General features: G+C 43.4%; 2 protein-coding genes across 4 annotated transcripts; one reads left to right on the plus strand and one right to left on the minus strand.

Moving 5' to 3' along the window:
* The first annotated feature begins 15,231 nt into the window (after nucleotides 1-15,231).
* On the plus strand, nucleotides 15,232-45,322 carry SMAD5 (SMAD family member 5). 3 transcript variants are annotated; one of them, XM_057409441.1, is made up of 7 exons: nucleotides 15,232-15,506; nucleotides 36,951-37,537; nucleotides 38,858-39,109; nucleotides 40,230-40,349; nucleotides 40,966-41,187; nucleotides 43,660-43,916; nucleotides 44,811-45,322. In XM_057409441.1, exons 2-7 carry the CDS (start codon nucleotides 37,135-37,137, stop codon nucleotides 44,952-44,954), a joined length of 1,398 nt encoding a protein of 465 aa, XP_057265424.1. In that variant the 5' UTR covers nucleotides 15,232-15,506; nucleotides 36,951-37,134; the 3' UTR covers nucleotides 44,955-45,322. The 3 variants fall into 3 exon arrangements, with proteins under 3 accessions (XP_057265424.1, XP_057265423.1, XP_057265425.1); XM_057409440.1 differs by lacking the exon at nucleotides 15,232-15,506 and adding an exon at nucleotides 27,417-27,607; XM_057409442.1 differs by lacking the exon at nucleotides 15,232-15,506 and adding an exon at nucleotides 27,775-28,045.
* Nucleotides 45,323-54,376: 9,054 nt separating this feature from the next.
* SMIM32 (small integral membrane protein 32) lies at nucleotides 54,377-56,605 on the minus strand. The gene has a single exon (XM_057409443.1). The coding sequence runs from the start codon at nucleotides 55,466-55,468 to the stop codon at nucleotides 55,151-55,153; it is 318 nt and encodes a 105-aa protein (XP_057265426.1). The 5' UTR covers nucleotides 55,469-56,605; the 3' UTR covers nucleotides 54,377-55,150.
* Nucleotides 56,606-60,948: the final 4,343 nt, after the last annotated feature.

The raw sequence follows: 60,948 nt of genomic DNA on the forward strand, positions 1-60,948 counted from the left end.
TCCCATGACTGAGCACCAGCTGAAGTTTCCTGCTTCTTGTTGGGGATAATGGTGTCTCTTAAGAGGAAAAGCTGCAGAACTGTTCCTATGGTTTTCAGTAGCTCTTGACCTTAAGCCAGGCCTCATTTCTGTAGCTGGCTCCTGTCTCTACAAGAAGCTGAATACAAGGGCAAACTCAGCTGAATGAGCTTATGGATCCTGGTATGAATTCTGCCTCTTGAGTCTCCCTGCCATTTGGTTCATCAGTTCTAGCTGGCAATAAGCTTGCAATGAGCTCTTCTCTGCTCACATGAAAGCGCTCTGATTTCCTGATGTGTGTTGTGCATGTTAAACTTCTCAAGCAGATTCTGCTTTGGGCAGCATCTGCTTTTCCCAGCTTCAGCCCTGCTGCAGCCCTGGTATTGTTTTACACGGATCTGAAGGCCATGTGTGTTTGTCTCTTCCATGGATAATGTAGCTTCTGTTAAGAACCATCACGTGCTTTTTGTTTTGATCCTTTTCCCATGTGCTTGGGATGTGCTTGGGGTCATCTTTGCTGCAAGCTGCAGATCACGTACAGGGCAGTGAATATTTATGTGCTGGATTTACAAGTAAGGTGTTGACTGCAGTTGCAATGAGTTGTTATTACTCCGTGTCAGTGGATTTGACAATAATCTGTTTTCTTTGCTAACTCTTATCGCTGTGAATTTGCTTTGTCCATAGCAGTAGGATGTCCAGAAATAAATACAGGGCTTCTGTTTCATTTAGGCAGGTCTGAAAATCGCATTCCCACATGTCCATAGACTGGCCTGTTGTTGTGGAGCTTTGTTTTGATTTTTTTTAACTTGAGTTTCGGCATCTGAAGGTTTCTCTTTGCTCATGTTTCATTTACCAGCATGGATTTGAGACCCTGCACGGCACTGCCAATAATGCCCCTTTGCCATGGAAATGTCCTCAAGGATAAGGTTTCAGTGTATATTCTTGACTGTGCATAGATGGGGAGGCAAAGACTAAATCTACCTGAAACATTGACATGGGCCGGTTATAGGGAGATGCTTGTGGGGAAATGATGCTTCCCCCTTCCCAGCCATGCACATAATTTCTGTCAATGTGTAAAAACCTCCAGTGACAGGTCACAGATGAGCAGAGATTTCACTGGTGGTGGCTGATCTCTTTCAGCAGAAGCCAGAAATGTGATCAGTCTGTCGCAAGTAGTGAGATGCTCAACTCAAATGTTCTTTATTGGAGTTTCTGATAGGGACTGGTACAGTGACTTTGAACACATTGCTGTGTGGGGCATAGGGGAGGCAACCCCAGGGTGACACCTTCCATATGTGTTACTGAAAATCCCCCCAGGCCCCATCTCTTGCTACTGATGCCTTTAAACCCCTTAAAATTAAGCTGTAGAAACCCAGCTCTTGCTGTTGTCTGATCTGTTTTGTCCTTTTGAAAACCTTCCTGTGTATCTTGGAGCCAAATGCTCCGGCAGAGTGTGAATCTGTTCAGGATTTAGTTCAAAGGGGCTGGAAGGAATTCCTGGTATTGCAAAACAGGCAGTGCTGGAGGCCAATCGCTGCCCCGCCAGCCAAGGCAGGCTGCACGGGACTGGCTGGAGCCCAGGGATGGCAAATGGGTGACTCAAAGCATTGGGTTAGTCACTGCTTGATGGGGAATCGAGTAAGATGTCTTGGAGGACTGCACTAGATAGGATGTTCTCCAAACATGGCAAGGAAAGAGTAGCTAAAACAACGGAGAAGTCAATGCATGCCTTAATTTAAGCATGCCTTAATCTTCCTCGCAATGTATTACCATGACAACTCCATCCATATTTCGAGAACAATCACTTCCAGCCATTCAACTATCAACTGTGTACTCAGTGTAACAAAATAATTCATAAACCAATGGACTAAGTGCCAGGAAAAGATGTGATCAAGCAGTCTTATGATACTCAAGAGAAATACTGCACTGCTCCAGTGCACATTTGAGTTTATTTTTCTGTTAAAAATAGATGGAGATGAATGTAAACTGAACACAGAGAATGTCTGAGATAACTTAGAATAAATGCTGGGGGGTGTTGAAATTGCAGCACCAAAGGAAAAACATTGCAGGGTTTGATAATAAAATAGTCCTTTATGTGTGGGTCGCTGAGCTCTTGAAGGTTAAACTTGAGCATTATTCTAGGCTTTAGGAAAATGTAGATTCCCTTTACTCTATGTATTTCAATGACTTATGGCCAAGTGAGAGCCAACAGGATGAGCTCTCCATCCCCTCCTCTCACAGGAGGACACTGCATGGTCTTGATACTTGCAGTTTCAGCACCCTTGCAATGTTTTTGCCTTACTAGAGGGGAATAAAGCAGCAATGTTGGTGGCCCCTTATGGAAGGGTCTAGAAGTGGTAAGGTGGTTTGCAGATGGCTCTTTGAAACACATACTTGTTATTTGTATTTACAAGGACATGTAATGATAGGACATGGGGGAATGGCTTTAAACTGACAGAGGGTACATTTAGATTAGATATCAGGAAGAAGCTCTTCACAGAGCTGCTATGTCTACGCCAGAGAAGCTGTGGCTGCCCCATCCCTGGCAGTGTTCAAGGCCAGGTTGGACACAGGGGCTTGGAGCAAGCTGCTCTAGTGGAAGGGGCCCCTGCCTGTGGCAGGGGTTGGAGCTGGGTGAGCTTTAAGGTCCCTTCCAACCCAAATCAGTCTGGGATTCTATGAATATCTGACAGTCTATGCCTAGAAAGTTTGTGACCACTGAGTGTGGGCATGCAGGTCTCTGTGATATCTGATAGTTGGGTTTATCATGATTTATGAGGATGGATGCAATAGGATTCCTCAGAGTTTTCCTAAATATTTCCCTGATAGTCATTATCCAGATTAACCTCCAAATTTTTCTCAGATCATGCTTTTCTCCTCCTAATAGAATCATAGAATGGTTTGGGTTGGAAAGGACCTTAAGATCAAGTTCCAACCTCCCTGCCATGGGCAGGGACACCTCACACTAAACCATGGCACCCAAGGCCTCGTCCAACCTGGCCTTGAACACTGCCAGGGATGGAGCATTCACAACCTCCCTGGGCAACCCATTCCAGTGCTTCAGCACCCTCACAGGAAAGAATTTCATTGTTATATCTAACCTGGACTTTCCCTTTTTAAGCTTAAACCCATTACAGTCCTTGTTGTTCATTCCCTGAGAGCATCTGTGCAGAATGAGTCCGCTCTGTGCTCTGCACCCCCGAACACAAGAGGTCTCATACAAACAGGGGGGCACAATGGGGGACCCCAAATCCCATTGGCCACAAAAGCCTTTGCCTCATGGCCAGCCGAGCCCCACCTCTGTGGCCGTGCATTCCTGCCTGTAATCCAGAGTGAGACTAAGCACCAGATGTCTGACCTTCTCACCCTCCTGGCAACATGAAATGTCCTTTCCTGTAAAGTTCTGCAGGGTTTTATTTTCCTTTCTTTTCCCAGTCTCCAACTGCTGGTTATTATCGTTATTAAGCATAAATGGCCTCTTTCACACTCGGCAAGGGGAGTGCTCCGCTGAATCAAGCCTAACTACTGTGAAAGGGCTCGCTCGCATGATGATGCTGTGAGTGATTCAGAGAGTGACTTGCAACTAAATCAATAAGAGGAAGGGACATTATGAACCCATGTCACTTTGCAGGCGAGGGGGTATTTCCACATGCTTGGTTCAAGAATGTATCCCATAATTTACTCTTGCAAAGGAATAAAAGACCAAGGAGAAGGTCTTTCCTTAGCTTCCTTACCCTATTGGAAGCCCAGCTTGGAAGGAGATACCAAAAACTGAGCAGTGGGAAAGTATTAAGATCATAGTTTGACTCACAGGCCAAATGGGCACTTGTTTTTCAGCAGTGAATGCAATTGCCTAAAAAGAGCATCCATCTACAGAAGCCAGTAAGGGAAGAAATCATATATATTTGACATGGAACAGATGGGTATTGGCCTTACGCTGCGCTTTTAATTTATCACCCAGCACATCTCCGCACTAAGGGCAATGTGAATGCAAATGTTGCTTCTCCCTGCATGAAGGGCTGAAAATAGCCGAATGCAGGTTACAGTTACGGGCACGCAGCTATCAGAAAGCCTCTAACCGCATCCTGTTACAATTAATGGCCTGCGTTCAGAGCGCCTCACGCTGCGATGCCCTCAAATATCACAAACTAAGCAGGGGCGGGCAGGATCGTGACGAGGTGAGGAGAGCTCGGAAGAATCCCCCTGTCTTGGCAGCTGGGGCTGTTCCGAGCTGGTGCTGTGCTCATTCCCAGCACGGCCCGGGACAGGCTGCTGTGCAGGGGCAAACTGGAAAACTGAGCCTGAGATACAGGGTTAGGGGTTGTTTGCTTTGGTTTCGTTCTTTTTTTTTTTTTTTTTCCTTGGTATTTTGAGTTTTTTTTTGGTGTTTTTTTTTTTTTTTTTAAGTTATTTTGTGCTTTTATTTTTTTGTGGGTTTTTTTGTGTTTTTTTCTTTTTTCTTTTTTTTCTTTTGTTTCCTTTTTTCTCTTTTTTTCTTTTTCCTTTTTCTTTCCTTTTTTTCCTCTTTTTTTCCTTTTTCCTTTTTCCTTTTTTCCTCTTTTCTTCTTCTTTTTTCTTTTTTTCTTTCTTTTCTTTCTTTTTTCCTGTTTTTTTTTTTTATCTTTATTTTTTGTCTTTGTCGGTTTGTTTTTTTTTTCCCTTTCCCTTTTCTCCCCTTCCTTTCTATTTTTTCCTATTTTTTTTTGCCCCCGAGGTTTTTTGTGTGTGGTTTTGGGTTTGTGTTTTTTTTTTTGTTGTTGGTTGGTTGATTTTGAGGAGAAAGGGAAGGCATTCTTGTCTGTTCCCTTTATCATGATTTGGTGCCCAGCTCCTGCATCCTGGTATTTCCCCCAAAAGCCCAGGCTGAGACGTTCCTACCCCAAAACCATGGGGAGACCCTGGTAGGAAAGAGCTGCTTTGCTCCTCTGTAGAAGGAGCTCCTTCTAGACTTAAACACAACCATCTCTTCCCCTTCAACTGATGCGGGAGCTGAGACACCCACAGGTGAAGCACAAGGAGCACGCAAGCGTTGTATGATGGGCAACCATTTTCCAAGAGGGATTGTGAATATTGTGAATGGTTTGGAAAATGCATCCCATAGAAATGTCAAGAACAGCATTCAGTAATCAGGAGGAGGTTCAATCCAGCTTCACAGATCTTTAACACCCTCAAAATCCCTGCCCAGAAAGACCCTGCCCCAGTAGGAACACTTGCACCTTGTGGAGTCCAGTGATTTCCTAATGGTTCCCAAAAGTCCCAGTTTCTGAGCGTGTTTTTACCCTGTTTCAAAACTATTTTGCAGAGGTATCGGGACATGCCTAATACTGAAGAAAATGTGAATATCGTGGTCATTTTGCAGGATTCCCCCCCTTTCCCCTTCCTTTTGTTAGGGCAGAATCTGTCTGGATAGACTCTTGTTTACAGTCCCTTACAGTGGGCTCTTTTACTGCCAGTGCCACAAATGATGTCATTTATTTAGTGGGAGCCTGCCTATTAGAAATGCCAAATGTAATTAAGATCTTTACTTTCAACTGCCATTCACAAGCACTGATGGTGAGAAATGGCTCCTGCCTTTTGAACTTTCAGCCTAGCAGTGGGAGCCTCCCCTTGCAAGGTTTCAACACAGAGTGAGCAGAGATCTCACATGGTATCTGCAGTTCTCCCCTGACATTGGAAAGTTCATAAGCTTTCAACAAGGAGGTGACATCACTGCAAATAACTCCTCTCCTGGGTGAAAAATACCATCATTAACCCCTGGAGATTGCGATTCGGAGGCTCTGCCTTGCTTCAGGTCCTCCAAGTCCTGAAGAAATGGGGCTGAGCCTGGCCAGATGCTGCCAGCTGGTTTGGAGCCAGCGTACTGGGATCCTACTCCACCCATGACACTTAGAGAGAAACAAAGGGTGTAAAGGGTGTGTTAGGGACAGGAAGAGGCGTGATGCTTGTGACTGTACTCCAGCTATTCTCCACTGTCAGAAGCCCCCTGAGGGAGGAGGTGGGAGGAGGCAAGGGGAGGAAGGCCAGTAGCAGATGGCATTCATTTAGCACAGCCCAAGGCTGCTGCACAATGTGCTGAAGCCTGGTCCTTGTTTTAAACCAGCCTTAAAACCTACAGCCCTGTGGTTGCAGGCTGGGTTTCTACTCCTCCTGCAAGGAGAAGGAACCTGGGCATCGAAGTTAGTCCTGAAATCCACCCACTAAAGCTCTAGCTAATAGCAGTCAAGATGATGTTAGCATGCAGTGAAGCTCTGGGGGCCCATCCCAGCCTCTGCTGACGTCAATGGAAACCTTTCTGTTGACTTCAATAGATTCTGGATCAGGCCCCTGGGTTGTAATTGCAAGCATACATGGTTCCTCTCCTTCCTTCTTCTGACCAGAGGTGGTTAAAAGTGTGTATGAGATGTGCTCTTTGACAGCTCTAGCTGTTCAAACACCTTTCTCACCCTGATGAAGGGAGCTTGTAACCAGAGTAATGTGTGTAATGTGACCTGTGGTATCTATTTGATCATGATTTAGTTTCAGCAGACAGAACATCACTCTTCATGGCAGCAGGCACTGCTGTGCACTGTGGTGTCCAGTCCTGCCCTCTCCTCTCCCCTTCTTCAGCAAGGGTCTGCTTCTCAATGTGGTGTTGAATTATAAGCTGTAAAATTCATGGCTAAGGAAAACCCAAAGGTGTAGTTTCTTTACCCTGTATTCACCACAACTGTCACACGTGAAACTTACAGGTCTTATCTGCTCTGAGCAAATCAAAGCAGGTCACCCACCGGAGCGCCCAGCCTGACCTGGCAGCTTACTACCGATGTGAAGAACTTTAACCCAGTACCTTCTTGCTGCCTCTGATCCTCTGGCACCAGCTCCATGTCCTCTGCAGACTTCCCTTCATCCTCTGGAGTCCTCCTACCGCCAACTCTTCCAGGGATTTTTGTGCAGGTTACCTGAGGATATAGTACTTGAGTGAAAATAATGATGATGCACCTGTGTTTTGACTCTATGCTGTCTTTTGCTGCTGGTTTTAATGTTCTGTACATTCCCGTGTGATTACTTTTCTGCATTGCATCTCTTTCATTGAGCTTGTGAATGCAAATCACTGCTGGGATCTTATTCATTTTCTTCCAGCTGATAAAATGTCTGTGAGACAGGAGGGAGCATGAAGTCTGGTCTCTGTCCTTTAAGCACAAGCTGCATGCAGCCAGCAATTCTACCCCGCAGTTCACAGTTACTCCCATAACAAATGCACCAGTAAGAGCTGCTGATTTTATTTTTATCTTTTTAGAAGAGTAATGGATCAATCTAAATATTTTTTTCCCCCTCTGCTTTTTACTTTAGGGGCAGAAGACAGGATATGAAACTTGTCATTGCATGTAAGTAACTTGGTATCTACTGTACAGGCCAGACAGGAGTGCATCAGCTGGGAAGCAGAGCTTTGGTTTCGCCCTGGGGACAGATATAAGACCACTGATTTCTGGAGGTGGCATCATGCAAGGGGTACAGCCTGTGACTTCTGGCAAGGCACAAGACAGCACAATGTCTCTGGACTTTGACCTGCTTTTTAGAGCTGTTGGCATCCTGATGCTGTAGATGCCAAGTGAAATGAAGGACCTTGCTCAGGGCGCTCAAACCTGACCAGATTTGCTAAGCAGACCCTTGGACAAGCTCCATCATGCTCCTGATGCTACCATGAGTAGCATCAAAGCCAGCAGCAGGGCAGCTCTGTCCCTTCCCTGTCTGTCAGCAGGAACTGATGGCGCTGTGTGCGCAGTGAACTCCTTTCCTCTGCAGGAGGTTAGTCCGAGATGCTGCGGTGGGGCCACCCTTTGTTCCAGGCAGAAAGCTGGTGCAGGACCCACTTCCTGGAGGCAGTGAGGAAGGAAACCCTAAGGAAGGAAGATTAACACCACTCTGAGTCATGACCTAAGCCTCAGCCTGCCTCCGGGTAGCACGTGTGGTGCTCACCATGAGTGGGGTTCAGGGCAAAGTGACAACAGATGCTCCTGCTTCAACTATTGTGAAGAAATTGCTCTTAGATTTTCAGCTTAACGTTCTAGAATGTAGTGTCTAGGCTGGTTTTAAAGGTGGACGTCTGGGGGGGATATATAATGTCATGGCTTGTTTAAGAAATGTGATGAGCACATGTTAGTGAATAAGGCAGGTAATAAAAGCTGTACTACTGCTAATGCACCATCCTGGTTTGATGTACCATCAGGGTTGGTGGCTTTGGCCACCAAATCCAAAAGGCAGCCAAGCAAATCCAAAAGGGAGCCCAGGTAAATAAGGACACTATCAGACTGAAAAGACTTTGCAGACTTTTTGTGACTTGATTTCATCTTGTGAGTATACAAAATCCCTCAGTCATTGACATTACTTGTTTTAAAGAGCTAAGGAAAAGTCAGGAATGTGCAGTAACTTCTGGCTTGAACTGCACTGAGAAGAGCTTTGAGAGGAGGAAAATGCCCTTTCCTCTTCTTCCTTGCTGATGCTCCATCCTTGACTTGAATCACAGTCCCTTCCAGTCAGGGCTGCTCACTGACGCTACACGACCTTCACATACTTGATATTGTGAAAGGAATTTTGGGTGTTTTCCCAAAACTGAACTAGTCAGCAATGTCTACTAACCAAAAGCTTGGTGCAGTTATTTAGCTGAATGGGGTAATGAGTTCTCATAATATGATAAAACCGGCAAATCTGACATTTTCTGTCTTGGAAACATATGATTTGTTGACAAGAACCTGAAGATTATCAGTAACAGGGTGCCAATGGGGTTTGGCACTGGTCTGCCCTTTGCTCTGCCCATGTAAATTCGGTCTTCAAAGAAATCACAGAAGAAACAAATCTGAGGTGAAATCAATCCCTAGGTGGAAAGAATGCAAATACTGAAAAACAAGGGCAGCACAACATTGAACTCTGCTAACTTTTGGCTCTCCAGCCTCCGCTTCCTTGAAAAAGTCAGATAGCTTAATACAGAGATGTCCTTGTTTGTTGTTTCTCTCCAATCTTTCATGGTCATTTGAAAGTTAAAACAGATCCTCCTCCTCCAGACAGTCTAGCACAGTGAAAGCAGCTTGTTACAAAACATGGTTAAGAATGTTTAAACAAAAATATGTAGACTAAAGCAGGAACTATTCATGATGCATCACTCCCCTGACAGGCTCTGAAGTTATTTCACCCTTCAACACAAGTGCTAAAACATAATGGAATCCCTACTGAGTGTTTTCATGCCTACCAGAACATAAAACAAGGGCAGAACAAAATGCCCAGCGTGCCCCTAACTATGAGCTTGGATGAGTAAGGAGGCCAAGAGAAAACAGTGGCACTGTGGGAAGTATTTGTGGCGAGGGAAAGGAACAATAACCAAAAGTGATAAAAATGGATGGTTCTTGTGCAGCCATGCATCAGCCAGGGAAGTGCATTGTGCCCCTTGCAATGGAGGAATAGCTGCAAGCAGAGCATCAGGATAGACCTTGAGGTTTTCCTCTCTGTTACCATAAAGAATGTTAACAGCCACATTTAAAAAAGCCCAACAGTTGGGAAAAGAGGCTGTTTCTGGCCCATTTGGTTACAAAAAGGGCGGTCGAGCTCAGGAGCAAGTCTGTGTGCAGAATACTTGGAATGCATCATTTTAATCTATTCCTTTTTTGCTTCTAATTTAACTGAGAACATGGAAAGGGCATAGATGTAGCACTGCAGCACGCAGAAGTGGGGCACTAAATGGTGCATTAACATAAAGCTGAATTCCTCTGTCGTTAATCAGGCCCTATTCAGGAAGAAAGCAGCAAGGCTTTTGCCTGCATAAAACCCCCATATGACTTGGCCTTTAATATACAAGAATTCATTTAAATTTTACTGAATTCACTGAACTTTATGAACTCAGGGTGGCTGTACAGGTACATATTAACGATGAACAAGCTGTAAATGAGAATTTGCTCCAAAGAAGCCATTAACTCTTACTGCCTTTTTTCCCCCTCTGATTTGCAGCTCAGATTGAAAGCACTTCTGAAGCCTTGAACGTTTTTTTTGATGTTTAAATGCAAAGAACCTCAGAAGAATTGTCCTGAATTATTGTCATTTACAACAAGGAAGTGAACTTTTATGGAGGTCCAAACGCCCTTCTGTACTCAGAAGCAGGGATGGTTTAACTTTGTTCTCCCTTTGTACCGATGTAGCTTCATAACCACCCAATGGGAAGTGATGGTTATAGTGTTGTAAAACTGGTGGAAATAACAGGATTACCTTTGACTAACCACAGGGTTTTCTATGTCAGGAATTCAAACAGCTGGAAATCACTGTGCCCTCAGACTTTGTTTTCCTTTTTGAAGAAAAGACTAAATCATATATTTGGTTCTTATATGCAGCATTCTACTCAGTGTAAAGCCTGCGAAAGTAAGTGGAAAGGACAAAAGGCAGGTAGGGAATGAGTCAGAGAGAGGCATCTGCAGACCAAACCCAATGTTTCTTCAAGACAGGAGAAGGTATTTGTCAGTCAGGTGAAGGCAGGACCTGGGGAATCCATCCTACTCAGCGTTATGTTGTCCCTAAATTTTTGAGCCACCAGCAGCAAGACCAATATGTAGTAATAAGAGAGAAACCCCCGAGTGCTCACTGCAAGCTTCTCATAGTCTCACTAATTATCATTCACTTTTGTTTCCTGCAGCAATAATGGCCTGCAGGAGGAAAGTCCACTCTCCTTCTACCTCTCCAGGCTGGACCAGCTCCCGGGGGTGAGTGATGGTGGGAGCAATGGCTCTGCTTTCTGTTGGGGATATCATCAAAGGTGCATGGGGCAGTTGAGGTGTTGGCAGTCACAGGGCCCCGGTTGTACCCACAGTCACCTTCCAGCTCTTGCAGCAAAGAGCAGCCAGTGGTAGTTTCTCAGCTCTCCAAAGTGAATCACTCAGAACTCCTCAAAACTCATGGTTTTGAAGGAACCAAGTTTCCAGTCTGAAGTTCTCCCAACATCAGAAATTCCAGTTCCGCTGGGTTTGCTTTTGGTCTGGTTCTCTGAACACTTACACTGGGAGAACATCCTGAAGATCTTTTATCTCAGGTCTTGCAATTGAAGTAGCTGTGACAACATAACACAATTTATTTCCTTTAAAATCGAATGGTGGTAAAACCACCATTATTTTATGTCAGTTCTCAATTTGCATCAGAAAGATTCTAGCCAATGGTGTAAACTGGTTCTCTGATGCACAGATCAAATGCCAATGATGTTTGAGAGTTTTTTTTCGAGCCACCTAAGACTGAATAAAACCATAATTTTACTACTTCATGGGGAAAAAGCTGTTAATGAGGGGTACCATGGTAAAGAAAAACTGCTTTTTGGCTCTGCCTACCAACTGGCTTATTCTGCTTCCAAACAATTGGTCCCACTTATGAGCAGACCGTAGTGTATTTACTAAGTACCATCAAGCATTCCCAGACCTCATAGTTTTATGACTGTGAAACACTTGGATATTATCATCTCACCTCATGATACAGAGTCTCTCTATTCAAGTTTATACATGACGTGAAAAGTCTCCGAGATGTACTCCGAGGTGTAAAATGAGTGTAATTCCCCTGGAATGAAAGAGACGTGCCAATGTATATCAAGTGAAACTATGGCCCACAGTGTCTCAAAGACATTTGCTTTTGTCTAGCAAACAAGCAAACAAACGTTCTTCATTTCAATGGAAAGCAACATTTATGTTTCTCCTTGCTCATGTACAGAAGGAGATCAAAGATGGCACAATCCCTTCTTACTAGGCAACGTTTCACTACCAGACAATTAATATGATAGTATCAGGGAAATGAAAATCCATTCCATACCAAGGTGTTTCCCCTCATGGACTGGAAAACCACTCGGTTTATCATTTTCTGTCTTTAGGCAAAAAGGTAACTCTTATTTGCATGATTGTCAGTTTCTGCTTGAGAATACGAGATTTACTTAAAAACAAGCTCAGCCAGCTAAATGAAATGCCAATGGCCTTATTATCCTGAGAGAGCAAAGCACTTAAGCCCATGATTAAAATGAAGTTAATTGAATTTAAGCCTGTACTTAAAGCATAGCCATAAATACTTCACTAAATAGCCAGGAGATTATTCTCATGCTTAAGTGTAGCACTAATCAGTATTTTCCTAAACCCAAAGTTTATAGCCTTCTATGAGCAGTTCCAAGTATCCCACTAAGAAAACTGGCACCAAAATCAGGGTGTTTCTAAGGAATTTGTTTGACAGAATGAAGTTCAAGGTGCTGCTTATACAGCAAATAGGCAGAGTAGGTTGGAAACAAGAACACAAACATTAAAATCTGGGTGTGATGAGTTATGTATAAGAAAGGCAGGAAAAAGCCTGTTTCAAGTTGAATTGTGTGGTTTTCTCACAAACACATCCCTGGTAATGTAGAACGGAAACATCTCCATGTTCTACGAATTTAGGGGATAGTGGGAAGTGCAGTGCAACTATAATTGCTCTGTATTTTCACACCTGAGATCCTCTGTATCAGGTTGGTCTTTGGAATTCAAAATTGGGAGTTGAATTAAAAATGTCAGCTCTGAAGTTGCCTGATCTAGTGGAAGGTGTCCCTGCCCATTGCAGGGTGTTGAAACCAGACGATCTTCAAGGTCCCTTCTAACCCAAATCATACTGTGATTCTACAAGCCTATGGATGTATTGAGAAAGCCAAAGTGGTACACTAACAACCAGTTTAATAGTTTTTGACCAGAAAAGTTATGTTCCTATTACCAGTTGCATTTTATATGTGTAATTTGTAACTATGTAATGGTATTTTTAGGATGGTGGAGAAGCAGAACTGAGGTATCGCACAATTTGGAAAAAATGCAGACCAGAATGGTACTTTAGACAATAAAATATGACTGCAGTGAGATTTGAGCTTCAGGATGAAAAGCAGCTCTCCTAACACAAGTGAAGAACACAAGTATGACCCAACTAGGTGGGATCAACGTTCTGCCCAGCTCAAGTGTCTTGCCCAACAGGCAGCAGCAGAGGATGCCCAGAGGAAGAATGCAAGTACAAGGCAGACAGTAATGGCACAGAATACTCACCAACAATTGGTAGCCAAGGGACTTCTGAAGCCAAAGGTCAGTGTCTTTGTATTTACTGACCTTTAACGGGTTTTTCTTTCATGAATAGCTCTGTCACTGGTTTTGGTTTTTGAACTTCTGTAAACTTTTAGTCCCACAGTGTTCACTGGCAGAGATTTGAACTCCTTATAGCACTTTATGTGAAGAACTACATTTTTCTCCTCAAAAGCCCGCAGCTAAGCTTCCTTTCATCTCCTCCAGAACTGGAAGGCAAAGTCTTCTTTCACCTTCCCTGTTCCACCTGGGCTTTTTGCAGATGTCTGCAATATCCTTTCTCAGCTCTTTCCAGGTGGAAAAGACTACTTAGACATTCCCTGCATAGGACAATTTGATGCTTCAGGTCATTCTTTTTTGGCATTGTCTGTACCTCTGCCAGATGTAGGATTTGTTTATCAGATGGAAACTGAGCCCACTGCCTGGATCCTGAGATGCAGGTGCACCAGGAATTCAGTGTCAGAGTGACCCGCTTTGCTTTGTTTGCCATTCCGTTTGTGGCTATTCCTGACATTCAGTGAACTCCTTGGTGACCAAAAATACATTCAACACCTGCATCAAACTATTATAAATTATTGTTCCTGAGTAATAATGCACGAGCACATCATCTTGGAAGTGACTTCACTCCCACATGTGCTGCTTTACTTTTATAGTTATACCAAATTTCATCTGTCTTTTGTTTCCCACTCAGTACAGCGAACTCCTTCTTCCGTTCTTCACATTGAGTCCTCATCTTCACTTCCCTGGCCAACTTTTTTACCCACAGATCATCTTACTGCCTTTTCCAGCTCATTGAGCACTACACTGAGCAGCATCAACGTGCAATACACCTGTGAAAATCCACTTCCCTCTACCATGGAAAGTAACCAGATACTTGAGTAGCAATACCTTCTCAGGAGACCATTACCTCCTTTCTCCTGGCAGATGATCTTCCCTGAGAAAGGTGGGAAACATTGTCAAGAGTCTTTTAGAAATCCATGTAGGATATATCATTATCTTCCTTACACTGACTGAATCCTTCAAAGGAATCCAGTAGTGATCTGCAGAGCCTGACTCCTTGGACAAGCCATGTTCATCCTTCCTCACTATACTCTTTACGGGGGGTGTCTGAACCTTCTTTTCTATTGTTGGCTTAAATCTTGCCAGATAGGGGCTCTAGCAAGGGTCTCCAGCTTGCAGTGTGAGGGAGACACAAGGTTTCTCAGGAACTAGGGTTTGAGAGGGTTGAGCTGATCATTTAGACACAACCCTCGTCACCAACCCCCATCCCCGGCAGTGTTTGAGGCCAGGCTGGATGGGGCTTGGAGCAACCTGCCCTAGTGGAAGGTAGCCCTGCCCGTGGCAGGGGTTGGAACTGGGTGAGCTTTAAGGTCCCTTCCAACCCAAGCCATTCTATGGCTCTATGATCTTCAAGAAGATCAATGGCTAGTAATTAGATATAATCATAATATTCTCATTATTTTAGTAAGAACTGCTTTGATTCTTCAAGCATCTAATTGCATGAACTTTATTTTCTGTTTTACATTGTTCTCCTAGGGAGTGCTGCTGTCAGACTGTTCCTGGACTTTGAAACCTCTGTGAGCTCTGTTGTCAACAAGACTAATAGGTTTTTATTGTGTTTAACTCACAGAGCATGAGCATGCAGACTTACAATGTAAGTCTCCACTTTTGCCATCTTTGTATATAACATAGAGAATGGTGAAATGCAAATGGAGAAGACCTGATATGAAGATCATTTGTGCTTTAGAATTGTATTTCTTACATGAAAAATGCCATTATCCTAATTACACTGGCCTGTTTTGAGGTTTGTGTGTCTGCATGTGTGCACAGATGTACCATGTAAATGCCTTAAATGTGTGTATATATATTTATATGTGCATATAGATCTATTTATATGTATTAAACATGTATATACACATTTATATGCATTAAATGCATCCAGATTGCGAGTATTCTTCCTATGCACAGAGACTTAATGCAAAGAGTCAATACATTGTGATTGTAATAGCTCCCATTTTGCAACCTAGATAAATTATTCACTAAAAGGGATCAGGCAGCTCTGGCAGAGCCGGGATTTACACCGGGAAAGAGCTTTTGATCTATAGATTGTAAGAAAGACACAGCACAAAAGATGGCTGCGTTGCATCGGAGCGAGGAGCGTTATTACAGGATGAAGGAAGGAAGCAAAAATAGACCTGACACACAAGTTTTGCTGAAAGTTTCTAAAGTGGGAATTTGAATTCTCTGCAGCCGACTCTGGGCGCGCTGCTGGGTGTGTTACCCGATCCGGAGCTGGGGACCCTCGGCTCCTCCCCGCCGCCAGCATGGGAGGAAGAGAGGAATAGGAATCACTTGGAAGGGAGCTAGGGCAAAAATAAAGGCTCGGGAAATGGAGCTGCAGTAAGTTGCTGGAAGGTAAAGCCCTGTTCATTTGTTACTGCTTCTTGCTTTGTTTTCTTCTTACGAGCGCCTGCCTGCCACTTGGTTTGTTATGCTTTGAAGTGCGTTTTGCAGCAGGGGGAAGGAGATTCGCGGAGAGGGCGTCACTTACAAAAGTTTCCAGATTTTACTGAGCTTGTTTGTTTCCTTCTCTTTTTTTTTTTCTAAGGGGGGGGGGGGGGGGGGGGGGGTGTACTATTCGCAATGCAAGTGGGCGATGTGGCCAAGGTCTAAATATACGCCTGTGGAAACAGAACCCCACAGATAGCGACACCGATAGCAGAGGCTATTGTTAACTTTTGGGATTCCAATTAAATCCTGCAATGTTAAACATTTATTTAATTACTGGATAGCGAGCAGGAATTCTCCCTGGCTAACTAATGGAGTCGGAAGAGCGCAGTAAGGGAGAGCTGTTTCTCCTACCTCCCCCCAAATCTAAATAGCTATAGGCAAGCACAGGCTCGAATAAGAACATTCAAGGACAAAAAAGTTGCAGCTTTGTTTTAGGAGTTATATTTCAGTGGGGTAAGTGAACTATATTGCATGTATTTTTCCATATCTCCGGCTCAATCCAAACATAACATTCCAAAGGATAAAATCTGTTACAGAATAAAACCGACTTCGTGACAGCTGAACTTCCATGCGAAGTCTAAAAATGATCTAAAAGCGCCTTGAGAATCCTAAATGTCATTCCCAAGATGTGGTGAATTGTAATTAGGGCTGGGAACTATTTTAGTGACAGTGCCTTACATGGGGCCCATGGAAGCAGCTAAGGCATTTATGAACTTGGTGGGTTTTCTTCCTTTACATACAAAGGTTTTTAGACAATAACAATGATCCCAATTTATTTCAGATTTGCAAAAATGGAACCAAAACTGAAAATGTGTTGTTTGCCCTTTGATTTCCCTTCCTGTATTTCCTTTTAAAGCATAGGCCATAGGGCAGTGCATAAAGAGTGGAAGAAAGCTCATCAACAATCAAATAGTGAATGAAAAATAACTTTTTAATTATTATGAGAAAAACCCTTGTGTTTTTCTCATCTGTCTTCTCCAAAAGGTTTAATTTTTGTTTTAGACAACGATCTGGTTCCCCTTCTCCTAACAAAAAGCAAAGAAAGGAAAAATACAATTCCAATGGAAAAGAGAAGCCAACAGCTTGCAGCATGCTGCCCAAAGCCTGCACTGCACCATGCCCAAGAGCACTTTAATTTTATAATAGACATTATTATGCTTGTATATGCAGATCTTGATACTGTAGAGGAAATTATTAAACCCAACTATTTGGTCATGAGGGTGGAAAAGAAAAAGCTGTGTCCCTAAGTGTGCCACAAAATTTAAATACAGGTTTAAACACAAGGCCCAGCATCTGTAACTTGGGGACCTGGGCAGGAATACGCCCAGAAGGAGAAAGTCAGGTCCTGTCAGTTCCTACATGAGAAAGCTCCAGCACTTGGCATTGCCATCAGTAATTGCTTTGTGTTGTGAAATCCTGAGGTGATAAAGCTGCTGTTAGAAAGTTGGCCTGTGAGTAATTAAGCGTAGGTCTGGCTATTAAAACCTGGTTTGTTACTCATAGGCTACACTCATCTGCTGTGTCTTCTGTTAAGATACAGATAAACTCAGCGTCCTTTTCCTTGGTCTCAGCCAAAAGTAACTGCATAATGAATAGTTTTTAGCCATAGGGATTGTTCAGACATACATTGTTGGACGAATTACCTTTATCATAATAGGTACAATTATTGTAATAGATGGCTTCTATTTCAAACTGTTCCTTTTTCCTTTCATTTATTCCCAGAGGACATGCTGGAGGATGAGTACCTTTCTTTCTTCATTTAATGTTTAAAATACTGATTTTACTCAGAAGGAAAAGTTTCCTTTTTCTTTTTTTTCCTTAAATTTCTGTTTCAGAGTGTTTCTGTTTATTATATTCAAGCTTGTCCATAGAGTGGGTGTAACCAGGGGCAGAATTTGGCCCATGATGTGAACTGAATTTTTAGGGCTTCCACTATTTAGAGCTCTGTTGAGCTAAAAATAGTTTTCCTGTGGTTTTGGCCATGGAGCCACAAATACAAGTTTTCAGTGCACAGTTATTGTGGATGTTGGTCCCAACTATTGCTACAAGCAATGGAATTCCAGCTCATGAGTCTGTCAGCAGATGATTATGTTGAGTGTGAGACTACAGTTATCTTCTCACTGTCCCAAAGTGAGAACGATTCCCACCCAAACGTCAGGCACTTTCCAAAGGGACCGCTCTGAGAAGGCAACACTTGGGCTGGGGAGTGAAGAGCCCCAGGAAAAACTGGGTCTGTGCAGGTGACAATACTGGGCATGTTGTGATAGGACAAGGGGAATGGCTTTAACCTGCCAGAGGGGAGGCTGAGATGAGCTCTTAGGCAGAAGCTCTTCCCTGTGAGGGTGCTGAGGCGCTGGCACAGGGTGCCCAGAGAAGCTGTGGCTGCCCCATCCCTGGCAGTGTTCAAGGCCAGGTTGGACACAGGGGCTTGGAGCAACCTGCTTTAGTGGAAGGTGTCCCTGCCCGTGGCAGGGGTTGGAACTGGATGAGCTTTAAGATCCCTTCCAACCCAACCCATTTTCTGGTTCTATAACACCACTGAAGAATACACTCAGGAGGCTATCCAGAGGTCTTGGTCTGGCTGCCACAGACACCTTTTAGGAGGCAGGGGCTATCCTCTGAGCTTAGCAGTAGGAGTCAGACTCCAAAAAGTGTTCATATACTGTGAGATCGCATTCTGGAAATAGTTGGGAATCACTGACCAGCAGAATGAGAATACTGGTACTGCTGATGCAATGGTGAGGGTAAGCTGGGGGATGGTCCAGAAAAATAGCAACACCGGAGGAATACCAAAGGAATTGTGGCATTTACAAATTTTTATCCCTTCCTGTGTGAGAGCAGTGTATTAGGTTGTGTTAATCAGCTGGGACATTTATTCCATGCCTCTGGGAAGGTTTCCACCCCTTGCTCCAAGAAGCAGATCCAATTCAGCAGTATGACCAAGCGCTATCCGTAGGTGCCAATGGAAGAGGCCTCACAGCCTGATGTGGACTTTGTGACAGTTCTCAGGCAAAGGCTTCTCTCAGTTACCACTTCTTACATATCTTGCTCTTCCTGCAGTCTTTTTTCTCCTTCTTGGAATTTTGCTTTGTTTTTTTTATTAGTTTTCCAGACGTTCATTTCTTGAATTGCATGTCTAGTTTTGCACCCCTCGCTGACTCCCAGATCTGTCAAACTGGATACACCATCCCTAAGATACACACGTTTTAATTCTGTGGAGTGTGAGAACTTACAAAACCTTTACGTAATGCCTTTGTTTCTAACGTCCTCATAGACCTACCAGTATTCAGTAACACATCACATTTATTCTTGCAGTCTGAGAAGAGTTTGCAGCTTTAGACTCACTTGGGAAGTATAACTTGAGCTTGCCTTTTCCTCCCCTGGCCTACAATTTCATGTTAACATCTCGTACCCATAGCTTCAGGAGACAAGACTAATTCTTCTCTCCCTTCCTCTGTACTGCTGTGTGAGTTGAGTCACGCAAGGTACCCAGAAGTGTGGCTGTAACAATAACAGGGTACATAATTTATTCTCATAGGATTCAAAGGCTGTAAGCCTTTGATTGAGTGTAACTTCACAGGAGCCTGCACCGCCAAGGGCCTGGCAGATAAACACCTTTCATATATTTCCTCCAAACATTAAACTCTTTTTTCTTTTTTCACTTTTTTACATATGTGATGCAATGCGTACAACCTTTGTATTGCCTTCTTGTTGTGAGGCAGCCACTTAGCATCTAGCACCCTTGCTCTCAGTGTGCTGTAACTCGCAGGGCTGTTTAAGAGGACTAAATGGCCGGAGCCAATGCCACCTCCCTTTCCACTTGCTGAACTCTGCTCAAACTTAACACTGCTTTTCAGCCTCAAAAATGTATGTAAAGGTATGTATAGTATGTTAGCCCCTCCTTAGCCTTTCCCACCCTGAAACTTTTCAAACAGGGATGGCATGTTCTTCTCTTCACTGCCAAAAAAACCCTGAAATTCCTTTCTCAGCCTTTCCCCCTTCCCCCCTTTCTTCTCAGCTGACAGCTGTGAGAGTGGAACCTTCTTGAGCTATCCGAACCATCTCCCCCAGTCCTGTTTTGAAACTAGATTTGGATTAAATAGTAAGCCATCTTTCACAATGCAGGAGTTTTTTAACATAGGTAGAAAGTGGTTTTGCAAATGCTTCATGTGGGTAAAGGCATGATAACTGGTTTTATATGTATACTCATATACACACATATATATATATATGTAAAACCAGCTTTCCCCCTTCTCCCCCAGCAATTTAGAGAGTTGATAGAGAATGAAGTGGAACAGTGCAGTCATTTCAGAAGTCACAGGAAGGCCACCGTTGCAGAATAAAGCAACTTCCCCCCCCCCCCCCCCGACCATTTCCTTATAATTCAAACAATCTATTTGATTTTCAAACTATTCATTTCTAGACAAACAAAAATCTCATGCAGAAATATAGGGATTGTATTCAAAATCTGGAGAGAAATCAAAATAATGTAATTTAAGATGCTTGTTGAACTTCATGGTTGCTTCTCAACCATACAAACTGGTGGTAGGTCTTCTGTTGTTTGTTTTGTGCTTTGATCAGGTTGTAAGGTTATAGTAGCTCCAGCACACACATCTACAGTAATGTTGGTTTATGAGAAGGCAGTTTTCTATCTTCATTGCTTTTGGGTTGTGTGTAAAGGAATGCAAGACGGGTACTTTGGTTGACTTTAAAGACAGGACCAAAAGCATAAACGTTGTGCAGTTGTCTCTGCAAAATCTGAACACACAATTAGCAATTAAACATTCAGGTAAGTAGAAGGTTAGCTTGTCTTTTTTTCCTTGGACCACCACAGCTGCGTGTCTGTGTGTTGGAAAATCTTGGTTTGCCAATGCTAAAGAGGATTGATGGTTCCATGAGTTGTAAAATTCATGAATTCATGAAACCACTTGATTTCTAGAAACCGTTTAGGATGCTCTGAGTCTTGTTGTTGCAAGCCTTTCACTGAACTTGGTATGTCAGTAAAGTGGACCTAGTGGAGCGTGGCTGTAGAGATTAAAGCAATGGAAACCATGTATGAAGTACACAGTGGTGAAGGTGGTGTTAACTTAATGGTGTCACCTTAAGGGTACACAGAGTTGAACAATCAGATCACCAATGTCATTTACTTTGTCCTTTGTCTCACTGACTGAGATTACTTGACTGTAGACACTTTGAGGTGTGCCCATTAGAGGAAGCCTATTCTTTAAGTGGCAGATCATATTTATATTGCCATATTCCAAAACAGTCTGTACACTCTGCTTAAGAATCACTGCTTTCTGAGTGGAGTGCTGCAAGCAGACACGTCCAACCTGCCTGTTGTTTAAAATTGAGACCATTCGGAAAACTTAGTTTTGGAAAACTTCAGTTTTCCTCATCCTCTCCCATACACTTGCATGCACACCTTCAGCACTCCTCATCATTTGAGCTCTAAAACCTCCGCAAGAGGCAGCACAGGGGAGCTCTACGTTGTAGATTGCTCTGACAGTACGCAACCGTTTTGTAACTTCTCAATAAGAGAACATTTTGTTTTGCAGAGACACGACGGCTGGCACAGGAACAACACCTAAAATGCCTGCTGCCAATTTGTTGTTTGTTACTTGGTTTATTAATTAAGTTACACAAAAGATTTGGAAGACGACCAACAGTTGGTTTTTTTTTTTGTCCCATAGTTTGGACTGCCCGGCCAAAGCAGAACAATTGCTGGTGCACAGATACATTGGAGTCGCCAAAGGTTAGCGCTGTTCTGAGGCTAAATTACACCAAAGCTTTGCTCCTTCCCCACTGTCATGAACTTTGGTAGAGATATCCTCTTGGGCTCTTAATTGACCTCTGTATAGATCTGATCAGAGTACACTGGTGCAAAATACTTCTGTTTACCTCAAAAATAACCAAGAGCCACATGGGTTTGAACCAGAAGAAAATGTCTTTGAAGCTCAGATGTATTTGAAATGGAAACTTCCATTTGGTTCATTGGATATTTTTCCCTCTTTCTACAAACTTTATGCTGTGAGATTTTATTTTGGTTTTTTTTTTTTTGTGTTTTTTTCAATTTTTTTTTTATGTTTTACCCTTAATTCACACAAATAAAACCTGGGGTTTCATGTGGCTTCTTTTTCACTTAGTTATATATGTATTTGATACATATTTATATCTAAAATAACTTTTCCATTCTATTTCCCTGTCTCTAACATTTCTCTCCAACAGGAATTTGCTTGATAGCAAGATTCCCTTGGCATGCCAGATGCAATCGGTATGCCAGCCCCTTAACTGCTGCAAGACAGAGTAGTTACCTGTCCTACAACAAAGATACAAGCTTATGTACAGATGATGATTTTGCCCCATATTCTCTGTTCCTACACACGCTGTAGGAATTTCTGTGGTGGGTGAGACTGGGATTCAGTTTAGGTCAATGCCGTGTCTGACACAGGCTCCAATCGGCCTTCTCTGAGGAAGGCGACTTGTGCTTTCCTTATCTTCATGTAGGGAAAGCTTCCTCTTAAAATCACTTTGTGGGCTGAAGCGTTCAATACTTTCCCCTAATTGTGGATGTTGGCGATGCCCATTTAAAGCTCAATTGCCCAGTGCCATCAGGGTGCAGGCCTCAGCACTGATCCCAGGCACCACACGGCACTGGGCAGCAGGGCCGGCGGCGGCTCAGCCCCTGCAGCACCGGCCACCGTGGCATTCAGCCCTCAGCTGCCATTGGGGCCTCCAATAGGCGCCGGCAGAGGCGTTTCATGGGGGGTCACTGCGGAACTGCACTGATCCTGAGGTAAATTATTTATCCCTCCCTCTTGGGGTGAGTTTTTTCTTCATCCAGACCCCCAAACACTTCTATTTTCTCTGATTTCACTTGGTTTTGTGGGTACAAGCTGGATCCCCAAAGGCCCTTCACGCCGCATCCCCTCAATCTATTCCAGCCCTCCCTGCTGCCACCCACTTATTTATTCCACTTGGTTTTGTGGGTACAATCTGCATCCCCTCAGCCTAGCCCAGCCCAGCCCAGCCCTTGGATCAGCCTGTGGATGCCAGCCCCTGCACTGCCGGCCATTGCGGCCTCCACCCCTTGGCTGCCATTGAGGCCTTCAATAGGCCCCAGCAGAGGCATCCTCCTAAGGGGTTACTGTGGAATGATGCTGATCTTGAGGTACATTTTATATCCTCCATCTCAGGCAGAGTTGTTTTTTTCATCTACAACCCCCAATGCTTCTACTTTTTTCCCTATTTCACTTGTTTTTGCGGGTACAAGCTGGATCCCCACAGGCCCCCCCTCCACGTCCCCTCAGCCTAGGTGAGCCTTCGGATCTCAGCCCCCCCAGCACCAGCCATTGCAGCCTCCACCCCTCGGCTGCCACTGGGGCCTTCAATAGGCTCTGGCAGAGGTGTTTCGTAAGGGGTCACAGGGAGACTGCAGTGATCTCGAGGTAAACTTTTTGTTCCTCCATCTTGAGGTGAGTTATTTTATCAACAACAGGCCCCTATGTTTTGCTTTTTTTCTCTATTCCACTTGGTTTTGCGGATACAATCTGTACCCCCTCAGCCCAGCCCAGCCCAGCCCAGCCCAGCCCTTGGATCAGCTCAGCTGAGCCTGGATCGCAGCCCCTGCAGCGCCAGCCATTGTAGCCTTCACCCCTAGACTGCTAGTGGGGCCTCCAATAGGCCCCAGCAGAGGCGTCCTCATGAGGGGTCACTGCGGATCCGCACTGATCCTGAGGTAAATTTTTTATCCCTTCGTCTCAGGGCGAGTTGTTTTTTTATCAGCAACCCCTAACGCTTCTGTTTTTTTCTGTTTCGTTTGGTTTTATGGTATAAGCTGGATTCCTGCTGCCTCCCTCAATCCCCCCACCATCCCTGTCCCCATTCTTTCAGCCCACCCAGCCCTTGGATCTAGTCCCTGCAGCACCAGCCACTGAGGCTTTCAATGGGCTCCAGTGGAGGCTTTCTCAGGAGGGGTCACCGCAGAACTGCACTGATCTTGAGGGAAATTTTTTATCCCTTTTTTTACCCCTCCTTCTTGGGAGGAGTTGTTTTTTTTCATGCAGAACCCCCAACACTGCTATTTTTTCTCTATTTCACTTTCTTTTGGGGGTATAAATTGGATCGCCACAGGCCCTGCCACCAGGCTCCCTCAGCCCAACCCTTGCCATCTCCCCCTGCAGTGCCGGCCATTGTGGCCTTCATCCCTAGACTGCTACTGGAGCCTTCAATAGGCCCCGGCAGAAGCATCCTCATGAGATGTCACTGCAGAACTGTGCTACTCTTGAGATAAATTTTTTATCCCTCCCTCTCAGGGTGAGTTTTTTCATCAACAGCCGCCAATGCTTCCATTTTTTCTCTGTTTCACTTTGTTTTGTGGTACAAGCTGGATTCCTGCTGCCCTCCTCCCCCCCTCCCAGTCCCTGTTCCCATCCCCTCAGCCTAGCCCAGCCCTTGGATCAGCTCAGTTGAGCCTTTGGATCTCAGCCCCTGCAGCACGGGCCATCACAGCCTCCACCCCTCAGCTGCCACTGGGGCCTTCAATAAGCCCCAGCAGAGGCATCCTCCTAAGGGGTTACTGTGTAATGGTGCTGATCTTGAGGTACATTTTATATCCTCCATCTCAGGCAGAGTTGTTTTTTTCATCTACAACCCCCAATGCTTCTACTTTTTTCCCTATTTCACTTGCTTTTGTGGGTACAAGCTGGATCCCCACAGGCCTACCCCCCTCCACGTCCCCTCAGCCTAGGTGAGCTTTCGGATCTCAGCCCCCCCCAGCACCAGCCATTGCAGCCTCCACCCCTCGGCTGCCACTGGGGCCTTCAATAGGCTCTGGCAGAGGTGTTTCGTAAGGGGTCACAGGGAGACTGCAGTGATCTCGAGGTAAACTTTTTGTTCCTCCATCTTGAGGTGAGTTATTTTATCAACAACAGGCCCCTATGTTTTGCTTTTTTTCTCTATTCCACTTGGTTTTGCGGATACAATCTGTACCCCCTCAGCCCAGCCCAGCCCAGCCCAGCCCTTGGATCAGCTCAGCTGAGCCTGGATCGCAGCCCCTGCAGCGCCAGCCATTGTAGCCTTCACCCCTAGACTGCTAGTGGGGCCTCCAATAGGCCCCAGCAGAGGCGTCCTCATGAGGGGTCACTGCGGATCCGCACTGATCCTGAGGTAAATTTTTTATCCCTTCGTCTCAGGGCGAGTTGTTTTTTTATCAGCAACCCCCAACGCTTCTGTTTTTTTCTGTTTCGTTTGGTTTTATGGTATAAGCTGGATTCCTGCTGCCTCCCTCAATCCCCCCACCATCCCTGTCCCCATTCTTTCAGCCCACCCAGCCCTTGGATCTAGTCCCTGCAGCACCAGCCACTGAGGCCTTCAATGGCTCCAGTGGAGGCTTTCTCAGGAGGGGTCACCGCAGAACTGCACTGATCTTGAGGGAAATTTTTTATCCCTTTTTTTACCCCTCCTTCTTGGGAGGAGTTGTTTTTTTTCATGCAGAACCCCCAACACTGCTATTTTTTCTCTATTTCACTTTCTTTTGGGGGTATAAATTGGATCGCCACAGGCCCTGCCACCAAGCTCCCTCAGCCCAACCCTTGCCATCTCCTGCAGTGCCGGCCATTGTGGCCTTCATCCCTAGACTGCTACTGGAGCCTTCAATAGGCCCCGGCAGAAGCATCCTCATGAGATGTCACTGCAGAACTGTGCTACTCTTGAGATAAATTTTTTATCCCTCCCTCTCAGGGTGAGTTTTTTTCATCAACAGCCCCCAGTGTTTCCATTTTTTCTCTGTTTCACTTTGTTTTGTGGTACAAGCTGGATTCCTGCTGCCCTCCTCCCCCCCTCCCAGTCCCTGTTCCCATCCCCTCAGCCTAGCCCAGCCCTTGGATCAGCTCAGTTGAGCCTTTGGATCTCAGCCCCTGCAGCACTGGTCATCACAGCCTCCACCCCTCAGCTGCCACTGGGGCCTTCAATAAGCCCCAGCAGAGGCATTTCATAAGCGTACACTGGGGACTGTGTTGATTCTGCAGTAAATGTTTTATTCCTCCACCTTGAGGCGAGCTACTTTTCAACAACAGTCCCCAAATGTTCTGCGTTTTTCTTTCTTTTGTGGGTACAAGCTGGATCCCCCCCAGGCCTAACCCCCACATCCCCTCAGCCCAGCCCAGCCCTTCGCACTGTGCCCCATTACCCCAGCCCAGCCCTCCCTGCCATATTGCTTCCTCCCCTCAGCGCCACATATGCACTACGCTTCTCACTGCCATCAGAGTTCAGGCCTCAGCCTTATGTTGGAGTGAAGCGCGTGAAGAGCAGAGCTGAACATGGTTCAGCCCTTACACAATGCTCTAAGCTGTCTCATCATCTGTAAGGGAAGCAGGACTTTGCCAGTCCTGCCCTGCGATATGAGGCCTTTGAATGGACAACTGGGTTTATTACTGATTTCAGTGCAAGTGAGCTCCAGCCCTCGTTTGCCATTGGGGCCTTCAATAGGACCCAGCAGAGGTATCTTCATGAGGGGCCACTGCAGAACCACACTGATCTTGAGGTAAATTATTTCTCTCTTTTCTTCCCCTCCTTCTTGGGGTTATTTTTTTTGTGTAGAACCCCCAACAATGCTATTTTTTCTCTATTTCACTTTCTTTTGGGGGTATAAACTGGATCCCCCCCGCCCCATCCCTCTCCCCAGACCCTGGATCTCAGCCCCTGCGGCACCGGCCATCGCAGCCTTCCTCTCGGCTGCCATAGGGGCCTTCAATAGGCCCAAGCAGAGGTGTTTCATAGGGGTCACTCTAGGACTGCTCTGATAGTGCAGTAAATATTTTATCCCTCCATTTTGAGGCTGTTTTTTCATCAACAAACCGCAACGATTCTGTTTTTAATATTTCACTTTGTTTTGTGGGTACAAGCTGGATCCCCACAGGCCTCCTCACCATGTTCCCTCACCCCAGCTCTTGGATCTCAGCCCCTGCAGTACTTGTCATCATGGTCTTCACCCTTTGACTGCCACTGGAACCTTCAATAGGCCACAGCAGAGGCACCCTCATGCAGGGTCTGAGATGACCCTGAGGTGAATTTTTTTATCCCTCAGTCTCAGGGTGAGTTATTTTTTCACCATCAACCCCCAGCTTTTCCATTTTTTCTCGTTTCACTTCGTTTTGTGGGTACAAGCTGGATCCCCGCAGGCCCTTCCTGCTGCTTCCCCTCAACCCTGCCCTGGCATCTCAGCCCCTGCAGTGCTTGCTGTCACAGCCTTCACCACTCAGCTCTCATTGGAACCTTCAATAGGCTCCAACACAGGCATCCTCATGAATGGTCACTGTGGAAGTTCACTGATCTCGAGGTAAATTTTTTACCCCTCCATTCAGGGCGAGTTGTTTTTTCATCAACAACCCCTGACACTTCTCTATTTTCTCTATTTCACTTTCTTCAGCGCGTACAAGCTCGATCCCCGCAGTCCCAAACACTGCGTCTCTTCAGCCCTTTTATCAGCTCAGCTGAGCCTTTTGGATCTCAGCCCCTGCAGCACCGGCCATCGCGGCCTTCACCCCTCGGCTGCCACTGGCGCCTTCAATCGGCCCCAGCAAAGGCGTTTCATGAGGGGTCACAGCGAGACCGCGCTGATCTTCAGCTCAACTTTTTATCCCTCCGTCTGGGATAAGGTGTTTTTTTCGACAACAGCCCCCGAACGGTTCTCTTTTTCTCCATTTCACTTTGCTTTGCGGGCACTCTCCACCCGCCCTTCCCGCCGCGTCTGCGTCCTCCCTTTGCAGCGCGCATGCGCGGGAAGCGCAGGCTCCCGCCCGTGCTTTGGCCCCGCCCCTCTCGCACATCCGGGTCCCGGCGCTGGCCCCGCCGGCGCCGCCGCGCCGCTGTCCCCCTCCGCGGGCTCCCAATAAAGTTTTGTTGCTGAGCGGGCGGGCGGCAGCGGCCCAGCCCCTGCCTGCAGCCTCACGGACGGACGCTCTCCCTGTTCGCCGCGGTGGAGCACGGCCGCCTCTGCTCCGTGTCGGGTGGGTCCGGGCGGGGGGACTGCGGTTAGCGTTCCCGGGGCGGGGGAACGGGCCTTTCCGAAACTTACAGAGGGGCCGAGGCCTCCCGCGGCGGCGCGGGGCTTTAGGCCGACCCGGGCCGGGCTGAGGGGGAGCGGCGTGTGGAGGGAAGAGCAGCTGCGGGAGGGAAAGGGGAGCGCAGGCTCGCGCTGCTGGGCTGTTAAAACACGCTCCGTGCCGATAAAAATAAGTCTGTGCACGTAACTGTAGGAGCGAACTGTTGCAACGCTAATGAGAGGCTCGGTGGTTTTTGTTTCTCTTTTTATTTATTTATTATTTATTTAAGACGAGGAGCTCGCTCCCGGCTGGAGCAAGGCCTTGGCCCAAGGAAAAGGGAGAGGAACAATTCCACGTTTCGGATCCCTTGGGAAAGAGAGGCGCTTTCCCGCGGAGGCGATGGTAGGGAACCCATACTTGTCCATCTCGGCCTTCCCTTGCGTGCACCCAGCCCTGACAGCTGCCTGACAACAGATGGGCCGCCCGAGTGATTTAGAATGGCAATTTTTGTTTTCTGCGGGTTGTAAACTTAATAGAGGAAATATGGTCTTGCGGTTAAAAGCACAAGACTGGGAATCAAGTGATCTGGGTGCTTGTTCCACTTGGGTAGCTTCTGGTGGGACTTGAAGCTCGTTGAATGAAGCTATTTCTCAGTAAAACAGGGAAGAACTGATTTTACAGTAGTTGTTGAATGTATTATTGAACAGGTTCAGTAATAGTTGTTGTTTTGGTGGGATCTGTGGGGATTCAGAGATTTTACTCAGTGAATAATTTGAGCTTTCACAAAACCTCCAAGAAATAACTGTCAACATTTGCATCAGCCTCTTAAGTTTTGCCTTGTCGGGGGAAATCAGATCGTTGGTATGTGATGGTTTTAGATGAAATCTCTTGCTGGTTTTTATGTCTTTGTTGATTTACCTTCCATGGGTGGCTTTATAATACCAAAACCTGAAATTAACATTGTATATGTCAGTTATGAAAGTTCTGCACAGAATATCTGATATTTTAAGGAATCACAGAATTATGTTGAAGAGAAAGGGGGGAAAAAAAGGGTGGAAACACAGTGTTGGAGTCATGTGCCCGTGCTCATCAAGAGTAATGTAACACTTTATGAAGCTGGCAGATGGTAGTAGTGGAAGTTAATAGCAGCAGCAAATAACTTAATTGAAGATGTTTCATAATTAGGGTGTTGTAACTTTTGAGAGTGCCCTGTCTGTGTGTAGAGTGCTGTTGGATTTAATGTCTTAATCCCTACCGTTTGATAGTGGTTTACTCTTACCGCTGATATTAAAATTGCACACTTGGTCTTGAAATTGCCGCTCAGTGCTTAATAGCGCTTACTTTTGCAAGCAAAACCAAACTCCTACAAACCATGTGCTTACCGGGGTACCTGCCTTTGTGAAAGCTTTCTTTTCCTTTCCATTGTGGAGCAAATACACTTGAGGGAGGAATTTTCTTGGTTTTGTTAGAAAACATTCCTAGTGGAAGCCCAAGATGGGCAGTCCTGATGGGGATGAGAAGTGGGAAAGGAGGAAGAGAAGCTTCCTCTGCGTTTCTTTCTCTGGATGGCGAAAGATCACTACAAAAGGGCATGCTGCTATGATACTTGTGGTGGTTGTATTTTGTGTGAGATTTGGAATTTTAACCTCTGATGGAACCTGAATGAGCTGTAACTGTGGACTTTGTACTACGTGGGTCTGGTTATGAAATCCAGTTTTTAATCTTGCACCTTGAGTGGATGGTCTCCTGGGCAGAGTTTTCATGATGGTAGAGTATCATCTGAGCTGGAAGAAGCTGTGTCTCAAGATGGAGTGCATGCACTCTATTAAGCAAATATTGGGGTTTATTCGAGTGGGTTTAGCAGCTTAGGTTGTGATTTTTAGTATTCCAGAGGATGCTTTTAATTTTAGTAAAATGTCCTCTATATTTTCTTTATAGTTCTTTAAAGAAAACTCAAAGAACTCCTTTGTTTCTCTTGGCTGAATTACCTACCTGCAGAGATGCTGCTGTAGCAATTCTGTGCAAGTTCTTGTGCCTTCCTTCACCGCCAGTTGAGCTGCTTTTTTGTTAGGTTTGTCTTTTAAATAAAAATACAAGTTTCTGCTAATGTCTATGATAGATTTGCCAAAAGTACTGTGTTAATATTTCTTCCTCAAAGATCTTTAAGTGATTTTTAATAGCAACAGGTAAGGGAGCTCATGCTAAGAATTAAAAGATTCATTCTTGTGTGAGCTGAGAACACTTCAGATAGTTCATGGCTTACATTGATAAATAGCTCATTAAAAGCAAGTTGAACAGTAATTGAAGACTTTTGCAGTTATCATTAGTCTTAGTGCAAGTTCCTGCCCTGTTTTCTGGAAGCCCTTTTAGCCATATTCCTGTGACCACGTATAAAAGTTTGGCTGGCACTAGAGTGTGCTTGACCAGCGTGGGTTGGCAAGGTGCAGCCTGCCGCCTGCCAAGTCTGTATCCCTGCTGACCTACCACCAAGGTTGAGCCTGCCAGGACTGTCATCCCCGACAGAGGATCTTTGTCAGGATCGCTGCTACTGATACACCAACTATGAAGTAGTGTCTCTGAATTCTGGGTCAGTGCATGTCACAAACTGACAAATTTAGAATACTTTGCCATTCATTCATTCTGTGCAAAGGGTGTGCGGGGGGAAAGCTGGTTGAATTACTATTGTCAGTGTTCCCTCCAATCCTGTAGCTTTTGTAAACTTGTCACAATCTTAACGCAGTTCAGATGGTGTGGAAGCATATATGCACACACACCCATACATCTTTATTTTTCTTCCCCTCTTTCAAAACTTCATGAAATTTTAAAGTCCCTTTCAGATTACATTTTTTTGTTGCTAATTCACATTTTATTTAGGATCTTTAATGAAGGTCTTGCATAGGAGCATCAACATTTTTGGAAGGCTTTGTTCAACTTTTTTAACATATTTTAGGGGTTGTGAAAAATGTAAGATCCTTTGTTTTCCCAGCTTTTTCTCCAGTTGTAATTCCAAGGTAATTTCTAATCACCTCCTTGCTTGTCTGTGTCCACAGAATGAGCTTTTGTTTTCATGTTTAGTGGAATTCAGTAATGCTTTTGTATGTGATTTTTAACTAAGAAAGGGACGCTAACTTGCAGTTATCTGCTGTGGTTAGAGTAGATCTTAAGTAATCTTAAAAACATGAGGCAGTTTCAGGGCTGACTTTCAGACTTGCCGATTACTGTTGGTAATGGCATTTTTCAGCATAATGCTTCTGTTGGAAAGCACCAATTAGCAGAAATAGAAGTGTGAGAAAATGCACAGATCTGACAAAACACTTAAGGGAGAGAGATTTTGGTTCAGAGATGGAATTTGTAGGTTTTGAGAACTTCTACAAAAGCTAATTGCTCAGTAATTAGAGTAGCTGCAGACACCAGGGCCATGGGAGCAGTGGATTTTTGTGTTCTAAGCAGATGCCTTAAGAAATAGATATTAACTTTGTTCAGGCGTGGGAAGTTTTCTGTGTTTCTCCCCTGTATCACAGTTAAGATCAAGTTTTGCCATGATGCAGACTAAATTCAGACCTTTCTGTTCTTTGGTTATACTCTTTCTGGGGTTTTCTTGGCATCAGTTGGGAGTGAGGGTGCTTTTGAAATGCAGTACAGCTCTATTAGTGAACTCCTGACTGGACCTCTTTTGTTATAGAAATCATGATCACTTGTATTATTTCTTAAGAGTAATTATTTTGAAGACTTTAAGAAAAACGAGAAGCATGGCTTTTACTATCTGGCTTTTATGATTCCACTTCTATGTACGATGTATTACTGCTTGTGCTTGGCCTCAGAGTTTTTATGATGTTTCCTTTAAGAGAGTGCTAGTTAAATACTTCTCAGTTGACAGAGCTAAATGCTTCAATTTCATTTTCTTTTTAAGCTGTGTTAGATGATGTACAGATGTGGAAATGAAAAGAACAAGCATTGTGTGAGAAAGCCATGTCTGAAGTTGTCAGTGCATTTTTGTGCTTGGAGAACAGTTCATGGTTAGTAAAAGTTTTGAAGATACCAGACAATTCCTTTCTGTTCTTGTTTACATGTAGTATTAGTTAGAATATATTGCCTTACAAGGCATGTTTCAAGCAAAGAAATCTAGTGCTGGTATAAAAACATTTATGGGTTCTGGTGAACTGGATGTACATTTGGATATGCAAGCTCAGTTCTGATAAAAACACCACAAGTTCCTTTTTGATACCATTTATAAAATCTCCTTTCATCTTTTACTTGCCCTTAAGGGGAGGAGAGGAAAAAATTAGTTATATCGCTGGTGATCTGCTTCATGGCTAAAATGTTGCACAGGATAATTGAAGAAAACCCCTTTCTGTTGAAGGGCTATGAAGTGGTATGAGATATGTAGGCCCTTTGGGTTTATTACCCAAGTTTTTAACCAGTGTGTAACCTTGGGATTTATCTTATCCTTGATGTATATGGGAAAATCGTGGAGCTAACATTCCTTCTATATTTGTCCTCAAGGAAGGGCTGTAATGCATATCATTGCATGGGACTGTGTGCTGGGCTACAAGGTAAGACACAGACTTGGGAAAACTATAATAAAACCCAAGTGTAATTCCTGCCAAGAAGTTTGGAGGGAAAGAAGGACCTTCATAAAACCAGGTGAAATTGATGTGCGAGGTTGTAGTTGTAGACAATTTTGAAGAAAATATTGATGGTTGGATATAGCATAATATGCTGTAATTGAGTTTGAGTGTTCTGTGTGCATATATAATATATTAATGTGTGTATGAAGTCAAAATACTTGAGCATTTCTAAGTTGGAAGAGGCAGTAAAGTTAAGCACAATTTTAACTGCTCTAATGAACTACCAATTGTGTAGCTGGTTATAAGTGGTGGTTTGTTTCCATTCTGAAATTGAGTCTCAAAGCAGCTTCTAACCATGAGCACTGAGGTTCCTTAGTTCAGACTGGGTATGGTGCTACAGGAAGCTGTCTTAATTTGCAACAAAGTAAATTAAGCAGGAGAAGAATAGTGCTCGTGCATTCGCAATACAGGCTTAGTATTGGCAGCAGGGAAAGATGAAGACTGTCTAGTTGTTAACCCATTTTATTCTTACCCTTGTAACCCTTGTAAGAAGAAGCATCTATTGCCATGCTGCTGGGGTGATGGGCTGCTTGGTTTAATGATACTTTAGATTTTGCAAGTGGGGAAATTAGTTTAGAATCGATGGCAGAACATGTTACATAAGAAGTGCTGCTCATTAAAATAAATACACTACACTTAATTTTATACTGATCTATTCTGCTGTGAGTCTTGCTAGACCCTTTTAGCCAGAAGGAGATTCCTTTCTAGTGAATCAGATTTATCTGCCAAACTTGTTGGCTTGATATAGTATGCTAAGAAAATCTCAGAAGAGGAACCAAAAAAGTAGTTGAGTTGCTTAGTGTTGTGATGGTAGATGAAAGGTAGTCTTTTCTTCCCATCTTCGAAGCTGAAAAGTAACTTATAAGTTCTGCTGTTAGCCCAGTTTATTTATGTGTAGCTGGCTTGATGAGGTATTAAGAAGGGGTCAAACAATGGATCTGTTCACACAACTAGTTTCCTTCCATTTGCTGAAGTCATTAACAAGAACTTTAAACATATAAATAATGCATGCCCCAAAGTCCAATTTAGATACATTTACTTCCTTTTATTCTTACCCATTAAAAGCCCCCTCACACTACCCCTTGCAATGCATTGCACTCGCTCTTTAGAGTGTTTGTAACTATTACTTTATTTTAAATGTAATAACATGTTTTCCAGCTGATGTTCTCTTCTAGCTCAGCTGAAAAGTTATTTAATAAAAGCAGGTAATGTGTAATAGGTCCTCTGCCTCTTAAGGAAAGTTAAGAAAGCTCCCCCCCCATGAAAGCTGTTGCCAGCTGGGTCTAGAGGTGCAATAATACATGTAATTTGTGCAACACTATGAACGAAAATGTGACTCTCAAGCATTTGTTTCTGTGCTCAAGTCTTGGTGACGTGCTGCTGTACTGCAGTCACAGGTCATAAGGTGCACTTTTAAAGCCTCAGAAGAAATTGATTGTAAATATAGATGATGTGGTGATGCTGTTCCTAGCAGATGCATGATTACTGAGAAACCTTTCAAAAATCAGATGCTGAAATGATATTAAATACAAGTAAGTGTTCTAAATGGATTGTGCTTCTCATTCAGGTATTTTATCATGAAAATGCTTGGTTTCTACATAAATACCTGAACGTGCTGCTCTATGGCCTTAAATAGCTCCAAAGAAGGAAACACTCTAAGTGTAAAAGTAATTCGTGAAGCTTTTTAATTCTGCCTTGCTTTCTTAAGAAGCAAAAGCTGTAAACCTTCAGTATTTTTGCCTTCCAAAATGAACTTCTGAAAAGCTTTTAATGAGATTTAATTCAGTGTTGTTTGTACTTCTTAAAATCTGTTAGTAATTTGTTTCAGGGTTTCTGTTTTGCCCTTGCTTTTCTTGAACAGGTAAAAATACATTTCAGCAGAAGAGTCTTGAAAGCATCATGGGTGGCCAGAATGGATTTCCAGTAAATGTTGTTAACGCTTTCATCTTCAGCAGTCTCATTTTTCAGTGATTATAGTGCAAGCATGTATGTGGACAACTAGGTTTGGTTTTGTTGATAGGTATTCAGATGAATGTGAAGGGTTTCGAGTTATGTTATTTACTCCAAGCAGATTGTTTCTGAAATCATCATTTATAGGGCAACTATTTGTCAAAATTCTCTTGACACTTGCCCTACAAACCCTAGTTCCTCCAAAGCATCAGTTTAGAACTGTTCCAACTTTCTTTGCCTTTAGTTAGAGTTGTTTATTCCATGAGCATACTTGTGGATAAATGATGTTGAAATTATATACAAGCAGGAAAATTTTGTTCCTACTTGCTGCATGTTACTGTTGTATTAAATAAAAAATAAGCAATTAGATGTGATCATAGAATAGAATCATAGATCTGCAAACTTGATTGCTTAATATAGATGGGGCAGCTGTAACAGAAAATAGATCAGGGTGGCGACAGTCAAGAGGCATTTCTTAGAATCTCATCAGAGCTCAGCAACTATAGAAATTTCTGGTGTCTCTTCTGCCTCGGTGATGCTGAAGGTTCTTTGAAAGCATAGCTGAGAACCAAAAATAGAACTTTTGAATTGTCTTCTTTCTGGTCTGAGATTCTAGGTGGGATCATTTCCTTTCTTAGGGGTGTGAGCAGTAGTTGATATCTTACAGCTATTGAATGTGCGCAAGGCTTGGAAGCAACTTAATGTGACTATAAACAGCTTTTACTTTTTAGAACAGTAAACTTTTATCCTGAGTAAAAGAATAAATTTAGTCTGCATTCTTGGCCAAGTTTATCTCCCTTTATGTGTTTCCTGTTACTTTGAAGGGTGCAAAGATTCTCATGTGTAATAGTTCTGGGGAACTAAATGATACTTAAAGTGCAGACGTGTCCTTATTTCTTGTGATACATAATTGGTTGTGGGTTCTTTTCTTCTTTTCTTTTTCTTCAATGGCCTCTTACTGAAGCAGTAGGGGACTTCTATTCCCTTAATCTCTTTTTGTTCGTTTTGCTTTTTATGAGAATTTAGGAAGAAAGATCTTCAAACAGTTTTTGTTCGGTTTGGTTTTCCCAGTTTTGTTTGATATTATAGAAACAAAGCTGAATAATCAAAGAATTACCAATGGGATTAAGCTACTGTGTGAAAGAAATGGACTTTTTCCTGTAAAGGATGTTCATAAGTTTTTAAACTTACACTCTTCGTTGTAGTCAAGTGTCCTTGGGTTTGTTCCCTGCTTTCCTCACCTTCCACCTCCCTTGTAGAACATCTAGGATGATTACATGCGCAACATGATAAATGCTTTGTCGGGGGATGTTTGCTGTATCTTTGGCTGCTGATGCTTAATGTGTGGTTATGTTAGAGGAAAGTACCTGTCCATGTGTCTGAGCAAGCTTGTATATGTGCCTAGACACTAAGAGAAACCTTATCAGGTAACTTAATTAATCAGAGATGGGAGGCAAAAAGATCCTGATGATCAAAGGTAGGAATCTAAGAGAACCAGCACAGAGGAACTTAAATCTTCTGCTCCCCAGCGCACACCTTTCTCTTATGTGCAGATTTGGCATCTTGGGCTATGTTAGGTGCTCTGATTCACCATGGTTTATCAAAAGTTGAGAGACAGTGTTGTTTGGCAGTCTCTGTAGCAAGAAAGGAAGCATCTTTTGTTATTGACATCCTTTCTCTTAGCTCTGCTCTTGCTTTTTGCCAGCTGCTCATTGTCTATACTTGCTTATTTAGTATTCACAAGGGATTTTACAAGTTCTTATCAGTGCGTTGCCACAGCACATCATTTCCTCTTGTCATCGGTACTCCTTAAATTGGTGGGGGGAGGATTTGCATTAGAGCTGGTGAGTGGTAGAAAACATCACCATTCATGAGCACTGCTTGAGCTGCACAGTGTTGTTCTGCTCCTCTCCGAGGCAGTTTGTAGTAAAGGTCACAGTATTTGCTCCACCATGCCTCCCCCTTCTTTTTCTGGGGAAAAGAAAACACTTTTTTTGTGCCAAAGGCTAAATATATCCAGCGCTTCAAATATTCTTCTGAAAAGATACAAGGAAGTGCAGCATAAAAATAGCTGCAGCTGAAAAGGTTGATCACCTTTGAGTGCCTGGGGCAGGGTTGCTTTGGGGGTATTATTGTGCTTTTCTTCCGATTGATTTTGTTTTCTGTGTAGTTATCTGCAGCTTCTTCCTTATTTTTTTTCTTAATACTCTTCCAAAAATGTAGGGTGCTGAATTAGAGCTCAAGAGCAAGCAGATGCTTTTGTATTTTCTCCTTTTGGGCAATAAAGATCCATTTGAGAAGCTGAGTGTTACAGTGCCGTACTGGCTGTGAAACTATTGGTTCCACTGTGCCTTTTCCCTGTTTCTTCATCGTGAGTTTAAGTCTTCTGGTGAAGCTCCATGACAGGGATATAATACCAATTTTAAAGCATATTCCCCAAGCCTGTTTTCTGAAGGAAAATCATGGATTTAAAGATTACTGTTAACAGAAACCATGCTGTCCTTTTGGTCCCTTGGCTGTCCTTTCCCTCACTGATCAGTGATGCAGGAACTGGGGACTCTGATCCCATTTAGCTTTGGTGTGAGGTTCTTGTACTTAAGAGATTATTCTGAAACAAAATCAGGTGCCATGGCTGGATTGAAACAGGGATTCTTTTTGATATTGGCCTTTTTGGTTTATCGCATTCTTTACTTGTTTACTAATTACTTGTTAACTTATCTCTTTAATAGGAGGAATCGATCATTATTTTTGATGCGAAGACTTCATCACTGACATTTCTATGTTCATTTGTCAGCCTCCAAGAACTAGTGCAGCTCATCAGTGGCAATAACTGACATTTCTTTGGCGACAACCCAAATAAACAAAAAAGCCCAACAGCCAAAACCTAACAGACCTTTTGAAGACTTGTGTCAAATGACGTCAATGGCCAGTTTGTTCTCCTTTACTAGCCCAGCTGTAAAGCGTCTGTTGGGCTGGAAACAAGGAGATGAAGAGGAAAAATGGGCCGAAAAAGCTGTTGATGCTTTGGTTAAAAAGCTGAAGAAGAAAAAAGGTGCTATGGAAGAACTGGAGAAAGCCTTGAGCAGTCCAGGACAGCCCAGCAAGTGCGTTACTATCCCCCGCTCTTTAGATGGACGACTTCAAGTTTCTCACAGAAAGGGCCTTCCCCATGTCATTTACTGTCGTGTTTGGCGTTGGCCTGATCTACAAAGTCATCACGAGCTGAAGCCATTGGATATTTGTGAATTTCCTTTTGGATCTAAACAGAAGGAAGTCTGCATCAATCCGTACCACTATAAGAGGGTGGAGAGCCCAGGTATGTTTGAACATGGCTGTCTTGAAAACTGGATAATATCTTCAGGTACCACTTACTGTTCACTCCTTTTCCAGTGCTGTATAACAAACTACATTTGGTGTCTGAGGGAGTTTGGAAGAGGAATAATGTTCGAAGTACACTTTTCTGGTGGGGCTTGGGGGAGGTGTGTTGTCCATTCTGTACTAGCTGTTTTTATTTTGTGGCAAATCACACTTTTCCAGCAGATCTGTTAAGCCCATTAATCTTAAACTTAGTGGCAAACTCCTCAATTGTAATAAAATAGAAAGCAGTGATCAAAATACTTTGGTTTCTGTGACAAACTTGTTTAAAACCCTGAGTCTGCGAGGAGGTTTATAACCTTCTTTCAGGAGCTTAGTATTTCGTCACTGAGTGACATGAATTGAGGCATTAAAATACTAATTCTGAGATACAGAGTTGATAAAGTCAGGTGGGACTTGAGTTCCCAGCAGCAGGCAGCAGAGCTGAACAGAACCAAGAGTGATGATCAGTTAGAGCAAGGTACCAGATTTGTGTCAGGTAGTAAGTTTGCTGTTAAGGCACATTGCCAAGGGAGAAGGTGAGGAGGATTGTGGTTACGAGTGGGAGAGGTGAAGTATGTTGTGCTGGAAAGTGCAGTGAAAAGTTGCTTCCATTGTTCCACAAAATGGTTGTAACTCTACTTGCAACCTGCTGTAGTGCTCAGGTGCTCTGCTGTAGTGCTCAGGTGCTCTGCTGTAGTGCTCAGGTGCTCTGCTGTAGTGCTCAGGTGCTCTGCTGTAGCACTTGAATTCCAGACTCCAGCACTCTTGAATTTAGAAGTTAAAACTCCAGCTTAGCAATAGTTACATTGCAGTGTAGAAATTTTTTTGTCTTCAGCAAGAAAGGACTATGTGTAACTATGTAGTTAGGCTATAGTAATATAGACTGTATTTCTGTTTCAACTCAGTTGGTAATTTACACATACAGTGAGGGTAGGAAGAAAATTAACTCTACCCCAGCCAAAACCAGGACAGCTTAGCACCTCGAAATCAGTACTTTGGTATGTGCCACATGTAGACTGTTTCTTTTTTCTTGGAAAAAAAGGTCCAGTTGCATGAAGTAAGTGTAGTTTCATTCTAATTTTGCAAGAGTGAAGTTTGAGTCTTCCATGGAGCATAATGTAAAAAGGTAAAGGAGAGAGGATGGGGCAAAGGCATCACTGAATCCCCTACTCCTCTTTCCACCCCTTGTCTTTCCATGATGAGCAGAAGAGCATTTTACTTTTATCTCTCCTATCACTAGTTTTAATCTAAGTATCTATTTTTTGTGTTTTGTTTTCAGTTCTACCTCCAGTGTTAGTGCCTAGACATAGTGAATTCAATCCACAGCACAGTCTACTAGTCCAGTTCAGGAACCTAAGCCACAACGAACCACACATGCCACACAATGCGACATTTCCAGACTCTTTCCAGCAACCCAACAGCACTCCATTTTCCATTTCACCAAACAGTCCCTATCCACCTTCTCCAGCCAGCAGCACTTACCCGAGCTCCCCAGCTAGCTCTGGACCATCCAGTCCATTTCAGCTACCGGGTAAGTACAGCCTAAATGTCAACTTAATAAAATAATTGAAATGTCACATGCTGCTGTGACTTACTACCTCAGGAATTTGTGATACTTGCAGTAAATTGCTTTTCCATTTGCTTTTTGAGAGGGGTTTCTTACTAGTTTTGTCACTGATCAGAATTAGTTCTTGTTTTACTGTCATGTATGGTCAGTTATTTTGCACAGCTTCCATGTAGAATAACTGATACATACTTCAGAAGAATATTCAGTAATGAAAAGGAAGCAGATGTAAGAGGCTGAGCAAGAAGTTTATTGATGTCTGTCTTAAACAAAGACATATGGTATTTAACTGGGAAAACAGTAGATTTTTGATAGGAACTTAACCTATTTGGGTAAAAATAAGGAAAAACCAACAAATGATAAGACAAGCTGTATGGAGTCTGGTTGTTGGTGTGGCTTATAAAGCCAAGAAGTTGATAAATGGAAGAATTTCTTTTCTAGTAGCTCAGTGGCTTCATCTTTGTTCTTTCTGGTTGCCCAGTGCCACAAAATGAGTGTCCATTCAGTGGGGTATCCCTCTCGGATAAGTACTGGGATCACTGGGATGGATGCATTAATGGTATCCGGAGAGAATTTCTGAAGTAGAGGATAATAATATGTTGGTACACTGGCTGCTGTGCTGAATGGAAGAATGCAGAGATTCGCAGTTTTGTAATGAACTCAGCCTACAGAAGCAGCAAAACCATAACTGGTTTAGGCCTTTGTTATGCTGCGGCAAATAAAGTTATTTCTTCTAGTACTTTCTTTTTGACCACGGAGGAGAGGGTAGGCAGGAAAGCTAATGTTTGTGTGACAGGAGGTAGGAACTGTAGTCATCTTGCTCAGCTGCAGGAATACAGTTCTTAGAACAAAAATGCAGGAAGAAAAAAACCCCATCTCTTAATTTCTTTAGGTAAGAATCCAACTGTTGAGGGAGTTTACAGTAAAGGCAGCTGGCTGGGTTGTCTTCAGGTTACTTTGAAAATGGGTCCAAATGTTTTAAGGTCTCTTGTTCAAGAGTATTTTTGTGTATTTACAGCTGTAGCATGAATAAATAAATACTCTAAATTGTTGAGGTTTATTTGGGTTTATTTTTTCATGTTTGCAGCTGATACTCCACCTCCTGCATATATGCCCCCTGATGATCAAATGGGGCAGGATAATTCGCAGTCTATGGACACAAGCAATTCAATGATCCCTCAAATCATGCCAAATATATCTACCAGAGGTAAGTTTGTAGAGTGTGGTGTAAAATTAACATGGTTTGGCTTATGACCAAATCGAGTGAGTAACTTCAGATGACACAATGAACCTTGTTGATAAGTGGAAGCAGTCCTCCAAGGCAAGCTGGGGATGTAAGAGAAAGAGTTGAGAAATAAGGCTTGCCTTGCTTATTTGCATCTCTTGCTTTTAAAGCCTCAGGTGCATCATATGGCTTACAACAAGTTGAACTTCATTAATTTCTCAGAACCATTTTTTTCTGCTACCTTTGCCTGCTGCTGGAATTGTATATACACAAAAGCTATGAGATTAGTCCCAAAATTATAACAATTCTCCTAAAAGTGGACAGAAGAATCACGTTTCATCTGATACCACAGTCATCTGTATTTTTTTTGTGTAGGTTTTTGTTTAATAACAGGCTTAAAATAGGAAAATATTATAAAGTCAGTGTACTAGTTAAAATGCCTAACAATAAAAATCATTAAGATCCAAATCGGGACAGTTCTTGGCCATCATAACTGTTGACTGAGCATTTACTTACCTGTCGTATGCTGGAACGTCTGCTTTAGAGTTTGAGATTTAATATTTTAATCCTTATGTAAATCCATTTTGCTTATTTTCAGATGTTCAGCCTGTTGCCTATGAAGAACCCAAACACTGGTGTTCCATCGTGTATTACGAGCTAAATAATCGTGTTGGGGAGGCTTTTCATGCATCTTCTACAAGTGTCTTAGTAGATGGGTTTACAGATCCCTCCAATAACAAAAACAGGTTCTGCTTAGGTTTGCTCTCAAACGTTAATCGCAACTCGACAATTGAGAACACTCGACGACACATTGGAAAAGGTAAAGCTTGGTTGTGTTATGCATGATTATGAAGCGAAGTCTTTGTTTTTATTTGAACTTCTGTATACTGCAACAATGATTGTTCTCAGATAACATCACAGATGGTTTCTACTATTCTTATCTACCTCTCTGGTATCAGAACACAGTTTACTTAAGCATGGTTTAGGTCTAATTAGAAATTGAACACATTTTTCTTTGGCACTAATTTAAAAGATTAAATACTACCTCTTCCTTACCACACTATATTGTCATAGGGCTTTGCTTGTTATGGCTGATGTAGTAGTCTGTATGTAGAATTCCATGTTTCAGCACCAAGAAATATTGCAGGACTTCTGATATTCTATGTTATATCTTCTTCCTAAATCAAATTCTTCATACTACTTCACAGTGTACCAAAGATAGATTTCTTTCTTTTGTTGTACATGCAAGGTACTACGCTGCTGTCTCCAGTACGTTCAAGTATCTTGCATGAGTTGTCAGCAGGACTTTGAAGTGCTAATGCAAAACTGCAAGGGCTCATTTGTCTGAGTGGATCCATGGGGTGTGTTTGTGTGTGGGAGGGATTCCTGGAGACAGCAGGTTTTGCAAGATCTTCTAGTTTTCCCATACTGTTTGGCTGATAGCACATACAGATGCATGGTTTTCATCTTTGAAATGTGCTTGGATTATCTTAAAAGGTAGTACTACTTTTCTGAATATCTCCTTTTTACTGTAACAAAGTCCTGAGAAGAGAACCCTGTTTTTATTACACACATTTAGAGGCCTTTTTAATGCCAGAGATCATTCAGTGCAGTTGGAGTTGACTTTTGTTTGATAAAAGTCACTGTTGCTTGTAATATATCTTCTGTCTTCAAGACCCATCCTGTTCCTTAATGGTCTTTTAGTTAGAAACAATTATACATATGGCAAAATGATGCATGGCTCTGCAATGCTGTTGTCCAAGAAAATTTAATAATATGAAGGGAAACATCTGATTTCTTGGTTATGGCTGGTTTGTAAGGTTCTTGTGTTTTGGCTAATGCCTTTTGATGGTGCTGGCAGGGAAATCTAGTGCATCTCCCTAAGGTCAGAAATGTAACAAGGGTCCAGGATCATGTTGTAGAGTAGTATTGGCTGCAGTGAGTTTTAATATGTCTATGACTCTAATACTAATTATTAAAATAAATTTGCTTTATGGTAAAAGTTCTGAGATTTAGTTTAGATCTTAGGCAGAAGTTCTTCCCTGTGAGGGTGGTGAGGTGCTGGCACAGGTTGTCCAGAGAAGCTGTGGTTGCCCATGCTTGGCATTGTTCAAGGACAGGTTGGATGGGGCTTGGAACAACTTCATCTAGTGGAAGACCTTTCCTCGGTTGGAACCCTTTCAAGGTCCCTTCCAACCCAAACCATTCTATGATTCTATGTTTTTTTTTGATTAAAATACTGTTCATTTATGGCTTTTGGAAGTCTTGTTTTTTTTGTCTCCTTACAACTACCCAATCCTACTTGGTAAATTTTTCTCCCTGCAGAAGTATTCCATTGCAAGTGTGATATTAAGCATAATCCAGTGCACAATTAGAGGTACCTATGTTCTTCTCAGACTGTTACATTAGTCCGTTCCCCTCTTTAGAAATCTCTCGGAAGGTCTTTAATCAAAAGATTGTTAGTTAGCAAGTGGTAGTCCCTGTCTTTTTAAACATACAGGGTTGTGTGCTGAAAATGCTTTCTTGCTCACTCCAGATTTTCTGACAGCTGTTTAGGGTGGTTGAAGCCAATGGTTCCTCTGCATAACCATCCTGCCTTAGTCCCAGGCAGATCTAGCAATGTTCACAGCAGCTGCTGCTTTCTGAAAGATTAACTTGCATCTGCTTACTTGCTGCAGCCTCATCTGGCAAACTGCAGTATAGTCTGCAGCGATATATAGGCTTCAGTACATAATGAAGGGGAAGCATTTATGTTATATATCTGAATCCAGGCAGATGTGAAAATCTAAGGGCTTTGATTATCACATCTGTAAAGTCTGATGGTGTTTAAGTTGTGCAGCTAATTGGATTACCTCTTCACAAAAATACAAAAATGAATGTCAGAGCATGGATATACTTTCTCGTTCATGTCTGTCATTGCCCCTTCCCTAGGACACTTTTATTTCTGTTGGAATTGCCATAGACAGAAACCATCAGTTTTATAAGACTGGAGTTTTAAAACCCACAGAAGTTCTCTAGGAAAATAGCTTGAAATAACTGCTGTGTGGCAGTAGTTTTTCCATTCTGTTCTTTAATTGATGAGAGAAGGACATCTAGTGGCTAGTGTACAATGAAGCTTATTGTGTTTTGAATTGAGGAAGTATGTTATAGTGTGGACAAAAGAGCTTACTGAAAAGCTCCTCAAACAGAAAATGTACTTCGTTGTCTCTGATTTTGAGGGAGCTGTATTAAGTACTATATTTTCAGAAAAAAAAAAAAAAGTAATTTGAAATGTTTTTATCTTGTTTTCCAGGAGTTCATCTCTACTATGTTGGTGGGGAAGTCTATGCTGAGTGTTTAAGTGATAGCAGCATATTTGTACAGAGCAGGAACTGCAACTACCACCATGGCTTTCATCCAACGACTGTATGCAAGATTCCCAGTGGATGCAGTCTGAAAATCTTCAACAATCAGGAGTTTGCTCAGCTTTTAGCTCAGTCTGTCAACCATGGATTTGAAGCAGTGTACGAGCTCACCAAAATGTGCACCATTCGCATGAGCTTTGTAAAGGTAAATTGGGCACTGGTATCTCTTGTGGATTTGGGTATTCAGCGGCAATTTCATTAGCACTGTAACAAGGTAGCAAAGCTGTTCTGACCTGTTGTGGTTCTTTTAAATGGTAACTATGTTGAAAATAGTTAGTTTGGAGGGAGGAAAATTGGTGCAAGAAAGGGAAAGCACACACTGCTGTATTGGATGATGGGTATCTAGTTAATTCAGTATTCAGGACAGGCATTTAATCGTGGTTGCTATAATTTTATTATGGGAGATTTGAGCTCATGCTCTAAATTTGAAAGAACAAAGTGAATTGCAAGACCACTAAAAGAATGTCAGTAGAGATGATACTGAGATGATACTGAGTTTTAAATAATTGGTGTGGGGTAAAAAGACATGATTTGAATTCATTAAGTCAGACTCTGCTGTTACTCTCAGTGGTGTTTTCTCAACATGTTTAATCAAGATGCTGTCCAATTCAGAGTTAGCACAAAGTCTAGACTTGGGCTTTCCAGGGTTTTTTTTGCATCTTGTCCAAAAGATACCTTGTTTTGTCAGTTATGATAAATATTGCTCAATTTGAGAGTACAGAGGTTAGGGAGCAGGAGGGAGAAACAGAAAAGGTGGCCATAGCCAGTAGTTGTTCTTGAGTCAGCAGTGAGCTAGCTCCAAGAGGAGCTCCTGCAGTTACTTCAAGGCTTAGCAGGTAAAACTTTAGGCTTCCAGGTGCAGCTTCCCTCCCACTCCTTCCCAGCCTCATGTTTTTTTTCCTTTAGATAAGAAGTGTCGCTAGATCATGAGTTGCCTTCAGATAAATATCTTAGAACATGATTTCCTGCTGCTTGTTGGTACAGTTATTTTGAAAGCATTTCCTTAACTTGATCGATAACATGTTGTTCATTTTTACAGGGTTGGGGAGCTGAATATCACCGACAAGATGTGACGAGTACCCCATGCTGGATAGAAATTCACCTTCATGGGCCCCTCCAGTGGCTGGATAAAGTACTTACACAAATGGGTTCTCCCCTTAATCCCATCTCATCTGTTTCATAGTGCTGAAATTCTATCTTCAGCCTTATTTTTAGCGAACTTATTCTAATTCTAGCGAAACTTCCAGTGTGGATACTGTGAGCTATGTGGAGAATGGATCTTACGGTTTAACTTCTCTTTTTTTTTAAAGCCCTTTGTGACCAATTCCATTGTGTATAGCTAATCAGTTTTACATTTCAATTTGTTCTTGTGATGCTTAAGTGACAGTTGAGCCCTAAGGGTAACAAAAAAAGTCTATTGAAAAGATTCAGAACACTTTTCCCCTCCCTCCCCTAGAAGTTACAGGCCTATGTCTTAACTGGAAAATGCTTTTTGTCCTGGAGGGACAAGAATTATGAAGACTGACTTCAGCAAATAAATACATATCATAGTTTGGGATTCTTTTACTGTTTGAACATGTGCAGCTCCAGTTTGCAGGCTGTAGTTTTAGCATAGTTGCTTGACATCTTAAGATTGACATCTGTCATAAATAAAATTAGACTTTATCATGGCTAATTTGCCTCAGATTGAGCAATGTGACTTTTTGTTTTTTTTTAAGTGTACACATGAAATATACTTTTTACAAATCTTGGAGTGCTGTAAAAAACACTTTTATTGTCTATTGGAAAATGCTGTCATAAACACTTTATATTAATGCAGAATAGCAGTTCTTAGCCTTTTTCCCACTTTAGTGTTGTAATCTCTCTTTTAACCACCGTTTTCAATAGTAATCAATACAAGGTAAACATCTTGCACGTTTCTGGAGTAATAATCCTTGTTTTGCTTTGATTTACACTCGTGCCATTTGGATTTGGTTGCCAAGGCTATTTCTTTTTAGGTACCCTTCTCTATTTTAACATAAACACTACTATTTGTAAATGGCAGCGCTTACTACTTTTTGGAAGGAATTAAGTTTTTTTTGTTCTCTTTTTGGTGTTCTAGCTGTTTATTTTACCTGTCTGGAATTGATCTGTGTTAGGCCTTTTTAATCTCTCCGTAGACATTTATGCAGTATTAGTGATTACACTGTATTTAATTCACTTTCAGTATGCGTTTGAGTCTCTCCAAAGACTGTGAGTGGCTTAGCAAATTAGTAAATGATTGCAGAAGCTTTTACTTCCAGATCATGTGATTTAATACAGACCTGTTGGTAATGACCAAAAGTAATCACTTATTTGTAGCCTACATGAAACAGTGGTCTTGATCCTGTCCCTGGTGGCAGGTGTTCAGTCAGAAGACTCGTAGCTGTAGTTGGCAGCTTTATGGGATGGAAGGACTGCATTAATATGATGATGAAATTTCTCTCTCACATGTAAGGAATCCTCTTGCCTGTGCTGTTGTATTACTCAGTAGAGAATTTAAACACTGTACTAAACACTAAAATCAGTTAACATATGTATATTTTTCCCCTTTAAAAAAAAAGGAGGCTGAATCTAAGAGAATTAAAGTGAATTATATACAAAATCTCTTTGCATGCAGAAAAAGTCCCATTGTATTTTTTACCTTCTTGTCCTCTTTTTTTTCTCTTTCCTGATCACCCCTTCAGAAAAGGGTTCAGTGTTTGGGGGAGAGGCTGAAAACTCTAAAATGCAAATAGTTATTCAAAGGTGTGTTGCAGTTAATTACTGCAATCATGAGACATTGATTGCTTACACAAGTTCCGGTGTCTTCTATTGAATGACATGGAAATCATGCATCATATGGTACCTAAGTAACAAGTGATCTTAAAGAAATGAAATTGTTTACGTGTCATTAAAATGTTTCCTATAAAATGCCTTAAAGGAATAAACTGTAACACTTCTGCAGAACCCTGATGTTCTCTTATACAAGAATTTCTGTATTTGATGGTGTATTTTTTATGGGTTTAGTGTTTTTTAAGCCGTTTCTCAAGTGTGTTCAAAACCAAACAACTGAATGTTCAGGAGAAGGGAAAGAACTTGATTTGCTGTTCACCTTTGGGGTTTTCTCTTTAATTCTTTGGAGCTGCAACCCAGAGATGGTTCTTTTGATCAAGTAAGATGTGAAGTCAGTTGGCCACAGGATCAGGCTTTTCTTTTGTCAAGTTGCTGAATATGTATGTTTGACACTACAGAATTTCTTTTTCTTGACTAGCTTTTATAACGTCATGGCACATTGGATTAAGGAAAGATCTCAGTTGTAGGTACAAGATTTTACTTTATCCAAAGTGTTTTTCACTTGGCTTCATCTGTGCTCACGTGTGTGTTTAGATGTGGCCAGTGAAATGACTCAAGAATGGCTGCTGAAGTGGGTGTTCATGAGCCAGAGCTGGTGCTTAGTGCTAGTATTGTGGTTAGATTGGCTACCCATGCACTGAACCATAATTTCTGCAATAATATCCAGGTAACCCACTTCTGATGCTGTCATTAAGTACTACAGTACTCTGGCATTAGTCTGCTTGTGTACATATTCTTGAACTCTAATATATGCAGTGCTGGGAATATCCTTGTGACTGCTGATTTTGCCAAGGTAGGCTTGCAGGAGCAGACCCAGTAAGATTTGTCTATGTTCTACTTCTCTGTAGGACTTTTTGAGAGCTTTCTAGTTAGCAAATGTGTGCTGCTGGTTCCTGGTGTTCCTGATCATGTTTAGGTCAACTCTGCTGCTGATATAAAATTCCTCTGTCGGTGCATGGATGGATTGGATGGAGAATTGTTTGGCCCTAGTGATGGTTTAAGCATAGTGATATCAGAAAGCGCTGCTTCGATTGCAGCATACTTGTGTGTAAGTCACTTCTTAATCTAGATGGAGGGATGGAGAAACTGAATCAGCCAGTAGTGTGGTGGTAGTGGAGGATTGAGCCTTTCCAGTGTAGCCCAGTTTAGAATGATGTTACTCTTCAGTGAAAACTGTTTTGGCTTTTGTAGTGTATTTTCTTCTTTTGGGCATCTTTCTACTTTGCACCAACTACAGCATTAACTAACAGCTTTGGCAATACCAGCAAAAGCCTAGAAAAAGTTCTTTCTGGGTTTGCTTTTATAGTCACTAAGACAGTAGCTTGAATATTCCTCCTTAGAGGACTTCAGTCTTGCTGGCAGTCAGTCCAGTGCCTTGCGTAAGTGTTACGTTCATTTAATTGCATTAGGCATGAAGTAGTTGTACATGAAGGGATGACAGTGAGTTAGAGTATCTATAGGACCAAAATAAAACTTTCTAGTATGACTGACTGGTGAGAGACAAATCTAACAGAGCAATCCGTTAGTCAAAAGAGTGATGAACCAGCCCATGTATTATCATTTGATATAGAATTGGTTTTGCTTGAAGCTATGATTTGTTTTTTTTTTTCCTCTCCCACAATACCACAGTGTGAAAGTTCTCAATTCTTGGGCAGATTCTCTTGCAGTGTAAGTCTAGAGAACACAAAAATGGGTTGGGTTTTCTCCCTCCTTTAAAACACAAACTTTTCTTCAGGTTATTGTTTTAGTTGCCCCAAAGTGTTGCTGGTGATGGGTTTTAGGACAAAAACACCAACCCAAATGTTTTACTTCAAAAGACAAATGTGACTGAGTTTTTATAGTTGTGTTTCAGGAAGGTGTCCCATTCTGAATTCAAATCAATAGACCAGACCATCAGATTACAACATAACGTTGCTTTATTGTGCTGCTCCATAAGTCTGCTTCTGTGTTTGTTGCAAGCATAACCTTTATGCTTTTTGTTTACATTGTAGGAAACACAGTTCTAGCCATGAGTTGTTTTTTCCTTTAACTCTAAACATCTTTTTATTTTGTTAATTTTAAATGATTAGGTTTTGCTATGTTATGTTTTTAAAGATATTTTTTTGCATACTGCTGCTCATATTTCAATAAACAAAACGAAAAAAAACCCCACAGATTTTCCTCATTTCCTTTCTCTATAACTCAGTTATGTCTGAAATACTTGTTTTCAAGGGCTGATTTATGACTTCTTGTAACTCGCTGCTGATGCCTTACCATCTTCTCCTCGTACAGATGTGATCTTGTGTCTTGAAAATACTTTTCTGCAGGGTTTTGGTAATGCAAAGCTGCATCCAATAGTGTATCAGCAACACATTGTATAGGGGGTGGTTGGGGTTTTGTTTGGGTGTTTTTTACCCTTGTGGCTCACGTTAACGTTTTTAAACAACCATTATCATGTCTGCCTGAGTAGAGCTTTAAACTGATGGCCTCTAACCTGATAGCCTTGTCATTGAAATGAAGGTCTTTGAATGTCCTCCCACTGTTCCAGTAAAATGGGAATTCAGGAGAAGTTTTTTTGCTGTTCTTTTACTCTCTTTTAGCTTTAATTTTTAAGATTGAGGCATAGAAAACTCTTCTTTTGTTTACCAAGATACTATAGAAATACGGGTTGAAATAGCAATTGGTGGAGTGCATAAATTAAAAGAAATCTTTGGGGTAGGATGAGTACAAAAATACTGAATCCCAATCCCACAGGGAAACCCACTTAAGAAGTAGATAATCTCTTAAAGTCCCTTCCAATTCCAGCCATTCTGTGAATGCTACAGAAAGGACAAATGATTTGCTCAGTATAATACTGAAATAAAAGTGTTCCTAGTGCTTCATCTTGTGTGTGGGTTGCCTGCTTTGGGCTTTAACCTGGCCAGCAGGCTGCCACAGTGCAGTGATACTCTGAAGTTCTCTCATCTCTACAATAATAGGGGTGTTTTCCTCTGAATGTGCAACTGCGCTGTACTAAGGAGGATCCCGTCACTCAGGTAATAATGTATTTTATATATAGATATATATATATCCTGATACTATTTTGATGGTTTTACTTCCAAAATGATTGCCATGTAAAGCTCCCAGATTTACCGTGACAGTACGACCTATATGATACAGTTTAACTTGTGAGTAACATCCAAATGAAGTGTTGCAGTAGCTTTTTGACTTTCCAGAAACTTCATACGGAATTCCTAATAGCTTTCTATAAAGTAAAAAAAAACCCAAATCTTTTATAGGTTGAAGAGGTTTTGTTAACCTTCCTCTCTGGGAATTTAGATGTGTAGTAACAATTGGTAAATACATCTCTCTGAGTAGCCTGTCAAAGTGACCTGTGAAGTTGTTCATTTATGGGTTTTTTTTTCAGACGGGGAAATAAAAGGCTTGGTCAAAACCTCTTCACCCCAATCCAACCCTCATTGTGTGTGAAATGAGTCAGAGGCTACTTCTATTCACTGCTAGGTAAAAAGCAAATATATCACTGGCATTTAAAGTGCCCTGTGCCAAGGGAAATCGGCCTTTCTTGTCCCAGAGTGCTCCCTGCCCAGTTGTAGGCAAGGACTGTGCCTTCTCCGACACCATCCCAAGAAATCCTACTCATTTAGATGAACTGCTTCATAGAAATTCCTTAGGAAGACTTGGAAGTTACTTTTGCTGTAGGTACTGTAGTCAGAGGATACTGGTGATTGGATTGTGTGCTAAATCAGGCTTTTCCAAGTAGCTTCCCTGAACTAAGCGCTTCGTTGGGGAAATGCTGATTCCCATTTGACTTGCCCGATTCAGTATTTGGGCCTGTGTGATTCGGAGCTTGTGTTTTCCAGACACTGCTAACATAAAAAACGGACTACACTCAGTGATGATACTGGCTCTAGTTTCCGTTGGAATCTTAAACAGTGTTAATCTTCTGAATTCGGATGCAGAGCAGGCTGTCATCTGGTGTGTGTGCTGAGGCATGTGTAAAAGGTCCCAAAGTACCTGTGAATTGTCAGCCACTCAGTTAAATGTAAATGGGTTTAGATAGTGCATCATCTTAATGCTCAATTAGCCTTGACTTGTGCTGATCAGCCTTTCTTAGCACTTTGGGTTGGTCACCTTGAACACCAATAATCATTTGCCTTAGTTTTGGCTATCTGTGTGTAATCTTTGAAGTAAAGAATTGTCATCCTGTGTGTTTTTATCATACAAGCACAGCAGAGATGGTTGTCTTTAGCTCTGGAGTGTGAATTCTCACTCCAACCACTTGCAAATGTACTAGTGAATCAGAAGAAAGGTGCATGCTGGAAAGCTGCTTACTTCGACTGAAAAGTGAAGCCTGCACAAGCTCTAGAGCGGAGGTTTGAGACTTGTACAAGCTGTTTAGCATCTGTCCCCAGGCTTCCTTGGGAACAGCAGAAGTCAGAGTATGTGCCAGCCGGTTGTTGCAGATAGGCTAAACCACACCGTCTGGCTTTTTTGGTTTTGCCCTGTTTCTATATTTAGGGTTATTTTCCTCTAAAACCATCCTATGGAGTCTTCAAAATCCAGCACAGTTGAAGGACTTGACCTCTAGACACCAAATAAACAGCCTCTGACTGGTCAGATAGAATACAAGGGTCATCTGGTCCAACCTTTCTAGGCAAAACATGACCTATACTGACTGTCCCAGCACCTTGTCCAGCTGAATTGTAACAGTGTCCAGTGTTGGGGAATCCACCACTTCCCTGGGGAGATTATTCCAATGGCTGGTTGCTCTTACTGGGAAAAATTCCCTTTATGTCCAGTCAGAACCTTGCCAGGTGTAACTCCTGCCCATCACTCCACTTTTCCATGTGACTGCTTGTAAAAAGGGAGTCTCCGTCTTCTCTGCAGCCACCCTTTAAATACTGGGACATGGGGATAGGGTAAGGTCTCCCCTGAGCCTTTTTGTCTCTAGGCTGATGGAGTACTAGTATAGATCACTTTAAAACAGGGAGCAAACCTTCATACAAGACTACACAAACATAAAACTCTTCTGATGGGTGCTTTGGTGCTTTACTATTTCCAGGCAGCTGGCCTCAAATTCTTTTTAAATATACTATTAACTGCCTTATGGGTGCTGGAGTCTGCTCTACAAATAAATCTGTGAGCACCATTTTTGAGCTCTGGATGAGTGCAAACCCAAGGGAAAGCCCAATTTGGGGTTCTCTCTTGATCTTCCTGATCTGTGCTTCTGAATGTAAGTCTAAGGCTGCAGTTTCATCTGCTGGTAAACGTGGTTGTAAGGGGTCCAGTTAAAGACCAACGTTGCAGCCACTGACAACAGCTAACAGCATTGAAATATGTTTTGGGTATAACAGTGTATTTTGTATATAACAAAAGAAATCAGCCTAAAATTTAATTCAAGAGTTGTGGAGGCAGGAGATCTATCCCAGCAGAGAAATGTTGCCAGGCAAGATCTATTTTTTGGGGTTGATATTTAAAAGATGATCTTTATAGAAGGAATTCTCCTTAAGTTTCCAGTAAGAAATCAGAGGCAAATACGGTATGTTAAACCTGGCAGTGCAGGTTTAGGATGCATGATCATGCAGGGCAGCTTTGCTTTCTGCTTTGCCATGCAGAACCAGGGTAATTACCAACATGAGGCACCCCAAAGAGGCATGAAATATTTAACTTTGGGGTTAGAAATCCCACCTATGGGTAGGAAATGCAAGAAGGAAGATGGCTCCTGCTGGGTCTCCCAAATGTTAACCCAGTGTTCAGGCAGAGCAATGGGATGAGTGAGCTTCCAATTTTGGGGTGCTCTTGCAGAGGAGCGTCGCACTGGCATCTCCTTGGTTACTCAGTGCCAGTGCTGTGCAAACTCCCTGTGGGCAGCTGGTTCAAAACCATCCATGGACTAAGAGATTAAAGCCAGCACACTGAACTGTAACAATAACCTTTGGGAAGGGTAGCATGGATATGAAAGGTCTCACTGCTTCCAGGTGGAAGCAGGGAGTTGTTTCCCTGGCCCAGAGGGAGAAGCGTTAAAACCCTATTTAACACACAGGTCCTAATGCAGCAGAGCACATGGCTGTGGATTTAAGTATACGGATGCTCTCCAAAGCATTATGGGAGCTACTCATCATTTGAAAGCAAAGCATGTGATTAAGATCTGCCCCGAGCTGGGACCAGCCTGCTTCTCACAGCACTGTGTCCCACAGTCCTGGTATTTCACTTGTCCTTCATGTTTTAGTACATCAACCTCCAGTCTGCTTGAAGAGAAGCCATTCGGAGGAGGCTGCTGCAGGGCTGCGGGTGCCAAGAGGCTTTTTTGGGAAGGCATTGGTCTAAAGCCCCAGTGAATGGTGTATTTGTGCCAGGGCAGGAGTGTGACATGCAGAAAGGGAAGGGATGGAGTATGCATTTGGGACCCTGCAGGTGCCATGCACCTAAAAACCAGTTACAGCAAGTGAATGAATGCCCATTGGTGTGCCTGCAGTTGGGAAGTATATTTTATGGTCAGCTTAATTTTGGTTCTGGTAAAAGAACATATATCAGCTGTTTTCTATACATAGTGTTTCATACAACTGTTACAAAGTCCTTAATAGAGCATTTCCTCTGCAATAGAAATGGTTCTGGATATCGATAAGAGCAACACAGGGCATGCACAAAAGCTTTCCCGAGAAATCAGCTAGCACTCTAAGTGTGACAGGTTCCTCTGGGCTATTATCCCAGCTATCGGGCTGTGGAGAAAAATCAGGTTATCCCTGGGTTGTTCTTGGACCTTCATTTAGATTAAAGGGTGCAGTGCAACACGTGCTTGATCAGGCTCTGAGGCTTTTGCCAGAAGGACTTCTTAGAGCAAACTCATTAAGGCTGGTGGCTGAAAACAAGCTGTCGTTACTTCACAATAAATCAGAAATGCCTGATTTGATAAAACTTGATTTATTCAAAGAGGGCTGAGAGAAACACACTTCAATTTATTCGTGCTTTCTACATTAGAATAATTGCTTGGAATCACACCGCTTAAATTTGGTTCAGAGGAGACCAAAATTGGCCACCTATCAAGGAATAAAATGCTCCAGCCTGTTGTTGAGTAGCTGAACTTACTTGAGCAGAATAAAACACGGTAACCAAGACAATGACATGGAAGTGTTATCAACTGTGCCATTTTGGTGTAAAAAAAAGCTTGCAAGCAGGCTCCTGTATATCCACGCTTCGTCTGTGTGTGTGTGTGTAATTGCATTGTAAAATCTCAGTTGGGTTAAATCAGTTATGTACATATATACACACAGCACCTCGGCTATACTCTCTGTGTTAAGAACACATTTAGGGGTGCAGCAGCTGCCGCAGTTCGAACCCCATTCCTCTGATGGATGATGCACTGGCAAAAATAAGATGTTGGACCCTGGGTTTCGGGAGAGCTGCAATTTGGTTGCATGTTGGGCCACTGGGCTTAGAAGAAAAGCCCTTTGCTCATTGTTTGTGGGGAAAGACAAGTGGGAATTGTCCTGTAACTGCAAGACTGCTAGAAACCAGCAGCTGTAGACTAGCATCTCAGCTAACAGGGTTAAGCAGAAGCTTTTAGAGCAAAGTGGGATAGCTAGTAAAGTAAACCAGTGGGGTTTTCTGGCAATCAGTGTTGAATCAAGCTGTTACTGTATTGATAAAGCATGCTTCTAATCATGCTAGGTTTATATAAAGAGCAAGGAGTGGGGGTGTATTGTGCATCAAAGCAACTATTCCTGTAAAACTGTTAATGGCTTGCAGAAGTTACCTACTTTGTACTGAACTCTGCTCTCCTCTTTCCTTAGTTTACATGCTGTTAATGGTATTTGTCTTCTCTCTTTCCTTCTCCCCATCCTGATTATTTTGGTTTCATGCCCTGGCAAGTCATTTCCTTTGTAGCTTAAGAAGGTTGAAGATAAATTCCTTCAAGTATTTAGTGCTTCACAAAGCTATTAACTTCAACCCTGATCGATGATGCAGTAAAACACCAAAGAACCCCCAATCTTAACAGAATCACAATCAAAAGTCTAAATAAGTATTTTTTCCTTTCCTCCTCCTGCCTGGCAGGGCTCCCACTGCATTACAGCAGCAGTGGAGAAAAATGGGTCTGGAAAGTAAACTCATACCCTCAGCATGGAACTGTTAGGTAAATATACTGTGGTTGTTTTACATTTGATGCTATGGTTTCATAAACGCGGGTAACAAGCTCCACCAGATGCCCGAATCAGAGATGGTTGTTAATGCAAATATCCTTGTATGGACACTGAATGGGTGGATGATGACATTTGCATACATATAGAGCTTAATCTGGAATCACTGGGTGATTTTGTAGCACAAAACTGCATAAATTAGCTAAAGCATTCTATCGAGTTCATAACAGAGCTTTTTATTTACACCTATTCCCGTTTGCACACAGCATATTGCTCAGCGATCTTTTCCTGCGATGCTGCCTATTCCTCTTAAAGAGGGTCGCATCCATCCAGCAACACATGGAGATAACGCCTTATCGCACAGGGGCTCAGGTGCCTGCTGCTGATGTAAACCCATCGTTGCTCTCTAGTGTCAGACAGCCTGTGTCCTCCACGGGCTCTTGGCTTCTCTCAGCGATCTGTCGTAAGGAAGAGTAGCAAAGAAAGAGTTTTTCAGCTGGCAGTTAATGAAGAGCACAATGAATGTCACAGTCAAGAACAGAAAGAAAAACAGGATGATGTAAGTCACCAGGTCTGGCTTATTTATTTCCCCTTCTTTTAACACCCGGGCTGTGGACATGTAGAGAGCGGAGGAGCTCACGGGTCTCGGCGTGCTGCTCAGGTAGGGCGTGTTGGTCTGAATGAGGTGAGCTTCAGTGGCACTGGTTGAGTTTAGCAATTCACTGTACATGTTCTTGCTTCGATATCCTCCACGGTAGAAGTAAAGCAGGAGAGCAAACGCAGTCAGTCTTTGGCATAGGAAAGAAATTGTGTTCCTGCCTGTAAAAGGCTGAAAACTGGCTGCATTTTGTCTAAAAGCAAATGAATTCAGTCGCGTGGCTCAGGGACCCTCTTTTAAATCTTCTTGGCTCATATTTACAGCATTCACCCACAAATAGGAATCACAAAACAATACAGGTACCTTCGTGTCCTGGCCCTTGTTCCCCCAGCGCACCTCTCTTAGGGAAACACACTGGATCATCTGCTGGTCAGCCGGGATGGGCTGGGAGCGCCGGGAATCTGCTGGGAGCCCCGTGCATGGGAAAAGACTTTCCCTATCCCAGCCCTGGTGCTGGCAGCCGGGCAGTGAGGAGCCAAGGGTTTGGCTGGCAGCGCTCACCGTCCATCAAGGGAAGTCAGCGATGGGATTCCAGCTGATTTTCCAAAGTGGGATGCTCACAAATCCGGGGTTAAACGGCATCCGCGGGGAGACGCAGCGGCTGCTTTGAGATCCTGCTGGATTTGCCGTCGCGGCTCTCTGCCTCGGGAGGCTCCGTGCTGTTGAAATCCCGGTGCTGTGAAGCATTAGTTGACTTTCTTTAATCCCAGTTAACGGGGAGCTGTGGAGGCAGGGTTAAAGCAGCTAAGCTTCCTGCTTGAGCTTTCCAGGCATTCCTTTCTATCGCTTGGAGAGAAATCAATGTAAAAGATCCATCAACCAATGTCCCTTTGTTTAGAGAAGAAACACCAAAACCAGCCTCCCTGGGGATGGAGGGGAGGGTCAGTGCGTTGGAAACCTCCCCTGTGCCCTCGGCTCCAGCTGCGAGGTGGGACTGTGCAGGGCTCTGTCGAGCATCACTTTTCTCCCCTGACAGGGTCTCCACCGCAGCATCACTTGCTCCTGTGGGAAGGGGAGAGCTGTGCACGGTGATGCCGACCGCTCTGCAGCCCGTGGTGCGTCTGGCAGTGACACGATGCTCGAAAGGAAGAGATCTCCTGATAAATCCCTGTGAGTGCCTCAGGCTCTGGGTAGAGGTTTTGAGCTGGGGGAGGGCAGCAGAGAATGGGACAAAAAGGAAGAAAATTGCCTCGAAACCTGCCTGTCTCCCTCAGACCTTTGTTGTAATCAGAAAACGTCTCTTTTTCTTCATTTCCATCCCTTCTGGTTGGTCCCCAGCACCCTCTCCAGCCTGACAATTAACATGTTAATTCTCTTTCCCCATCAAATTGCTTTTATGCTGCTATTAGCTGCTGGCCGCTCGCCAGCTCTCGCACTCCCCTGCATCAGATAAGCGCTGTTCATACTCCTATTTTAACACATTGCACTTGGAAAAGGGGACAGGGGACGAAGCCGTGGGGTTAAAAGAGGTAGGAAGAGAGGAGAGCTTGAGAACCGAGCAGGGCAAAGGGTAAAACACCTTCTGCAGTCCCAGGGTGCTGATCCAAGCAACCACTAAAGCTGCTTAGGGTGAGCGATTGCAGGCGGTGGTCCCGGGTGGTTGAACGATTCACTTAGCGTAATAAATGTTCCTGCTGGGAGAATGGGAATGAGGAGAGGGGAAATCTCCTGGTCAGTTAGATTTAAATGAAGTGTCTGCTACAGGCCTTGGTCAGCGTGTTCCTCATCTCCTGCCAGGCTCCAGGCGCTCCAGTTAAAGCCCTTGTGTGCCCGGTGTGCTCGGGCAGTGGAAGGCTGTCACATCCCTGTTCGCATCCTTATGCATCTGTCCTCAGGGAAGGTGCTCTCAATGTCTTTACCTCTGAGCCTTCTGAATTCACAAGTTTTGAAGGTTTTCCTGGTTCTTTGTTCCCCTCCATCCTTTTTCAGCCCCAGTGAGCTGACCCTTCCACATGCTCCTCTCCGCAGTGCCTTGGGAACCTTTCGCTGCCTGCACCTTATAACAGTCCTAGGTACATGTCCCCTGCCCGCAGAGCCACAGCAGTTACACCTATTTACTCTGTGTGGGTGCAAAGAACAGGACACCGAGGCAGGCAGCCAGCACAGGGCTTGGAAAAGTCAACAGAGTCATAAAGCTAATACAGTTCACAAGTGTTTTACCTGTTGTGTCTCTTTGAAATTGGGGTTTTGAGCAGCACACATGGCTGGCTGCAGGGCTGGACCATCCCATCTTCAGCACTCTCCTCCCTGATGTGTGTTTGAGTTTAACCAAACTCTGCATCTTTAGTTAATTACTTTATTGTTTCTATTAGCCTGTAGGGAAAGCAGGAAGGCATCGGGGGGGCTGAGTGCTACAAATAGTCTGGACAGTCCTAATGCTTCACATATTTCAGCTAAAAGTTTTTTATAAACAGCTTCTCTGGAAACATTGCCAACTCTGTAAGAGGGGGGGATACTCCAGAAGATGCACATGGATGCGGTAGCTGTGGGTGCGTTTTCTCCCTGCACAAAGTGTGGTTTTGGGCAGTCCTGTGGTGCTTTGCTTGGTGGCTCCGAGTCAAACTGGGTAGAGGCGGAGAAGGAAGGGCTCTGCTAGGGCTCTTGGTGGCTGTGTGCTCATCCTCTACCTCCCTCCATCCCTCAAGTCCATGGGGATGTACCCCTGAGGCATTGGAGGTGTCCCTGGAGGCAGATGGGACACTTGCATCAGTCACTGGGGTAAATCCTCTGGGTGTTTTCCAAGCACCCTTTGTGCTCACAGGCTCGGGAGTGCAAAGAATACCTCCTGCTTTTTGGCTGGCTGAAGCTGATATAGAGAGGATGAGAAGCCCAGGGACAAATCAGATGTATTTTCTGCAGCACTGTATCCAGGCTTAATCTTTAAAAAGCTAAATTGCCATAAATAATACCTTAATTGCAAAAAGAAGAGCTGATCCTTTCCCTTTGTTCTCTTTAATTTGGGAAAGCATTTAAAGTTCCTGGTAATTTTTCCTCATTAACTTATTTAGTAGTTTTGTTCATGTTTCTTGTTTTCTTCTTTTATTCCCCCTAGGTTTTCAGCATTTAATGACTTGTTTTGTAAGGTTTTATTTAATGTGCACTGGCAATGATGCTGCAAGTACAAACACAGAGCCTCTGACACTGGCTGGAGCTTAACAATAATAAACCTTTGAGTGTTGCAACTTCCTGGTGTGTTTGGCAGATGGGTCAGTTCCAATGGCCCTGGTGGCATCACAGGGCTGGAGAGGGTCTCTGCAACCTGTGCCAGCGCCTCAGCACCCTCACAGGGAAGAGCTTCTGCCTAAGAGCTCCGCTCAGTCTCCCCTCTGGCAGGTTAAAGCCATTCCCCTTGCCCTGTCCCTACAGGCCCTTGTCCAAAGCCCCTCTCCAGGTTTCCTGCAGCCCCTTTAGGCACTGGAGCTGCTCTCAGGTCTCCCCTTCAGGAGCCTTCTCTTCTCCAGGCTGACCCAGCCCAGCTCTCTCAGGCTGACTCCAGAGCAGAGCTGCTCCAGCCCTCGCAGCATCTCCGTGGCCCCCTTCTGGACTCGCTCCAACAGCTCCAATCCCTCTTGCGTTGTTGCTCCAGCTCTGGGGCACGACTGCAGGGGGGGCTGGTAAAGAAGGAGCCTGCAACCCTCAGCCCCTCTCCACTGCTGCTCCCCGGGCTGGCAGGGTGATTGCGTTTGCTTTAATGATCCTTCAGCCAAGCTACCACCAGACACGGTACAAATCTCAGTGGTGAGAAGCGCTTGGGGTTCAGCTGCGCTGTGAAAGTCTGGAGCTTCCCCCCTTTCCAGCCTGGTAAATAATGCATGATCTCTCACTTGTGTGCTTACACAACCCCTACGGTGATAAATATCAATGGAAGGAAATGAAAGTGGAAAGGAACGTTATCTTTCTCAGTAATGCAACCATTTACAATCTGCGTTACGATCCTCCTGCTCTTAGGAGTGAGCAGCAGTCGGGGGGATGTTTCTCTTAGCAGAGCAGAATGCAACAAATCACGGGCTGTAACTTTCCAGTGACGCATAAAAGCAGCCTTAAAACCATATAAAGGAAAGAAAATAAAAATAATATACAGAGGTCACTTCCTTTCTTTAATCACCACAAAGGAAAGTGCCTATTTCCAGGTGCCTGAGAAGCAGATATTAAGGACCTCTGTTTTTCCAGGGGCACAAAACTAAGCACTAGACACCTAACCTGGGGATCTTGCCTTTGGTGCTGAAGTATGGGGCTGAACCCCTGAAGAAATCGGCCCAAGTGCTGAAATGTCTTGAAAATACTTTGCTTCAGAGCTTGTGTATATCCAGTGAGGTAAAACTAGCTTCTAACACTGGGTCTCTCAGGGCATGTTTGCACCCCCTGAAGCAGAAATATTTAGAAGGTTTCTGCATAAGTCTGAAAACCAGGAGCTTGTGTGAATTTGGTCAGGGCTGCCTCCGGATCTTTTGCTGTTCTTTAGGTTGTGAGGAGCTTCATCAGAGGATGGGGATAAGCATCCTGCACCTCCTGCCCTTCAGGTAACCTTTGCCACTGCTCAAGTGGATGTCAGGATATAACTCTGGCTCTTTGGGAAAGGTGGGAGCATCCCAACCTCCCTGCTTGCCCTCCCATCACCGGTCCAGCATCCTGCGGCAGCTCGGCTGCACCCGTAGTGAAAGGTTTTGTATCTGTGTGTGGTAGGTGTGTGGATTCCCCGTGTCCTGACAGAAACTCTCATTTTCTTTCTGCAGTGGCTCAGTGTGCACCGAAGGGAAAGCACAGCCTGAGTTCCATGCGGCCAGGAGTGGGTGGGTGCGCATCCAGTGGTGCTGTAGGGGATGCAGCATCAGTATATCCACATGTAGAACATGAGCAGGAGGGTGCTTTGGGAGTAAAAGCAAAAGATGTAATTGTAGAGAAAGGTTGTCTCTGGTACCTCCTTTACCCTTAAACTGATTCCTAGCCACAAGCACTGCTCTGTGAGCTGAGCTGGGTCCAAAAAGGGGCTGCAGTTGCTGCTCTGAGCAGGACAAAGTCTTCTCCCAGCTCATCAGGAGTGTGTCAGCCTGTGTCTGCCCAAGGCTGCTGCTCTGGGGCTGCCCAGACGTGTTGGCTTGTGACTGTCTCACTCCTGTCTCTGCAGCGCAACGATGCTCCCTGGGGCTGGCTCCTGCTGCAGCCTGTCGCTACCCAGGAACAGGTATGTGCCTTAACAGTGCTACAGTGCCTGTATTCCCAGCTTTTAATCCCGGTTATTGGGGGTTGAATTTTAGTTAAGAGAAGAAGGGAGGAAGTGTAAAAACTCACTGTGAGGTTGTAGTTTTGAACATATTTTGGTTTTGGTACTAGCAATCCCTTACCAACCTGCAATATGAATAGAGGGCAATGTCTGTCCCATCCTGAATATACCTTCTGGGGATCAGAAGCCGAGCTGGGGAGGCTGTGGGGAGAATAGCGCTTGCCATCTCTCTCCTATTCATGTCTCTTCTCAAAGGGAATAAAATGAGTCTTTCTGTAGGCTGCTGCACAAAACACTTCCCACCTGTATATATAACCCTCCTCCTGCCTCT

Source organism: Pezoporus wallicus, unplaced genomic scaffold, assembly GCF_028554395.1.
Source record: "Pezoporus wallicus isolate ANWC-B61680 ecotype Strahan unplaced genomic scaffold, APGP_CSIRO_Pwel_v1 contig_8166, whole genome shotgun sequence".
Lineage (NCBI taxonomy): Eukaryota > Metazoa > Chordata > Aves > Psittaciformes > Psittacidae > Pezoporus > Pezoporus wallicus.

Coding starts and splice junctions, on each gene's coding strand:
- SMAD5 (XM_057409441.1), top strand. CDS start 37,135: ATGACGTCAATGGCCAGTTTGTTCTCCTTTACTAGCCCAGCTGTAAAG. Junction 39,110..40,229: donor CAGTCCATTTCAGCTACCGG/GTAAGTACAGCC, acceptor TCATGTTTGCAG/CTGATACTCCACCTCCTGCA. Junction 43,917..44,810: donor TTCGCATGAGCTTTGTAAAG/GTAAATTGGGCA, acceptor TCATTTTTACAG/GGTTGGGGAGCTGAATATCA.
- SMIM32 (XM_057409443.1), bottom strand. CDS start 55,468: ATGTACAGTGAATTGCTAAACTCAACCAGTGCCACTGAAGCTCACCTC.